Raw genomic sequence first — 72,089 nt, forward strand, 5'->3', positions numbered from 1 at the left:
ATTTATTCTCATAATTAGGTAAACAAGTGGATGTGGCGTTTCTCGTATACATGCACAAGCTGACTGTACAAAGGCATGTACGCTTGAAGCCTCTTTTAGTATACAAACCCCACCAGTGATACCAAATTTCTCATATTAATTGAAGGACTCAAAATTACCACCTTTCCTGGAGGATACTTTTTTTATCAATACTAAACCTTTTTTAAGCCTATATGTACCCCATAACCTAATTCATACTATTAATCTCACAGCCTCCAATCCTCCCCCTCTCTATATTTCTTCCAAACCATATTTCACACTAAAATTTATTCATCTTCCACTGGAGCGGAGCTCTGCAAATCCAGACCAGAGAAGACTAATGACTGCATAATTCAACCTTGGTTTTTGTTTTGTTTTACTTTATGTCTAATTCTTTAATTGTTGTTTTTACTTGTCTATGAGTAGTAAACATCTTTTGTGAAATTTTTAGCAAACATACTATTATTTTGAGTTAATTATTTAATTGATTTTCTTTGTTAGCTCTTGTAGTTATTTCAATTTCTCTTGTGCTTATATATTTGTTTGATTGACCATCTTATAAATGCTGATTCTACTACAATAATCGAGAGATGAGCAGTTTAATTTGAAAGAGGAGAAGTTGACGTCTTTGCCAATATAATCGAGAGATTTGAGGCTTTGAATGAAACAAATTTATCTTAGGAGCATTTAGGAGTTGTTGTCTTAGTTCTAGGAAGGAGACTTCGGTTCTAGAGAGCAATCTACAAATTTTATGCTTTAGGAAGAAGATATAGCTTTACATATGTGATAGCTTAGTAACTCGAGAGATCGTAATTCTAGGAAGTTGCTTGGATATTAGCTTTTGATTATGGTTTCTAAAATTTTGCATTCCTTAAGCCTGTTTTGTTTTATTTGTTTTTATGTTTTATGTTACTCATTTATTTATTTTTGTCTAATTTAATTATTTAATCCAAAAAAATTATATGTCTTTAAATAGTATATGACATTTAGTATAAAATAGACATTTAATTTGCAATCTTATTCCTTGTGTTTAATATCCTGGAATTGACCATTAGCTATACTAGATCTAGCTTGTATACTTGCAAGTATTTTTAGTGCTAATAAATAGTGCATCATACTTTCTCCATCCCATTTAAGATGTTCACATTTCTTTTTTAATTTATCACATTTAAAGTGTCCACTTTTTATATTTGGATATTAAAATTCTCTCCTCTACCCTCATTAAAATACTCAACTACATTTTTCTCTCGTAAAGAAAACAAAATTTCTTTTACATAAAAATACCATAGCAATAGGAGTATCAAATTTATTACCACTTCTTTAATTCAAAATTAATTTTTCACATATTCTCACACACTAAAGAAGTTGCATCTTACCAAAAAGCTCGATCACGTATTCTCACACACTGGGCACTGCTCGAAAATGAACGGAATCATAAACTTTCCTTGCTCTTTCCCATCTTTTTCATCGCGAATTTTCCTTGCTGACTCGAATGCAGTTTTACGATAACGCTCTATAGCAAGCTTCTCGAGGTGTTTTCCCAGACAATGTGGGATTTCAATGAGGCTTTCATAGCTCTTAAACACAACAATTCTAAGGTCGGGGAAAGAATTAGGCGAGGCATCCCAGAGAACAAAATTTGTGTTTGCAATGACCAGGAGTTGGAGATTCGGGAATTTGTAATCAGAAGCATTCCAAGACAATCTAACAAACACATTGTCTTTCAACTTGAGGACCTCCGGGCTTCTTATCATTGCCAAGGTGTACATGTGCTGCCAATCTATGAACGTTTTCACTAATGTTAACCTCTTGAGATATGGCGGGAAACAATTAGACCGAGGAAGACGCAGCTCATCTTCAAAAAATGCCGCAAAACTAACATTGTTCACCAGGTTCAACTTTTCGAGATGATGCAATTTTTCTAGGAACTTTTTCCCAAACAAGTTGCCTAGTTTCCCAGAAATTCCCAAGGTCTTGAGGTTTTTGGCCCTTTTGTAGACTGATTCCGTGCAAGATTCAGACGACAATCTATCCATAGTGTGAAGGTTTTGCCCTCCTTCACCTTCCCAGTCACTCTTAAGTTCCATAGTGGCTTTTGTCTTGATGTGCCTCAGCTAAATCATCTTCCATAAATTTGCATCCATTGTGATAAGACGTGACCTGGTCTCAACTACAGGAACTTGTAGGTTCCATAGCTGCGAGACTTGCCTTGGGAGAGAAACGAGGGTATCAATGTGCAAAGTGAGGTAAACATAGATGAATGAGTTTGGTTACTCTTCCAGAAAATTGATTAAATTTGATTGACTTGGACTATAGAAATCTAAGCTTATGGAAACTGTCAGGAATTAATAATAGGATATTCATTTTCTATCACCTCAGGTTGCTCGTAGAAACACAAAAAGGAATGGACATGTGTACTGCTTGGTTTTTCAGAGAGGAACTTGAGAGATCATATTGGAAACACAAGCGTTGTAGTTTTTCTACCTCAGAAAGGGGAGGTTCGAGTAAACCTGTTACCTTGTTGACTCTGATCTGTTGAAATAAATTCTGGTCTTTGGATTTGCTTATACAGAATGCACGTATCATATCATGAACACGACATGTTTAAACTTTGCCCATGTGATTCGTCATTTCAACCCTCAACAGATTCATGTATATTAGATCATCCACATTCTCTTCCGCGATTTGCTCCAAACTTTTTCCCTCCTTGGGATGTATGAATCCTTCCGCGATCCACAGCCTCGACATCAACTTGACTGGAATCTCATGTAAGTTTTATGTCTCACATAGGTGAAATGTGATAGAATCCTAAATAGAATTGGATTTTTAATATAATACCATTAATTTGGTATTAGACACATTTTCCCTAATTAATTAACTATCAATTGTATATATTGATTTATGTAAGACGTTTCCTAATTAGTCATTAAGATGACTAAATATATGTTCCTCTACTAATAAGGAAAATGAAGAATATATTAACATAATTATAAGTATATGTATGCGTTTGATTATAATCATTAAGAGAAAGGAATAGTATTTTATTCCTCTGATTATTAAGTGAAGAAAATGACGCATATATATAATAATGGTTTGATATATTATTGGCTAACAAAATCAAATCAAATTATTATGTTCAATTATTTAATATGATTTTGGTACTACTTGGTCAAAAAGAAACGTCCTAATTAAATAGCCACTTTGATGGAAAGGGCTTTAAGGTTCTAGAATTAGGGTTTGTCATCTCTCTGCCTATAAATACAAGTGTGGTGATCCCATCAAATCACACACATTAAGAGAACACATAAACGAGGGAAAGAGAGAGAAACAAATCCTTGGAGTTGCGCCACTACGCCGGCAAAAGGTTCAAGGAAATCGTCTCCTCCTTCCTTAATCGCTTCCGCTATGGATCGCCAAGGTATATTTCGATCCTATTATGTTTATGGTTTTACGTGAAATACATGATGTTCGAAGATCTTGCTTTATTTATATTCAATTATGTGATCTTGAATATATTGATGATAAATAATGTCCAACGTCTCATAATCTTCAGGAAACACACCTATGTAAACAAAACAATGTCTCAGGTCATTCAACAACCTCTCGTAACTCAAAGCCACAACATCCGTTATCCGCTGCTGATTCTCCAAGGCGTTGTGCAAGTTCTCCGCCATTGTTTTCCATTTCTCTCTCATCACTTGATAAACACGGGATTTGCATGTTTTTAAGGCCTAGATTTGGCTCGTTTTAAATGTCAATCTTGCAAATAATTTTCTTAAATTGCGTATATTATACATTTTTGTATTTTGACGTGTTTGTTGATATAATAGAAAAAGATAGAAAAAAGGTGCAAAAATGGCCAAGGTGCAGCAGCCTCTGTTCGAGCCCTTCTGCCAGCGAGTTTGAAGTCCAACCAGTGCTTAATACATACCGTTATATTCGACTTTGAAAGAGTTTCGCGTAGGTACCTTGAACATCTAAATCGGAGTTCTGTGGAGAAAATTATGGTCATTTTACGAACATTGCGCAGTGCAGTTAAAAGTAGACGGAAATTAAGGAAGGAAAGAAATTGTTGCCAAATCTCTCCTATTAATTGAGGAATTCAAATTTACCAGGGGATACTTTTTACCAATTATAACTCATTTGCAAGCCTATATATACCTCATAACCTAATTCATAATATTCATCTCAGAGCCTCCAATCCTCTCCATCCCTATACTTCTTCCACCCCATATTTCATATGTTATTCTTCCATCCTCCATTGGAGCGGAACTCTGCAGATAAAGGCAAGAGAAGATTTGAAGACTACATCATTCAAGTGAAGACTACGTCATTCAATCTTGGGTTTTGTTTTGTTTTTCTTCATGTCTAGTCTATGAGTATTAAACATCTTTTGTGGAATTTTTGGTAAACATGTTATCATTTTGAGTTATTTATTCAATTTCTTTTCCTTGTTAGCACTTGTAGTTATTTCAATTTCTCTTGTACTTATACAGTTGTTTGATTGACCATCTTACGAATGCATGTGGATTTTACTACAAGAACTGAGAAGTGATTAGTCTAATTTGAAAGATGAGAAATTGACGTCTTTGCCAATACAATCGAGAGATTTGAGCCTTTGAATGCAGCAAATTTATCTTAGGAGCTTTTAGGAGTTTTTGCCTTAGTTCTAAGAATGACACTTCAGTTCTAGGTAGCAATCTACAAATTGTATGCTTCAAGAGAAGATATAGTTTTACATCTGTGATAGCTTAGTAACTCTAGAGACCGTAATTCAAAGAAGTCCTTTGGATATTATCTTTTGATTGTGGTTCCCAAAACTTTATATTCCTTAGCTTGCTTTGTATTATTTGTTATTTATATTTTTATGTTTTTTTTGTTATTTGTTTATTTCTTTTTGTCTAGTTTAATAAATCTAAATCTCAAAATTTCGTGTCTCTAAATAGTACATGACGCTTAATATATGATAGACAGTTGCAATCTTATTCCCTGTGTACAATATCGTGCTACTGAATTTTAGATATACTAGATCTACCTTGTATACTTGCAAGTATTTTTATTGCTAATAAATAGTGCATCAAGTTTTTTGGTGTCGTTGTCAGGGAATATTACCGCTTTAAGATGATATTGTAGAAAAGTTGATGATACTAATTTAGCGTGTAATATTTTTATTTTATTTTATTTTTTTCGATGTACTTGAGGAGAGCAAAGAGCACAACAATACCTTATTCCCTATATAGTAGGCTTCTGATTCGGACATGGGATTGTGAGAGCGTTGAAGACATGATGAGTGGATTCTTAGAAAGAAATAAAGAGACGTGCATAGGAGATATCTGAAATCAAGGATTGGTGGGACACTCGTATGAAAGATTTGATAAGTTTTATGGAAGATAAAGAGAAAGGATAGACAACCTTCGATGACAGCTATTGTCAGTGGCACTCCATCACACTTGTTGGCTAAATGCTGGCCTATGTCCCTCAAATGGCTAGGGCAGTCTTCCTCATTTCCGTATACCTCCAACTGAAGCAGCGTCCAGCTTTCATCCTCTTCTAGAAACTTCAGCTCCTGCGGTTTAACAGTAGCAGAAAGAACGCCTACTGCCTACTTTCACATCTCGACTAGTGATGATGATTTTGCTCTTCATGTTGTAAGGCCGCAAAACTCCTTTGATCTCTTTGTTGATTTTTGGATTACAAGAGATAAAAGTCGGGCGTAATACAACCCAAAAGAAATACAACTTGAAAGAACTTAAACTGAATTACAAGGAAAAACAAAACTACTAAACCATAAACAAAATTTAGCCGAGTCGAGGAGTCCTCTTTTTCGAAAGACGAGATACGCCCCGGTAGTGCTCTTCGGATTGACGTTTCGTCCCTAAAGATAAAATGGCTATGTCTGTGATGAAGCAACATCGCTATCAGCAGGGCTCCGGCGAAGTGGATGGAGGAGAATATTACAGAACCCCTGCCTAAATCAACAAATTACAAAGAACTTGGGTTCCATTTTATTCTATAATATTTCTCGTGTTTAAGATTATCTTAATTCATTAATTAATTCTTTATCTGCCATGTGACTCGAACTACATTAATTATCTAAAGAGTTTTTCTAGTTTAAAACTTTATTTATTATTCATGGAATAAAATTCCAACTGCGCAGATTTCTAAATAATAAATTCTTTTTTCAAACACCTCTTGGGGTTACCACACTGAGCACGCGAATTCTATGAAATAATGTTCTAATATTTTTATGTTATTCAATTACTACCACCCAAGATAGCATGATTGAGTTGCGAAAAACTCTCATATATTGATAAGTCAAAGTAATGTCGGATTAAATAAACAATATTAATATTATTTGCACAGACTAAATACTAAAATTTCTAAAGTATATTCTTTCAATAGATAGAAATAAATAATATATTTTGGGTTGATACTTTCTGTGTTTTGTCATATTAGTGTTACTTATCTCTTCTTAGGTAAGAGAGAATTATCACAAACACTACAAACATACCAATAGATAGCCTATCTAGGTCGTGAACTCGTTTTTTTTTTTCTTACTATATTCGGCCAAGTCACCTACAGAGAAGAACCTATGAGAATTCATCAGATTCCCTACTTTAACCTACTTTATTTATAAACTATTGTATTATATTACTCTATCTGTCCCAGATAATTTGACCTAGTATTCCATTTCGGTCCATCCCAAATAATGTGACCCATTTCACTTTTACCATTTTTTGTAGTGGACATCATATTCCACCAACTCATTCATATTCACATTTTATTATAAAACTAATACTTTAAAAGTATGACTCTCACCAATTTTTTCAACTCATATCCGGGATGGAGAGAGTATTTATTCTAATAATTAGGTAAACAAGTAGATGTGGCGTTTATCGTATACATGCACGAGCTGACTGTACAAAGGCATGTACGCTCGAAGCCGACGAGTGACCCGAGTTATGTTTAGAAGCATTTTTTTTAATTGTAGAAGTTTTTTAATTGTAGATTTTTTTTAAATAAAATATATTTGATTTTGTCTATGTCTATTATTCAATTGATTTATTTTTATTTTAATATTTGATACTCCCTCTGTCCCACTTTAGCAGTCTTATTGACTTTTCTGCCTTCTTTTTGTAAAAATGATAAAAAAATTAATTAAAATGGAGAATGATAAAGTAAGAGACAATAATGTAGATAAGTTTCTTCTTTATATTGTTCTCTCTCTTAATTTACCATTTTTCTCTTTAATTATTTTTAATCATTTTTATAAAAAGATGACAGAAAAGTCGATAGGCCTGCTAAAATAGGACGAGAAGTTAATACTAAAAATTAAACTGAATTATATACGGACAAATAAGATATGCTCAATATGTGGTAGGAGTAAATTGATGGTCGACGATTGGAGGATGTTCGAATGACGTAAAAGGTGGACAATTTATCTTTTTTTATTAATTTATATAATGTCATAACAAAGGGAGATAATCATAATAGCAGAGAGATAGACGGAGAAATGGCGGACGCAGCAGTTGAATTGTTGCTAGAAAAGCTGAAGCAGCTGCTGGTACAACACACCCATCTGATTGAAGGCGCCGGAAATCTGGTGGATAAGCTGGAGAAGCATCTCCTTTTCTTCAGAGCTATTCCCACTGACGCCCTAAAGCTAAGGCGGAACGACGAGACGCTCAAGGAGCTGATCCGCCAAATTCGCTACGCCGTTTATAAAGCGGAAGACATAATCGACAATTGCGTCATCCGTCCCAACATCGTCAACATCGTCCACGATCTCCTCAAAAAGATCCGTGCTATTTACAGAGAAAATAGCAGGACCAAATTTGACGGTGAAGAGGTAACTGAATAATTCTTTCTTCTAAAAATTGTTTTATTTTTTCGTTTATTTCAGTCTTCAAATACTAAAAGTTGGATTGGTGGATTAGGCAAGACTTTAGTTTCATTATACTATGTTGTTGGATTGGGATAATTCGATCTCGTACTTCATTTTAGCTTTTAGGTACTTAATCTTGGGACACCGTCAACACATAGTTAAAATTAATCTATATATATGGTTAAAAGAAAAATTGGTCGTAATGTTTTTCATGTTTATTTAGATACAAACTTAGTCTATTTTTAGGAAGAAATATTGATGATTAGTGTATTTTCTCTATGTTCGAATCTTGAATCATTGCAACCTATTACTAGTACTTCGCACCAATTAAGATCACAAAAATAAAAGGTTTGAAATTTGAATCCTGACATTATGATGTGGCCATCTTAACAAATTATAGGAAATTTCCATTTCAAAAAAAATGTAGGAAAAGTATGTTATCGTGCTATCACAACACCACAATCACAGCCAACACCGCGAAAACTGGCCCGAACGAGCCATTTGAGCGCGAGGGGCTTGCTTGATCAGTCATCTCTGGATTTGGATATGCATCAATTGGTTGTGACATTTTTTTTTTAATTAGGACTGTATTGATATATAGAAGCAAGGAATTATGATTTTTGGGGAGATAGAGAGAGGAGTGAAACAAGAATGTGAGAGAGGGAGGAGGTGGTTTTATGATAGACCTTCAATGGTCTATCGCCGGAAATCAAAGAGCACACGAAAGATAGAAGATGACGGAACGATAAAAACCCTAGTTGAGGTTCTAGGGTGCGTTTTCACGCCAAGAAGAATGAGAATAAATTTATGTTTATTTCTCAATAATCATTATGCTAAACAAATAACTAATTTATAGCAATCTAAATGACTCAATAACATAAAGCTAATAAGATACGAGATATGGATTTGTGATCTTAATTGATACACAAAATCCTTTAATTAAGATGAGAGATTTCTTGTGATTTGGCATGGTGTCATCATTGGGCTGCTGTGTCACTTGTTGGGCTGGACTCGCTCGAGGTTGTTGTCGACGGGCTGATATGATGGGCTTGGTAAGATGGACTCGAGCTACTGATAGGGTCCGAGTCCCTATCAACTCCCCCACCGTTGAAAACCACCTTGCCCTCAAGGTGGAAGTCAAAATAACTATGAAGAATCGTAGAATTTGAGTAAGCATATAATCTTCCTCATTCTCACTCACATCTGATTGAGATGATGGCTTCATTCTTTCCTTAAACCAAAATGCTTCTAGCCCTAACACCTTAGTGTCTGGACAGTCATCTAAACCGTACTCCGTCGATGCTGCAGTCACGCCACGATCAACATTTGCCCCCATGGAAGGCCACCATCCGGGCAGAAATGACTTCGTAAAATGAAAGTTTGTTATGTGAAACACCAGAAAGTGTCCCTCCTCGTCTATTTCCAAGACCCCAATCATGTACCTAACATTATTCCCTGTTCTTTTCTCTATCACCAAAACCAATTGGTCACACAGCTGAGCCAGCTGCTGGATTTGTGCAGCGCAAATACCCAGCCGGATACCCTGTTCGCAATATGCAACATTCCACTTGCCGTGATCTAGAACCATAAAAATTGCAACGGGACTCATAGAACGAACTCTCACGTCAAAGGCTCCCGGATCAAATACTTGAACCCCTATGTCTCCACCAAATCGAAGAGTAGCACAACTCCATCTGCCATTAAGAAATATAGGCATCTCTAAAAAATCTCCACTGCAGCAATGTTTAAGCCCTTCATTATCACACACCACCAGATCATTTATTCCATTTTCAACCTTAAGTCCCTTGGCACCATCAAAGCACACATCAAGTACATTAAACTCCAACACTTGCTTCTCAACAAATGGTGTATTTGCGACCAAATTTCCAATGTTCCCACAAAATATGTTACACTCACAAGAAGAAACGTCAGTGGAAATAGAATCATCGAAATCCACCGCACCAGCATCGAACTTAGTTTTCCACACACCCTTGGAAAGCATCACCAAGCGCCTAGCATCCACCACCGTCGAACTTAATTTTCCCACAAGCTCGTCATTTGCATCAGCCTCTTTTGCCTCATCAAACTCATAAGCAACAATATGAGAAGCATCTTCACTTTTCATCATGGATCTTTTCCACTGAATCAGACATAAATCACTCAAGGCTGACAAACCCATACCCGTTTCATCAACACTAAATACTTTCATCGGCGAACAACTCTCCCTGTGAACGGGCATGGCCCTCATAGCGTCCTGCCCTCCGCCATATTCCTTACAAAAATACACCTCATCTTTGATCGAATGGCATCTCATTGGGACCGAAACACCCCTCAAGGAAGTGAATTCCTTGCTGCATGCTTTGCAGGAACTTGTGGACTTTGCAGTAAGGTCGTGAGTGGGATATGATGTCCGCCAAGATGTCGTTCGATTCGCCCTTGGTTCGCAGCCATTGCTACTCTGATCACCACCTCCCAAGTCATCCACGGTGAGCTTTACCCCTCTGATGATAACACTGTTGGATTGGTTGATGCAGTTCTTCGTGAGCTGATGATGATCCACAACATTCTGCTCCATTGTGATCCCAGCTGCTGTCTCAGTAGCTTGTGGAGATTATATCGTCACGAAACCTCCATTACAACTTCCAGTAGTATTTTCCTCCTTAACGTGCTTCATAGGAATTCCGCTTTGTGAATCGATAGCTCCAACTGCATAGTCAACCGATGTAGGAAGATTGGACCTGTTGATGGAACTTTCTGCAACTTCGACCCTTTCGGTATATCCGAGAGGTGAAGGAGGATGATCAACAGTTTCAACACTTAAGTTAATCAAATGAGAATTATTAAATTCATTAGCCACCATTGAATGATCAACAACGCCTCCTTCCTTTAAATTTTTCTCTATTCCGCCACTTTTTTCTTTTATATCCTCAAAATTTATACCTAGCAATTCCAAATAACGTTTGCCATGTGCAGCTACTGCCCCTTCTTTTCCATGTCCATTCCTGTTAAGCCTTTTGGCAATGATTTGCTCATTGACACTCTCCGTTGGAACATCAACTAAATTAGCATCCAAATATCCATTGTTGTAGACGACGTCACTGGTAATATCTTCCTCAGTTAATTCAAAGCAAAGCGGTGATAGACTGCCAATAGAAAATTGTCCCAACCCTTTCCGGCATTATTATCCGTCCAGTATGCCATCCAATCTGACGCCGGGGGATCGAACAAGTATTGAGTAAGGTACAACTGATCGGATAAAGGTGTATAGTGGTGGTTGTAATAATTCTGCATATTACAAATCCACTCGGCTGCATTCTCTCCGTCGAAACGAGGAGGATCGACTCTTAGGCGCGGCAAGGCTACCGGTGCTACACCGGGCGGTGCCTGCGTAAGCGACGGCGGTAGTTGCCATCCCCGTTCCATGGTCGCTGCCGGGGGAGGGTCGGGCGGCTCCTTCGTCGCCCTAAAGCCGGCTGCTGCAAGTTTGGCCAAGGCTTCCTCTAGCCTCCGATTCAGTGCATCGTGTTGCTGTGAAAGGACTCCTGCTCAAGCCTGTGTGCCAAGAACTTCTCGTCCTGATTGGCGAATTGGAAGTTCATATCAAACATCTGACATTGATGGGAGAAGAGTAGATCAAGAAAGCACCAGTTGATAGACCTTCAATGGTCTATCGCCGGAAATCAAAGAGCACACGAAAGATAGAAGATGACGGAACGATAAAAACCTTAGTTGAGGTTCTAGGGTGCGTTTTCACGCCAAGAAGAATGAGAATAAATTTATGTTTATTTCTCAATAATCATTATGCTAAACAAATAACTAATTTATAGCAATCTAAATGACTCAATAACATAAAGCTAATAAGATACGAGAAATGGATTTGTGATCTTAATTGATACACAAAATCCTTGAATTAAGATGAGAGATTTCTTGTGATTTGGCATGGTGTCATCATTGGGCTGCTGCGTCACTTGTTGGGCTGGACTCGCTCGAGGTTGTTGTCGACGGGCTGATAGGATGGGCTTGGTAAGATGGACTCGAGCTACTGATAGGGTCCGAGTCCCTATCATTTTACGCAAGATTGTAATGAGAGGGGAAGTTTGAATTCAAAGATATATTCTCGTTGTCGCTTTTCTATATCAATAATATGTGTACAAATAGAGTACGGTAGTTCTCTTAAATACTACAGTACTAGGAATACTTATTACTCATGATAATTGGACACCATTTTAATTTTGGTTCTTAATAAGTATTCAAATAAGGAGGAGCCTCTTTTTTGAAAAGTGAAAATTAAATCCTAATAGTATTGAATTTCTTATGAATCTAATATTTTTCGTGCGATGCACGGAAAGGAAAATCTGGAACTCCATATGAAATGAAGTGTAATACAATACAAATATTGTGAAGGCGAGACAATTGATTTATTAAAACTTTTACGTCTCCATCTCAACTATGAAACATAGTTAAACTGAAAATTTAACATGTACAAGACAACATGTATGGTAAATTAAAAGTATTTTAAACTCAAATATGGTAATTATTGTTGATTAAAGCATTTGTATACATCATGGATCCATTTACGTTAGAATATTCATTTTTATCATGAAAACAAAGATGTGCGTACATATTCACAATTATGGTAGATTATTAATTTTCATACGCTGAAATGTCCTTTCACATTTTGGTTATAGTAAATACGTAAAAGAGAAGTATTACATATATTGTGGACAGGAACTACTATTTGAAACAAAGGCACTTGTTTGGCTTTCTAACTTTGAGAATCCATCACTCAGGAACGCCCTATAAAGGAAACGAATGTGGTGTTGGGTTTAGAAAAAGAGACAGAAAAATTGAGGGGATATCTCGCAGAAGATTCTAAAGAAGTTGAAGTCATTTCCATTGTTGGAGTGGCCGGCCTTGGCAAAACGATATTGGCAGGGGAGATTTTTCATGATCTAAAGATCCGGTCTATGTTCCCTACACGCATATGGGTTTATGCTTCTCAAGAGTTCACTGAGAAGGAGATCTTCCTTGAGATTCTGAAAGAGTTCACCATTCTCACTGAGGATATGAAAAGCAAAACCAGTGAAGCGTTAGCATACTTAGTAGCTGGTTATCTGGAGAAGGAGAAGTTCTTGCTAGTCGTGGATGATATATGGACATGGCAGGATTGGGAAAAACTCCGAGTTGCATTGCCCAAGACCACCAAAATGGGTAAAGTCTTGATTACAAGCCGCTTCAGAGATGTTGGTGCATATGTTTGTCGAGGGAAATATCTCCATTTCATGCGTTTCTTAAATCAAAAGGACAGCTATTCGCTTCTCAAGTTGGAAGCTTTCCGTGGGCAAGAGTTCCCTCCAGAGCTGGAATTTGAAGGAAGACTAATTTCAGAGAGATGTGATGGCCATCCACTTGCAATAGTGTTGATAGGAGGCATTCTTGTTAAACAGCTTTCAACTGATAAGGATGCGATGAAAACTGCCTGGAGAAAAATTTGGTATGGCTTGGACATCATTGGCAATCAAGATCCAGTGGAACGCCTGGAAAGAATCATAGTGTTGAGTTATGAGAATTTGCCTTATCACTTGAGAGAGTGTTTTCTTTATTTTGGAATGTTTCCGGAGGACTTTGAGATCTCTGTTTGGAAACTGATTCGACTGTGGATAGCAGAAGGGTTTATACAAGAAAAGATTGGTGTCAGCCCAGAGGAAACTGCAGAAAACTATTTAGAAGAGCTCATTGAGAGGAAATTGGTTAGAGCTGAAAAGTTTAAGCTCGATGGTAAAGTTAAAACTTGCCGCATTCATGACATGATTCGTGACTTTTGCATAAGTGAAGCTAAAAGGGAAGGTTTCTCACAACAAATTGTAATGTCTAGTGATGGAGGCTTTCAACCTCCAGTTTATGAGGAACACAAGTTTCGGCGTCTATGCATTCATTCCAATGCCTTAGATTTCTTTTCTAGGAGATCTCATGGTCCAAGTGTCCGTTCATTTGTTTGCTCCTCGAGAGATGAAATGGAGATGCCTAAGAAAGATCTTTCAGCCATTTCCAAAGGTTTCAAGCTACTCAGAGTTTTAGACGTTGAGCCCATCAATTTCACTGATAAACTTCCTCGTAATCTATTCAAACTGAATCATTTGAAGTATGTGTTCCTATCTTTCAAATTGGAGGTACTTCCTTCAGCTTTTTCCCAGCTTCGGAACATAGAGACTCTAGTAGTTGACACAAGTTCTCGAACCCTTGAGGTTAGAGCAGACATTTTCAGTATGATTCAATTAAGGCATTTTAAGACAAAGGCTTCAGCTGCTTTGCCCAAGTCTAGTACAGATTGTGTCACAGCTGGTGCAAAGATTCACACACTTGGAACTCTTTCACCTGAAAGCTGCACTAAGGAGGTTTTAGATAGTGTCCGTGATTTGAAGAAACTAGGCGTTCGTGGGAAGATAGGCTTGCTTCTTGATGGCAAGAACGGATCATTGGACAGTATGCAGAAGCTGTACAATCTTGAGAAGCTGAAACTACTAAATGACGTGTTTTCAATTCCATCTTCAGAAATCCAACTGTGTAGCCTTCCTCCACCCACTAGATTTCCTCCTTATTTGAAGGTCCTAACGTTGTCGAGGACTTCTCTTGATTGGTGCCATATGTCTGTCTTAGGATCGCTTGAAAGGCTGGAGGTGTTAAAGCTGAAAGATAAAGCATTCATGGGAGAGAGATGGGAGGTTACTGATGGAGGATTTCGCCGCCTTAAAGTGTTGCATATTGGACGCACAAATTTGAAGACTTGGTTAGCTTCTGGCCATCACTTCCCCGTACTCAGACACCTTCAACTTATGCACTGTCAAAGTCTTGAACAAATTCCATCTGAGCTCGCTGATGTGCCGAGTTTTCTGAAGTTGGAGTTGTTTCATTGTAAGCAATCAGCTGAGTCGGCCTTGGAAATACGAGAAAAGATAGAGCAGCCTGGCAATGTTGTGGGCCGATTCAAGCTTTCCATTTTACCGCATGAGGAATAATATCATCTTTCTTCTTGCTAAAAAGGTCTGGAAATCTTTCAACCCATTTCCAATTCTCTAGAGGCATTTCTTGCATATTGTTCCTGAGAGGTCAAACAGAGCATACTTGAATGCCTATGGATGAAGATTGCATGATTCGTCTGTTAAAATGTGTTAAAACTCCAGAGTTGTGATACTTATACCGTAACCATCTGTTCTATATAAAACTATTTTCATTGTAAAAACTAAGAACATTTTAAGCAGTTTGATATCGTATATCTCTTTTTTGTGGATGAATACAAACTGAGTTTGAATCATGGAGGGTTCAGTGTAGTTAATTTATACTACAATCAATTGAAGTGCTCCACTGTTTGATAGTCCATCCTGTTTGACTTGATTATTTCAAGATGTCCCACTGTTTGTTTCATTTTTTGAATATCAATTTCCACTAGATAAATGATTCAAAAATATTAACGACATATCTTTACACTACAATCTTACTCTGCAAAATAACCATCCCCGAGAAGAAAAGAAATGAGTCAAGTCTGACTGGACATAGGATGTAGTAATATGGTATTAGTGATCTCAGAGGTAAATGATATTGTAGTTTACATTTTGTTGTGTTTGTTGAGAAAATGTGGTGTGACTATGAAACACATACAGTCAACAGAAACACGGTGTAAACTAAGTACTTCCTCCGTCCCATATCAACTGATTGATTGTTTTTCGGCAGGTGTTTGGGGCAGAGAAAGTAAAGTAAATTATAGAATTATGTAGATACAACTCTCGTTTATAGTATTCTTTTTCTTACTTTATATTTTCTCCACTTTAACTATTTATTATCACCTTTGTAAAACAACAGCCAAAAAGAAATCAATCACTTAAGTTGTGATGGAGGGAGTATATAAAAAGAAGATTAAATGAAATTTATTGTTATAAAAACGAGAACTTTCACTACACTCTTAATCACCCTTTCCGTTGTCTCTATCCATATTCCCTCATACAAAAAATGAATGAAATACAATACAACTTGTTATGTAAAAGAGTGATCATGCTTACCTATTTTATAATCATAACCTCCAAGCTAACTAGAAAACCCTTAAGTAGAAAATCTGCATCAGGGTGAACTGTTTTTGTAAAACTGTTTTATCGTAAAAAGTGTGAACTGCATCAAAAGAAGAAGATTAACTGAAATTTATTGTCATAAACAAGAATCTCAAGAGAATGCAATATCCTACAGACACTTAGGACAAGATCTTTCAATACACTCTTAATCTCCCTTTCTGTTATCTCTCTCTATATTCTCTCATACATAAATGAATAAAAATACAATAAAACTTGTTACTATGTAAAAGTGATCATGCCTAGCTATTTTTATAATCATAACCACCAAGCGAACTGAACTCAAAGTAGATTATCTGCATCAGCTCACTGAACTTCATAGTGACCACTGCTGATCCAACATCAGTAATCCTATCAGTAATACTCTCTGCTTCCCTAACATCAACAACCCCACTACTGACTGTCATTATGCAAAATTTTCGATGACAAGAGACGAGTATTCATCACAAAAGGGAAGGGCAAGGCGTGTGATCATAAAACCAAAGCGATATCTGACATTCAAGAGAAGTAATCTATTACAATTTCACAACCACAACACACATACACTTCTTAGAAACAAATCCAGTTCGAGGAAAAACACATACAAATAAGAAGCGATAAATTGATACAAGGGGGGAGCCATTCCACCATAGAGAGTGCAAATAATACAAACTTCTCTTCTTTCAAAAAATCATTATCATGAGACTGAAAATGACTCTTGGCGTTGGTGGTTGTTGAAGAATGGTTCGCATTACTTTGTCTTGTTCACTGCACGATCTGTGCAACAATAAATTATCTTCAGTCTCTGCTCAAGAACTCAGAGACAGGATGCAATTTAAAACAAAGAAGGCTATCTGATTTCACTTGCTTTTACAATCGTTAATCAAACTGAAGGAAAACATACCTTTCAAGGATCCAGCTGCCATTTTGAGGGTCTAGGCAGTCATCAAAGTTTCCATGATGAACTGATCATAACTTGAAGATAAAAATTTCCATATTCCTCCTCTTTCTCTTTTATTTGCAGGGCAGAATCCACAAGTGAAGGGCTGCAGTCAACTACCTCTATCGTTTTCAAAACATCAATATATCCAACTTGAGAAGGTATCTCCTTTAATTTGTAGCAGTTCTGAATGATTAGGCGCTGCAGACACGGGAGCCACTCATCATCATCATCAGTCCTCCAATGCACCAGATCAATATCTTCAAGTAGCAGAAATTCGAGTCTTGGGAATTCTTCAACCTTTGTTTTCCATTCTGGACCTTGAAAGGCAGAGCATTGCACCTTGAGCACTTCAAGTTTTGGCAACGAACCAATTACACTCATGGACTCCCAACAATATCCTAAGCCATTCAAGCTCAACTTTTTTAGAGATTGAGGCAAATATGAGAGCTCAACTTGAGACCTTAGTCGAGGATTCGCAACAACACATTTAAGTGACTCCAATTCATCGAGAATGGAGATATGCTCTAAGCAATTCAAGGTTTCAACAGCATCAGGCTCTAACTCGATTTTCATTCTAAGTTTCTTCAGTTTAGAGATGCCTCTGAAAACATCCTTGGTACAACAATGAGCATCAGCATGGAATGTCAAGAGGTTTTGTAGCTTTGCCCCGTCACTTGGATCTGGTAGTTTGCTTCCCATGATCCAAAGATGCCTCAGTTCTTGCATATCCCAGATCTCCACTGGCAAACCCGTGAAATTTCTAGGGGGTTGGATGCTCTTATGTTCTTGAACAGAGTATTTCTCCTCAGGAAATCGAATGGAATTTGTTAGCACCTTGATATTATGATAGCGACGGACAATCAAGTTTTGAATGTTCTGAAGATTAGATAAAAAAGGAGGGAGTTCCCCATGCACAGTCAGGGCAAGGTACCGTAACTCAATCAGTTTCAGCACCTCTGTTGGGAACTCATAGTAACGGATTGTAAGAGCATCCAACACCTTGAGCAACATCAGATTCAAACACACCGGAACTTGATATTGATGATCATCACCGGTACACAAGAGAGAACGAGTTTTCCAAGTGGCTGCCATAGAGCCACACACTTCTTTTATGGCAAACAAAATGTTATTTTGGACGCACAAGCGACGATGGTTTTCGATATGATTCACATCTTCCCCCTTATTTAAGACATGGAAAAACATGCTCTTCCTAGCTTCTTTAACAGCCACGTGCCAATAGGCAGAGTGGAGCTTGCAAGATTTGATTCCATAGCTAATACTCTGACTGCAGATAATAATAAGACTTAGGGAGACAAGCCTCTTGAGACATTCCCTAGCAAAATCCTCTAAATTTTGAGACGGTTCAAGAAAATCCTCAACATCCCATAAGTTAATGAGTTTGGCAACATGAACCTTGGAATATTGTGGGAAAACAGCTATATATAGAAAACATGCTTTCAGATATTGGGGCAAGTACTCATAGCTCAACAATAGCTGTTTTGAAATGCTATCATATGCATCCAGAAAAACAGTAGTTTTTTTGTTTACTACCTCGTTCCAGAACTGCTCTGTCTTGTCATGACCACGAAGGATTCTGGCCACTGCGAGGATGAGAAGAGGAAGACCTTCACAATTCTCCGCAATCTTCCTCCCAACTTCCTCGAGCTCATCAGGGAAATATCCATTATCAAAGACATTCTTCCACAGCAACTCCCAACTCTCTTCATTGTTCAAAAAACGCAACTGGTAAACGTTGCTAGATGAAGTGGGATATTTAGCTACTTCCTCTAGCCTCGTTGTCAGCAATATTCGACTCCCATTTTGCTCGATTGGAAAGAGACTCTTCAGGTGATCCCAGGCACCCGTGCTCCATATATCATCCAAGACAATGAAATACCTCTGACCGGACAATTTTTTATATACTAGATCGGCTAATGTATTCTTATCTTCTTCCATGTATACATTTCTAGACTTATTACCAATAACTTGAGCAGCAATGTCCGCCAAAATCTTCTTGATATGAAATTTTGGACCAATGCTTGCCCGTACTCGTACATCGTATTCTCCAGTAATTCTTCCATCCTCATAAATTTTGCTAGCAAGATGGGTCTTCCCAATGCCAGTCATTCCAAAGATGGACACGATTTTGAGCCTCGCCTGCAAATCAAGAAACTCAATGATGATTTTTTCGAGTTGGTCGGATAAATCGACAGTCGTTGACTCTTTGCAATCAACATCTTCTTTTGGCAGAACGGCGTCGTCTTCTTCTTCAATAGGCAACGGGATAGCTAGTACTCTGTTGTAATCATCTCCCAAATTCTTCGCGCTCTTCACAAAAGAATGGATCTCTTGCTCCACGCCCTTCAAATCAACCAGGGGTATCTGAAGGCGAGCCTCGACGCCGTCGCTGTGATAAGATTCAAGCGCAACTTCTAGTTTACAAGCTGCATCTCGTATTTGAGCGTCCAATTCATAAATCGCACTCCTATTAATGTTGCTGTCGCAGTTATCATCCAGTTTTCTGAGGGTGGACTCTAACAGTATCAGCTCCTCATATGCTGATTTTGTGATGACTAGATGTGTATGGCGCTGAATCGTATGCTTCAGAGAAATCAATGCAGCATAAGCCATGTCTCACTCTCAAGCATTTCAACAAACAAGTCTTCGGCATGAGTATTTGTTAAAATTCTGGAGCTGGGTCGCTCGAGAGGTCCGGTCTGTGGTGAGTATTTGCGGAAGGAATTACCTCATCCAAAGTATAATACTCCCTCCCATCCTCCGTCCCACTAACGTTTGGAAATTACATATTTTTATGTAGCGTTGTTTTGTGAGTTAATGAAGAAAGAGTACCATTTTAGTAAACGTTTCATTTTAATGGACAAATTAAAAAGGAAAACGTTTCATTTCTAATGGGACAGAGGGAGTACATTTTATAATATACCATTAAAAAGTTGACAAGTGGATCTTATTCTATAGAAAGAAAAGTTATTTTTAACATATTTAATTCACTAATCTTCTTTCCTTTTAAAATTTATCTCCTCAAATTGATGCTATATCAACTTAAAGTGTAATATTTTTTGCAATGTATCTTGAAAAACACCACAAATATTTTTTTCTTTCTAAACGCAAGTTCTTTTTCTTTATTTACATCTTATTAAATTCATATTATTTTAAATTCTAAAATACATTATTAAAGAAATTTGTGTAATTGGATTTTTTTTATATACGCTAACTCCAATAATCGTTATGATTAATGATTTCAGACGACCTAGCTAGATTTAGTGTTATAATTTAATTATAATTAGTTTTACTTAATTCTTTTCTTTTAGGAAGAATGGCCATAATTATTCATTATAAGTAATTTTCTCTTATATATAGAACTTATATATTTATAATTGGATTTTATTACGTAAAATAATGAAAAGTAAATTTTCACACTAATTCCTAAATAGTTGAAAAAATCAATTGAAAAATATTAATAAGAAAATAATTACTAAAGTTGAATTACAGTACGTACTATATAAAATACTTTAATATGCATTACAATTGTATAGAATGAAAAGTGTTTAAAAAACGTGAATAAATAAATAAGCAAGTTAATCATATGTCTTGCATTTAGAACTATATAAAATACTTTAATATGCATTACAATTGTATAGAATGAAAAGTGTTTAAAAAAACGTGAATAAATAAATAAGCAAGTTAATCATATGTCTTGCATTTAGATCATGAATATTTAATTGCGCTTTGGGGTGATATTATAAACTTTCCCTCATTCTTTTATTAAAACTGGAGCATAGTTTACTGAAATAGTATTAGGAATAAAAAATACAAAATCCAAAATAGTAAAATTGACATTATTTATTTTATTCTATTAAATCTGAGCATAATTATCAGAAATTGATTTAACTAAACTATTTTTATATTTGATATAAAGTTTTAATTTCTTTACTTGGGTTGGGGAGATTTTGGAAATAACATTTCTTTCTATAGAATGAGATCCATTTGGCAACTTTTTAATGGTGTATTATAAAATGTATTATACTATGAATGAGGTGATACCTTCCCGAGTACTTGATACTTTTGTGGACTAGTACTATCTTTTGACCATTTTGCCATTTTTTGAATTTTTAATTATTGTTCTAGTCTATCTAAATTATTTCTCTTTATTCATTTATTGTCATCGCGAGATATCAAATTATATTATTAATACTCTGGCCACAATAATATGCACTCTTTCATTTTTTATCCGTCCTAGAAAAATACATGCTTTCCAAATTTGAGAACTCTTTTGTTTCTAATAAGATAGAACTTATTCTTCACTAAAAATACTTAATTACTTACTTTATTAATTGTGCATTAAAATTCGTGTTCAAACAAAGATGCACATTCTTGTGGGACGGAGGGAACATATTTTATAGAAAAGAGAAAAAAAAAGGTTTTAAAAAAATGCAAAAACATTTCAATGAAATTAAGTCATTGTCCAGAAGCCTCTAGTAATATTAATTTTTATGAGACACTGAAAAATGCAAACACCATTGTGTGAAATTTTTTTATAATTCAGTTTATGTGTAGAAAAACATTGTCAACTCTCACTGAGAAGTTGAGAACATCGGCCGATAAAAAAAAGTGAAAAAAGTCTATGAAATCAAATACTCCATGGATATCATCCAGATTTAAATGCAATTCTACCTCCAAATCATGACCCTCGTTTTCTAACAGAGGTAATCTCTAATCCCAACTCCTCACATAAATAAATTTAAAATCAAACTACAATAAAAATTATTTGGCCCCAACTCAAACTTTTGGTCTTCCAAAATACGGAGTATCAAATTACGCTGAAGCAAACTCAATCCTTTTGCAATCTCCCGTATTCACCACTAGCATTTTCTTGCCAAGATGTGTTATTTTATGGGACGGATGGAGTATCACTTTGTATAGTCTTAATTACCCATATACATATACCCCTTGCCAAATATGGATTTTATATGCTACACCCATATTTATCCCAAAGTGCGCAAAGTAGACAAAGGTCCCGCCCAAAGTATATGTTCATCTCCATGTTCACAAAGCTAATTTCTGATATATAGCAAACAGTTATTTGGAAAATTTGCAGCAAGTAATTCTATTGTACAATAGTACTAGTCAATCTGCAGCAACCTTTGAATATTGGGATGTAAATTAAGAAAATATAGCAAATATGCCGTTGATTAGTCAAGACAGACAATTATTTTAAACTCTCTAGTAATACACAGAACAGTAGAGTTCAAGACTTGCATTCCTTGGCTTACTGTGACACTGCACAATGATAGGAGGTATTCTTTGCATATTCCATGCCCTATTAGGCACATCAACCTATTTGCTTCTGTATTACCTCATAAAAATATCCCCATCGTCTACTTCATTAATTTTTCCAACATTATATGTATATCTTCCCCCTTTTGCTTCTAATTAAATTTTGTCTACTATTGAAGTCGACATGACGCATATTTATTTACTTACTTTTTTCTTTCTCTTCTCTTCTGTTCTGACTAACTAGAATACAAGTACTAATGCTGGAAAAAAAATCAGATATAAGGTGCTTTCAAGAAGATATGCAAAAGGAGAGCTAAAATATGAGGGATCAGCAAAGTACCCAATGGTTATTGAGGAACTCCACTCATCCAGAGACAAGGAACTCCACCTCAACCCAGAGACAAAATGTCAACTGTTTGAGTGTTTAGACAGATCTCTAAAATGAACATGAAAAAATATGAAAACCAGCTCTCATTATTTTGCTAAACAATCGCCCTTTTCACTTGTCAAATTCGTAGATCACACCTCCATCTTCTGTAATAACATTAAAGCAACACAAACATCAAACTTGCAATCAACTTGGCAAGAGATGAGAATCTAAATGTATCTATGCATATATGTTTTGCAATCCGAACAACCAATAAGGGCATTCAGGTGATAAACAGAGGAGGGAGAGCCATTACCTGCGACTTTCTTATTAATCCATTTTTCTACGAGCATGCCAGCGCCAATCCCACCAGCGATACACGCTCCATAGAATGTCAGGTTAAATAAAAGAGATCTGCGAGGAAGGAAATAAAACTCGGGAATCTCCCTCATCTTTTTAGGGACCCTTTTCTGTGCTGAAACTCCTTTAGGATCAGTGGCAAGATCCCTGGCAACTGGCTCTTGCAAGTATTTCCACTCCAATTTTGATGCATCACTTTCTTCCTTTGCCATCAGTCTAGATATGAAATTCTGTTGCAAGTTCAATAATGTTACAAATTAATAGTGCGTAAGGCAACAAAAACACAGTCAAAGTGTCAAACTATCTCTCGGAAAGAATTACTACTACCTTTCAATATACTACACAAAAAATAATTAATAAACAAGTTATCTGTTTAGCTACTTTCATCTCCTAATATAGTTAGCTTATTAAAGAAAATCACATCCTTTGCTCCAAATTCCAAACCAACAAATAAAAATCAAATTCTTACAAACTTGAGCCTTATAAAGATTCAATAATTTTCACCAACTTCGACTTAAGCTTATAGTAAACATTCCCAAAAATGACTAACTAAACTCATTTTGAACTTATTTGATCAACAGAAATACAAAAATCATAAGGTCTTGCCCCATTTATAGGCTGTCCCAATTTCTCTCATGCCAAGAATACACATTTCTTATCTATTAATGTATAAATTACATTGTTAGCGAAGATTCTAAAGCTAACTAAAGTAGCACCACCAATTTCTTAAGCTTTATTGAAAAACTCTAGGTTGTCTCTACCTTGACCCACTACGCTCTCATTGTCACTTCAAAAACTACACTTAATAGCTAAACCCCCATGTACAGAAATGTGGGATTTCTACCTAAGTTTGCTTAAATTCGAATTGGGGGAAGAGCTTGAATACAAACCCTAACTTCAATTTGAATCTGAAATTGGATGAATAAGAGGTGTGTAAAGGTTACTTACATAGAAGATAGACAAGACTATCCCAGAGTTGCCAGAGTCAGTCGATGTAGACGGCAGAATCGGCCAGACAGCCGTTGTTTTGTGCGTGTGAATGGCGGTGTGTATACATGTGTGAGTAAAATGTAGAATTTGTACAGTACTAATAGAAATAATGAATTCCGTGTTTTGCAGAAATCTCTCAAATTCCTCTTTTCTTTTCGTGTGGAGTATTTCATTTTTATTTCATTTATTTCAAAAATCATGTGCCTACAACCTGCCCGACACTTTCACTTACTAAGAGCATCCGCAATGGGTGATAGGCCAGCCATTCTCTCCCCTGCCACGTCAGCAACACCAAAAAAACCACCAGCCACGTCAGATTTAGGCCAGCCATAGGTCAGCCGCAACAAAAATAATTCAAAAAATACTACATTTACGGAACTAAAAAATTGCGATGTACGGAATTAAATTTGCGACGCATCTACGGGAAAATAATCCATTTCATAAAAAAAAAAAAAGTACAGAGATTTTAAAAAAAAAGTACATGATTTTTAAAAAAAATGGGCTTCAACACACGAGCTCCGCCACTCTCTACTCCTAATCGCCGTCGCCGTCGTCCTCGCCGTCGCCGTCGCCGTTGCTGCCGCCGCCCGTGGTATTTGAGCCCACGTCGGAACCCCCCAGCTGTGACCTCGCGATCTCTAGATCAGCGCGGATGCTCTCGAGCATCTCGTGCAGATACCGCTTCTCCACCGGGTCAGTGGCGTTCTTCCACTCTCGGAAGACCTGTAACATCTGATCCCGCGTATGGTTACGCGAATGGAGAGCGTACTCGAGTGGGGCGGGTGGGAGGGCGGAGGACTGGACCTCGCGGGGGATAGGGGGATCCGCCCCTCGCAGCCCGCTGCGCCCGCTTCTGTCCAACCAGGCGGGGACGACCAGTAAATGAAGGAGTGGGTGGAAACTCCTCAGCATCTGGGGGGAGGTCGTGGGATCCGCCGATGCTGCCGCTGTAGTCGCCGCTATAGTTCAGTCGCTGCTTCTTCGGCCACCCAGCGTCGCACCCCGCCCGGAACTTCTCGGAGTCCTTCAACAACAAGAAGCACTCCCAGAAGGTGAACTCCTTATACCTCCCCTCCAAGGGGAACTGACTCGCGGCTATCCTCCGGGCGTCGTCCTCAGTCTGGCCGCTTTTGAGCTGACGGAGGGCGTTGGCGTACAAATTCGAAAAACGGCCAACCGCGGCCCTGGTGCGCTCCCACCCCTTCCGGACCTCCTCGTTGCTGAAGTCCTTCCCACGCGGGCAGTGCCTCTTATAGGCATCTTTGATCTTTGACCACATGTTGACGACCCGCTGGTTGTTCGCAACCAGTGGATCGTCGCACACCTCCAACCACCCCTTGGCCACCGCGGCGTACTCATCCTCCGTCCACTTCCTCCGGCCAGTGGCAGCGGGCTGCGATGACTCGCCGACCGCCTTGCCCTTCCCCTTCCCCCTCGTCTTCTTCTTCGGCGCGGCCGGCGTGGCGAGAACGGAAGTATCCAGATCATCGAGATCGATCCCCATATCATGCAATGACAGAAGGTCATCGCCAGAGAACTGCGTCTCCACCGGGGTCGACGTGTGTGACGAAGCCGTAAAAAAATCAAGCGAGGGCCGATACACCGCGTCCCCTCCCGGTGACCCCTGCACCCCCCCCCCCCCCCCGGCATCCCCCCGGCATCCCCCCTTGCCACATCATCCTCATCATCTGCTGCTGCATCTGGGGCATACCCCCCCACCCGGGCGCTGACTGCCCGCCGCCCGGCATCACCCCCGGCATACCCCCCTGGTTCCCCCCCATCGCCCCCCCCCCTCCCCCCGGCGCACCAGCCATCATCCCCATCATCTGATTCCAAGGGATGTTAAACCCCGGGCCCATCTGCCCCCATCCAGATCCCACGGGTATTGTGGGAGTCTGAGAGCCGCTCGTCGCCGGACTGGACTCGTTGTTGTGATCCATCACTCGATGATGCTCTTGAACAGAAAGTTAGACAGAGAGAAAACTCGTTAAAACAAGTGGTGCAAATGAAAATGGAATGAAAATCGCGTTTATATATGATTTAAAAAAAAAAAAAAAAAACCGAAAAATCGGCGCTCGCCGGTCGCTGGCCGATCGGGCCTCCACAATGGCGGCTAGCCGATCGGCCAGCGCTTCGGCCAGCGAGACGCGATCGGCCAGCCCACGCCGATCCGCTCGCCGAAATTGCGCTGGCCGGTTGCAATGGTTCGGCTAGCCGATCGGCTAGCGCGACGAATCGGCTAGCCGGTCGCTAGCCGACCATTGGAGATGCTCTAAGATTTCTAATGTATCTACCTATCTATCTATATCTATACATATATAAAATTTGAGTATTGGGTATAATTTTGATATTCATGAGTTGTGGGCATAATTTACAATATTTATATGTTATGAAGTATTTATAAATTATGAAGCCAAGTCATGGAGGTTAATGCCATTAACTTAGGTATAACTACAAATTATTATCCACTAAAAGTATCTAAATTCTCATAAATGTTGAGGGGAAAATGAAACATCAGAACTATAATAACATGATTCATACTTTCAAAAACTTCATATTTATGTGTTTTGAAACTAATTTTATGGATTATGTGTAGGAAATATGAACATTTTTTTACTAAATGAAATATAATTGTTAGTGATTATTTGAAAGTTTCAGTTAGCTGTTGTAAATAAATGTTTAAAATTGTATAGTAAATTTAAGTATATGATTAATGTAGCTTGGCAACAAAATGTTACATTAGTAACGTATATATGCGTAGATGTTAAGAAAATTGAATTTCAATCACTATTTCGGTACGTAGTGAATGCGAAAAATTATTTCATAACATATGTTCATTTAGCTCATTATTTAGTGAATATAAGTTCATTATTTACTCCAACAAGTTTTTAATGAAAATAAAATTTTAAAAAAATAAAAATTTTAAAATTTTAAAAAAAATTTAAAAAGTTAAGAAAAATAAAAAAATTTTAAAAAATATTTATTGAATAAAATATTAAATTAATCATAACCATAAGATTAAGAAAATGGATGACCCAAATTTGATCTCTAGTTATGTCTTTAAGAAAGATTCGACATTGATCACCACCCTTAGTAATTGATTATGTATATTAACCGTTACATAATTCTTCTTTCATTAACAAAAATGAGGATATTTCCTCTCCATTTTATAAAAATTTAAACTCTCCCCTACAAATTAGCTACATTCATATGGTTCATGATTTCATAATTTTCAAATGAATATTTTGATTAGGAATAAATTAAAATAAAATAAATTTAAATTTACAGTACTTGTAATAAGATATTATAGATTCACTTCAAATTTGCAAAATACAACTCCATCCGTCCCACAAAGATTGTCCCATTTTTCCATTTCCATATGTCCCAAAAAATTTGTCTCATTTCACTTTTTACCATTTTTTGTAGTGTATCTCATATTCCACTAACTCATTCCTACTCACATTTTATTATAAAACTATATAAAAGTGGGACTCACATTCCACTAACTTTTTCAGCTTACTTTTCATTATAAGTATTTCTCAAAATCCGTGTCCGGCCTAAGTGAGACGATCTTTATGAGACGGAGGGAATACTACTGTAAAAGGATTCGAGTTGACTGGCATTCTAAAATGGAGAATTTTATTAAATATTCAAACAATAATATAAAAGCTTATATATCGTTTGAGTTTGCTTAAAAATTGATAAATACCAATTTTTAATTTACTCATCTAATAGTCATTGATACCAAATTATTTTATTATAAAAAAAAATTTAATTTAAAATTATAAAAACAACTATATGTATATATATTCTTAATATTATCCTCCAACGAAAAAATGATTTTCTTTAGCATCTAATTGTGTTGTTATTAAATAATTTTTAAAATTCTAAGTTATAAAAACAAATACATGTATATATACTTCATTTCTTAGTATTATCATCCAACAAAATAATCCTAGTCATACTCATCCAATTATTTACAATTTTTAAAATTCTAAGTTGTAAAAACGATTGCATCTATATTTACTTAATTTCTTAAAGTTATTATCCAACGAATCAATCATAATCATTCGCATCCAATTATTTTATTATAAAATAATCTATGAAAATTTTGAGTTATAAAAACACTACATGTATATATACTTCATGTTATCATTCAACGAAATGATCATAGTCATTCTTATTCAATTATTTTATTTAAATTATTTAAAATTCTAAGTTATAAAACGACTACATGTATATATACTTAGTGTTATCATCCAACGAAATAACATAGTCATTCAAACAATTACTTTAATATTATGTAAAATTCTAAATTATGAAAACGCATATATATAATTTCTTAGTGCTATCATTCAACGTAATAATCATAGTCATTTACATCCAATTATTTTATTAATAAAAAATCTTTAAAATTCTAAGTTATAAAAACGACTACATGTATATATATATATACATAATTTATATTGTTATCATCCAATGAAATAATATTAGTTATTCACATCCAATTATTTTTTGTTAAATAACTCTTAAACATTAAAGTTATAAAAATGATTACATGTATATATGCTAGTGTTATCATTTAACGAAATAATATTAGTCATTCACATCCTAGAATAGTATTAAATAATCAATAAAATTTTAAGTTATAAAAACGACTACGTGGATGTATATTTAATTTGTTAGTGACGTCATCCAAGGAAATAATCTTTAAAATTCTAAGTTAATAAAAACAACTACATGTACACATATTTTATTTTTAAGTGTTATCCAACGAAATAATAACAGTCATTCTCATCCAATTATTTTATTTTTAAATAATTCTTAAAATTCTAAGTCATACAGACGATTATATGTATATATACTTACTTTCTTAGTGTTAACATCCAACAAAAGTATTCCACCTGTTCAATTAAAAATGAAATATTTTTTTAATTGTCCCACAAAAATGACACATTTGCTAAAATAGAAATAATGTTATTTCTATTTTTTTTTTTCTCTTTTACTTTTTCTTCTCTCTTTATTTAACTCACAACTATCACATAAAAAAATATTTCATATTTAACTAGACAAACAAAGTAATAATCATTCACATTTAATTATTTTATTATTAACTTATCACTAAAGTTTTAAGCTATATAAACAGCTAGATATATATACTATTTTCTAGTATGATCATTCACCAAAATTACTAATAATTATTTTGTCTTTACTATATTATTAGTATATAATTTGATACTATATTGGAGCTTGGTTTTTTTAACCTTTTGGTTTTTTCCCCCTTAAATTTATACTATATAATATTAATTTAAAATTATAAAGTAATTTTTTTTTGTTTTCATCACTTTAATGTTAATACACAAGAAATAAGTATAAGAATTTTAAGATATGTAATCTTATAATTTTGAATTTAACGTTAGTTTAGTGCTAAATATTAGTAGTAGTATATTTATTTGTTTAAAACATATGTATAAGCAACAATCTTGGCTACCTAAATTTAAATTATCTTAATTTATGAAATGTCCATAAATAAATGACATCTTTTTCTTTTTTTTTTTTTTTTTGTATTGATCTTCCACATTCATAATTTTCCATATATTATCCATGTAATTTGATAGGGACATACTTTCAATATAAATATAAAAAGGATAAATTAGTAAGAAAATAATAAAATCGGTTTAAATAAAAACCGGTTTAAAATAACCAGTTTAAACCGGTTTAAAACATAAGGGCATTTGTTTATACAACGTTTGTTAATAATTCTTTACCCTGAGATATTTAATGACATATCAACGGAAAAATATGAGACATTTAAAGAGAATATAATTTACAATTTGCAAAACTATAGACACATAAAGTGGCAGATCACACATGTTACACTAGTTATAATTAAGATTAATCAAAATGTATCAGTTGAAAATCACAAAAATCTGTGTCAACACAAGTTGCAAGTTGTGAAGCTCGGGCGCTTGCACATTGAAAATTGAGTAGTTTCAAATTCCCACCCCTATTAGTGTAGGATGATATTCTTAAATTCATAACAATGCATATTCTTTCACGAAACAAATGCAAATAAGCAGATTACCTATTAATTAAATGAGAAACAATCACACAAACGATCATTATTAGTGGTGAAACTATACTGTTCAATCACCATAGGACAGATCCAAATAGGCAAATCAATGTCGCAAACATTCCAAAGTTTTCATCTTCAACTTATGAGAAAAAAGTGCGAGACACACAAACCACACGAAAGAAGGGATCAGTACATAAGACCTCCCGTAGTTTTATTCCAGTCTGCAAAGATCAAGAGAATCCATATTAAAACGGACTAAAATATTTTTTTTTTTTTGTAAATTTATCATAAAAAATAAGAAAAGAAGAATTAGACTGAAAATGATCCTGCCTGAGAAAAATTATCTATCATACAGAACATTTGAAAATTTATGTATTTCACCAGTTTACAGAAAGAAAAGAAGTTGCAACTTACCAAATAAGTTGTTGCTGTGGATCACATATTCTCACACACTGGACACTGCTCGAAAACGAACGGAACCGCAAACTTGCCTTGCGGTTTCCCATCTTTTTCGTCACGAATTTTCCTAGCAGACTCGACTGCAGTTTTGCGAAGACGCTCTATAGCAAGCTTCTCGAGGTGTTTTCCCACACAGCGTGGGATTTCAATGAGGCTTTCACAGCTCTTAAGCACAACAACTCTAAGATCGGGGAAAGAATCAGGTGAGGCGTCCCAGAGAACCAAATCTGTGTTTGCAATGACTAAGAGTTGGAGTCTGGGGAAGTTATAACCAGAAACATTCCAAGACAATCCAACAAACGCATTATCTTTCAACTTGAGGACCTCCAAGCTTGTGATCATTGCCAAGGTGGACATGTGTTGCCAATCTAGGGAGGTTTTCATTAACGTCAGTCTCTTGAGATATGGCGGGAAACAATTCAATTGAGGAAGATGCAAAACATCATCAGATGTTGCCCCAAAAGTTACATTGTTCACCAGCTTCAACTTTTCAAGATGATGCAATTCTTCTAGGAACTTTTTCCCGAACAAGCTGGCTAGATTCCCAGAAATCACCAAGGTCTTGAGGTTTTTGGCCCTTTTGTAGACAGCTTCTGTGCAAGATTCAGGTACCAATCTCTCAAGGGTTTGAAGGTTTTTCCCTGCTTCACCTTCCCAATCACTCTTGAGTTTGATAGCTGCATTTGTCTTGATGTGCCTTAGCCAAATCATCTTCCACATATTTGCATCCATTGTGATGACACGCGACTTGGTCTCAACTACAAGAACTTGTAGGTTCCATAGCTGTGAGAATGACTTTGGAAGTTTTTCGAGGTTATCAACGTGCAAAGTGAGGTACCTTAGATGAATGAGTTTCGGTACTTTCCCAGGAAACTCGGGGAATTTGACTGACTTCGACTCTAGAATTCTTAGCTTAGGGAAGCCGTCAGATATAACTGTTAGATGTTTGTCTATCTCAACAGAGTGCTTGTAGAAACACAGAAACGACCGGATATGTGCACCACACGGGTTTTCAGACAGGAACTTGGAGAGATCAGATTGGAAACAAAGACGATGTAATTTTTCTACATCAGAAACCGAAGGTTCAAGTTGGTGTGTTTGCTTGTTGACTTTGATATGTTGAAATAAGTTCTGGTCTTTGGATCTGCTTATGCAAAATGCACGTACCATATCATGCACACGGCATGTTCTAATTTCGCCCATGTGATTCGTTTTGTCAACCTTCAACAAATTCCTGCATCTTAGTTCATCCACATTCTCTTCTGCGATTTGCTCCAAGCTTTTTTCCTCCTTGGGATGTATGAATCCCTCTGCAATCCAGAGCCATGACAACAACCTAACCGGAATCTCATAATCTTCAGGAAACACGCCTATATAAACAAAACAGTCTCTCAGGTCATTCGACAACCTCTCGTAACTCAACGCCACAGCTTCTGTTATCCGCTGCTCATTCTCCAAGGCATTGCTCAAGTTATCAGCCATTGTCTCCCAATTCTCTCTAGCCACCATTGTTGACATTGAGGACGCGAGTTGGTCGACCAGAACACCTGCGATGACAATTATTGTCAGCGGCACTCCTTCACACTTGTTGGCTAAATGCTGGCCTATGCCCCTCAAATCGCTGGGGCAGTCTTCCTCATTTCCATATACCTCCAACTGAAGCAGCATCCAGCTTTCAGCCTCATTTAGAAACTTGAGCTCGTGCGGTTTAACAGTAGCAGAACAAAAGCCCACTATGTCTTCTCGACTGGTGATGATGACTTTGCCCTTCCCGTTGTTAAGCGGCAAAACTTCTTTGATCTCTTCCCACGCTTCGACACTCCAGACATCATCAAGGACTAGGAGGAACTTGTCCTTCTCCAGACAAGATCGAACTGCTTGAACTAGATCAACGTAATGCATTTTAGATGTGTCTGTCCTGGGGGAGAATGTTTTGAGTATCTGGAGGAACACAACCCTGCTATTGAACTTCTGAGAGATGCAAACCCAAATGCGACTTGGAAAATTGTGGAATACGGTGTCGTTCTGATAAACCTTCCATGCCAACGTTGTCTTCCCCAGACCAGGTATGCCGATGATGGGGATCACTTCAAGGCTCTGCTTTTCTTCCATCAGATACCCAGTTATGATCGCCTCCTCATCATTGAAACCCACTACTCTGTTTCGCCTGATTGGGTTATCCTGTTTTTGCCAAAATGTAACAACAGTTTCATCATGTCTTCAACGTTTACTCGAAGTGAATTATAACATAACTAAAATTACAGCACAATGTCAAAGTTAGTGCTGATAACTCCGTAATAAGCTTAAAAATTCATATTCAGAAGAATTATTAAATGGTTTATAACAATGTAATAGTAGTACATAACCAATCAAACGATCGATAGTAATATTAAACAATAAGTAACATATTGATTTCTACTGCAGAGTACAGACCCACAATGAAATCTAAATTGAAATAAAACCCTATGTAGTTAAATCTGGGTTGAGAAGCTGTTACCCTCTTCAATTTAGTCCGTTGAGATTGATCGACACTCTGCATCGCAGCAAGCCTGATCTTGGCTCCGTCGAGCAAGGGCTTGACTATATTAACTCTAAGCGAAATGATCTCTTTGGCGAGGCTGAAACCCGTTGAGCTCAAAAACTTGGGCTTGCGGAAATTTTTGGTGTTGGCTTCGATGGCTTTAGTCAAGCAAGTATCGATGGTGTCTTCGACCTCGTACATCACGTGTCTTATCTGCTCCTTCAACTGACTATCCTCTCTTGAGTACCTGTGCACGTCGCCCTTGAGGAAACCCTTGAGTTGTTTGAGTTCGTTGTTCAGCTGCTCGAACTCCTTTTTTGCTCCGGATATCACATCCTTGTACTCCTTCATTAATTCCTTCACCATATCCAGCAAGAACGCCAACGCAGGCTCCCCCATTTGTTCTCTCTCTCTGTCTCTGTCTCCAAACGGAAACGCATTTCCTATATGCATGTTTGGAAACGCATATCAAAATGTGGGAATTATACGGTTCAAAGGACATAATCAATTTTGAGTTTCGATATGGAATAAATATCTAAATTTCACAGCTCAAAAGACAAAATTAAAATTGAAATTCAAAGCCATTGACCAGAAAAATAACAAGAATTTTGAAAGAAAGATTTGATTTGATCGTTCACAGTATTCACACATAAATATTAAAATCATACGGAAACTGAAGCGCGAGGAGTAATCGGAAAAACTGGAGCTGCTGGAGCTGGAGCTGGAGCTGGAGCAAAGGGCAAGCTCTCGGAGCTCCTCCCTGTCGAGAACAGCGCCGACCAATTTCTCCCATAAATCATAAACCCTTGACATTTTAACTCAGCCTTCACTGAAATTTATCAAACGCCTGGTTGATTAATGATTTAATGGAGTCCTCCATTTCACAACATTTTGAAGGCTGAAAGTCTCAGACTTTGACCATTGACTTTATCAAGATCAACGAGAGGTTTCGGCTGGCTACCCCATTAGGCCATCCGCCCAGGTCTCTTATTCGTCTCTTAATTGTCTATATCTTCATTATTCATAGGCTCCAATGTACTTTTCGCACCGTCTCTTAACTAAGAGACAACACATGCATCCCTCCATCTCTTAACCATCTCATCTCCTAACTATTCATTCAATTTCATTTTGTATTTTTAATTACAACAAATTCAATTAATAAAACACATAATTAGAATCCAAAAAAATAAAAAATAAAAAATACATAATTCAAAATCTTCCGCTCACTCTCTCCAAATTCAAAATCTCAAAACTCAAAGAAGCAGAAGAAGGAGTACTCTAATGACGATCATGTGCGTCTACCGATTGCCAAAATTTGCCCAAATGTGCTCCATTAGATCCTCCTGGAGTTGAGCGTGGGCGGTAGAATCACGTGTCCTTGCCCGAACACACAACCGCTCTTGCAAAGACGGATGCACTCAACTGCGATGCGGACTACTTGCGGTAAAGCTTCCCGGGGTTTCATGGTTGAACCAATTTCCCGCTCCAGGTCCTTTGTCGGCGACAATCATGTTGTGCAAGATTATGCACGTATACATGATGTCGACCATTTTGTCGATAAACCACGAACGAGTCGAGGCTTTGATAATGTTGAATCGAGCTTGGAGAACCCCGAACGCTCTCTTCACATCCTTGCAAGTAACCTCTTGCTTCTGCGTAAACAGAGTGTTTTTCGTTCATCGGCCTGTTGAACGTCTTCACAAAGGTTGGCCACTTCGGATAGATACCGTCGGAAAGATAGTATCCCATTTTATACTAGTGGTTGTTAGCGATGAAGTTGATGGCCGGCGCTTTACCATTCAGAACTTCGCTGAAGAGGTCGGATGCGTTGAGCACATTGACGTCGTTGTTCGATCTGGGACCCCGAAATACGCATGCCAGATCCATAGCCGGTAGTCGGCAACGGCCATGAGTATAACGGTGGAGTGGGTGCCTTTGTGGCCGCTCGTGTATGACCCCTTCCATGCCACAGGGCAATTCTTCCATTGCCAATGCATGCAATCGACGCTGGCGAGCATCCTGGGACCCCGAAATGCGTTGAGCACGTTGACGTCGTTGTTCGATTTGGGGACCCCAAAATACGCATGCCAGATCCATAGCCGGTAGTCGGCAACGGCCACGAGTATAACGGTGGAGTGGGTGCCTTTTGTGGCCGTTCGTGTATGACCCCTTCCACGCCACAGGGCAATTCTTCCATTGCCAATGCATGCAATCGACGCTGTCGAGCATCCCGAGGAATTTGTTCGTGAAGTCAGAGCAGAAACTAACAATCTGCTGTGGTTGGCTTCTTGAGAAATTCGTCGGTGAAGACTGTCCGAACGCCTTTGCAGAAGTTCATAAAACAAAGTCTCCCAGTGTTTTCCCCAATATGCAGGTATTCGTCGAACAAATCCGTGGTTTGTTCAGTAGCAAGCTAACGGATTGCTGCAGTACATTTCTGGAGCGTCGTGTGACTAGGACGGCCAATAGCATTGAACCTTTCTTGGAAGTACTCTTCCCGGGCCGCCAATATATTTGCGATATGCAGAAATAGCCGTTTCTGCATGCGGAAATGGCGACGAAAGTAGGTCTCTCCCCATACCGGGTTTTCACAGAAGTAATCGCGTACAAACCTTGCAGCGGCTTCCTCCCGGTTATGATGGATGTATTTCTGGGTCGCTTTTGACGCACCGCGGCTTCCTCCTCCTCCTTACGTCGATCTTCTTCTAGCGATTCTTCCATTATTTGACGCATTTGCTCAAATTGATTCATGAATAGATATAATTTGGGAGACAAATAATGTTTTGAAATGAAAAATATAGAGTGTTTGAGTGAGAATAGAGAGTTTTTTTATGATAGATAATTTGTGGGAATGATTTGATATCTATAGAAGTGATTGGGGGATTAAAAAAAATAGAAAAAAATTAAAATTTTGAAAAAAATGGCTATTAATGGCTAGCATATTTTTGGGATTTTTTTTATTTTCGAATTTTCCTGAATTTAAAAAAAAGAACAAAAATAAATATTTTCAACGGATATAAACGACGTCTACTCGCGGGCCGACGAGTGGGCGTCACGCCCGAACGGGAGCACGCCACGTCGCCAAGGCGCGTGGTGAGCTGTCTCGCGAGATGCCTCTCCAGAACGAGCCAAGCGACGAGATGAAGACGAGATGGGAGGCTGCATCGCTATTTCGATACGGTCTCGTCTCGGAGAGACGAGATCGAGACCGCTAAGAGATGTTATGCGGATGGCTTTAGATCATCCGCATCCGTGCTCTTGAGCGCACATACAATAATATTGCATTCTAGCATGGTGTCACGGTGTCATTTTAAAAGTCTCGTCATTTAAACGCACCCCTATATATTACAATTTCTATAATCAAATTATGATCTATGCTAAATAATCTTTTCGTTTGTCAATTTTTCCTTTTATCATATATGAGTTTTGAGAATTGTAAAAGAAAATTAGTTAAATCATATGCAATGAATTAGTGAGAATTTAGAGTGCATTTACCATACCTAATATAAGTATATTGAGATATTTAATGATATATCAATGAAAAAATATGAGACATTTAAAAAAGAAAGAACAAAATTTACTGGTTGCAAAACTATAGAGTAGTAGATCACACATGTTACACTAGTTATAGTAATTAAGATTTGATCAAAATGTATCAATTGAAAATCACAAAAACCTGTGTCAACACAAGTGCAAGTTGTGAAGCTTGGGCGCTTGCACATTGAAAATTGAGCAGTTTCAAATTCCCACCCCTATGAATTTGATGATATTCTTAAAATCATACTCTCTCCGTCCACAAAAAATAAATCTATTCGTGGACGGCACGGGTTTTAATGAGAAATTAATAAAATAAGACAGGGGAAAAGAAAAAAGTAGGTGGGAAAAGTATTAGAGAGAAACTTTCCATTTTTAGAAATAAGACTATTTTTTGTCGACATCCCAAACTGGCAAAATGAGTCTATTTTTTGTGGACGGAGGGAGTAGCAAATTAGCAAGGCATATTCTTCCACGAACGAAACAGATGCAAATAAGCAGATTCCCTATTAATTAAATGAGAAACAATTACACGAACGATCATTATTAGTAGTGAAACTACATTGTTCAATCACCATAGGACAGATCCAAATGGGCAATTCAATGTCACAAACATTCCAAAGTTTATAATCTTCAACTTATGAAAAAAAGTACAAATACAAACAAACCACACTTGAAAGAAGGGGTCGGTACATAAGACCTCCCGCAGTTTAATTCCAGCCTGCCAAGATCAAGAGAATCCATATTAAAACGTATACTAAAGTTTCTTTTTTAATGTAAATTTATCATGAAAAATAAGAAAAGACGAATTAGACTGAAAATGACCCTGCCTGAGAAAAATTATCTATCCTACAAAAACATTTGAAAATTTATGTATTTCGCCAGTTTCCAAAAAAGAAGAGAAGTTGCAACTTACCAAACAAGTTGTTGATGTGGATCACATATTCTCACACACTGGACACAGCTCGAAAACGAATGGAACCGCAAACTTTCCTTGCGGTTTCCCATCTTTTTCATCGCGAATTTTCCTGGCAGACTCGACTGCAGTTTTGCAGAGACGCTCTATAGCAAGCTTCTCGAGGTGTTTTCCCACGCAGTGTGGGATTTCGATGAGGCTTTCACAGCTCTTAAGCACAACAACTCTAAGGTCGGGGAAAGAATCAGGCGAGACATCCCAGAGAACCAAATCTGTGTTTGCAATGACCAAGAGTTGGAGATTCGGGAAGTTGTAGCCATAAACATACCAAGACAATCCAACAAACGCATTGTCTTTCAACTTGAGGACCTCCAGGCTTGTGATCATTGCCAAGGTGGACATGTGTCGCCAATCTAGGGAGGTTTTCATTAAGGTCAGTCTCTTGAGACATGGCGGGAAACAATTCAATCGAGGAAGATGCAAAACATCACTAGATGTTGCCTCAAAAGTTACATTGTCCACCAGCTTCAACTTTTCAAGATGATGTAGTTCTGTTAGGAAGTTTTTTCCAAACAAGTTGGCTAGATTCCCAGAGATCCCCAAGGTTTTGAGGTTCTTGGCCCTTTTGTAGATGGCTTCTGTGCAAGATTCAGGCGACAATCTCTCCAAGGTTTGAAGGTTTTGTCCTGCTTCACCTTCCCAGTTACTCACGAGTGTGATAGATGCCTTTGTCTTGACGTGCCTCAGCCAAATCATCTTCCACATATTTGCTTCCATTGTGATGACACGCGACTTGGTCTCAACTACAAGAACTTGTAGGTTCCAAAGCTGTGAGATTAGCTTTGGAAGTTTTTCGAGGTTATCAACGTGCAAAGTGAGGTACCTCAGATGAATGAGTCTCGGTAATTTCTCAGGAAACTCAGGAAATTTGACCGACTTCGACTCTAGAATTCTTAGCTTAGGGAAGCCGTCAAGTATAACTGTTAGATGTTTGTTTTCTAACTGCACAGATTGCTTGTAGAAACACAGAAATGAACGGATGTGTGCACCACTTGGGTTTTCAGACAGGAACTTGGAGAGATCAGACTGGAAACAAAGACAATGTAATTGTTCTACATCAGAAAACCGGAGGTTCAAGTGACCTGTTTTCTTGTTGACTTTGATGTGTTGAAATAAGTTCTGGTCTTTGGATTTGCTTATGCAGAATGCACGTATCATATCATAAACACGACATGTTTTAACTTTGCCCATGTGATTCATTTTGTCAACCTTTAACAAATTCCTGCATATTAGATCATCCACGTTCTCTTCAGCAATTTGCTCCAAGCTTTTTCCCTCCTTGGGAAGTATGAACCCTTCTGCGATCCACAGCCCCGACAACAATCTAACCGGAATCTCATAATCTTTGGGAAACACACCTATATAAACAAAACAGTCTCTCAGGTCATTCGACAACCTCTCATAACTCAACGCCACAACATCTGTTATCCGCTGCTCATTCTCCAAGGTGTTGTTCAAGTCATCAGCCATTGTCTCCCATTTCCTTCTCAGCACCAATGTGGGCATCGAGGACGCGATTTGGTCAACCTGAACACCTCCGATGACAATTATTGTTAGTGGAACTCCATCACATTTTTCGGCTAAATGTTGGCCTATGCCCCTCAAATCGCTGGGGCATTCTTCCTCATTTCCATAATACCTCCAACTGAAGCAGCGTCCAGCTTTCAGCCTCGTTTAGAAACTTCAGCTCATCCGGTATAACAGTAGCAGAACGAGTGCCCACTTTCACATCTCGACTGGTGATGATGACTTTGCCCTTCCCGTTGTTAAGCGGCAAAACTGCTTTGATCTCTTCCCATGCATCGACGCTCCAGACATCGTCAAGGACTAGGAGGAACTTGTCTTTCTCCAGACAAGATCGAACTGTTTGAACTAGATCATCGTACTGCATTTTAGACGAGTCTGTACTGGGGGCGAATGTTTTGAGGATGTGGAGAAACACATCCCTGCTGTTGAACTTCTGAGAGATGTAAACCCAAATGCGAACTGGGAAAGTGTAGAGTACTCTGTCGTCGTGATAAAGCTTCCATGCCAACGTTGTCTTTCCCTAACCTGGTATGCCGATGATTGGGATCACTTCAAGGCTCTGCTTTTCTTCCATCAGATACCCAGTTATGATTGCCTCCTCCTCATCTAAACCTACTACTCTGTGTTGCCAGATCGGTTTATCCTGTTTTGCCAAATGTATGAACAATTTAATGTTTTCAACGTTTACTCGAAGTGAATTATAACATAATTAAAATTACAGAACAATGTCAAAGTTAGTGCTCATAACTCCCTAATAAGCTTTAAAATTCATAACCAATCAAACAAACCATAGTAACATTAAACATTAAGTAACATATAGATTTCTACTACAGAGTACAGACCCATAATGAAATCCAAATTGAAATTAAACTCTAAGCGGTTAAATCTGGGTTGAGAAGCTGTTACCCTTATCAGTTTAGTCCGTTGATCTTGGAGGGGTGTGGATCGATCGGCAATCTGCATCTTAGCAAACATGTGCTTGGCTTTGTCAAGCAAGGGCTTGACTTTGTTAACTCTAAGCGAAATGACCTCTTTGGCGAGGCTGAAACCCGTTGAGCTCATAAACTTGGGCTTCTGGAAATTTCTGGTCTTGGCTTTGGCCTTGGCTTCGATGGCTCTAGTCAAGCAATTATCAATGGTGTCTTCGACCTCGTAGACCATGTCTCTTATCTGCCTCTTCAGCTCCTTCAACTGACTATCCACCCTGGAGTACCCCTGCACGTCACCCTTGAGCAAACCCTTGAGTTCTTTCAGATCGTTGTTCAGATGCTCGAACTCGTTTTCTGCTCCGGATATCACATTCTTGTACTCCTTCACTACTTCCTTCACTAGCTCCAGCAAGAACGCCAACGCAGGCTCCCCCATCTGATATATCTCTCTCTCTCCAAACAGAAACGCATTTTCTATATGCATGTTTGAAAGCGCATATCAACACGTGGGAATTATACGCTCAAAGGACATAGTCAATTTCGAGTTCTAAATTTCACAGCTCAAAACATAAAATTAAAATTGAAATTGAAAGCCATTGACCAGAAAAATAACAATAATTTTGAAAGAAAGATTTGATTTGATCGTTCACAGTATTGACACATAAATATTAAAATCATACCGAAACTGAAGCGCGAGGAGTAATCGGAAAAACTGGAGCAGCTGGAGCTGGAGCAAAGGGCAAGTCGTCGGATCTCCTCCCTGTCGAGCACAGCGCCGACCAATTTCTCCCATAAATCATAAACCCTTGACATTTTAACTCAATCTTCACTGAAATTTATATATCAAACGCCTGATTAATCCATTTCACAACACATTTTCTCAGACTTTGATCATTGACTTTATTAAGGTAAACGAGAGATTCCGGCGGTATCACGTACTCCCTTCGTCACTTTGACTTTGTTATGAACTAGTATTACTCCCGTGCTATGCACGGACTAAATTTTTTTTTAAGAATATTGATTTAGGTTATAAATTAATTAAATAAAATTAGAAACAATATCATTATATGAAATATGTATATAACAAATATAGATCAATAATAAATATTATGAGACAATTAATAACAAACTATAATATTTCAATGTTAAGATATTGTTTATCAAAAGCTATAATTTAAAATAGCACTGGTGAGACACTTCCTAGTTGAGCTTCATTTAAATCGCAATATAGTGACCCTATACACTAAAAACCTAAACCTTGAAACCTATATCCTAAACCCTTAACTTTAAAATATACTCATCATGACCAATAAATGAGCCAAATATTAATAAAATTCTCCATCCGTCCCATGCTCATATTAAGAAAGTGCTTTACAATAGGTCTACGTAAACGATAAACCAAAAAAAATCTTGCTTGCATTCATCCAGGCATCTATATATTCACCAAATGGGATTATTTATTGGAGCCGAAGTAGTACTCCTACTATGTTTGTAATTTCAATAGGTGTAACTCCAAAACCTTTTCACGTCTCTTCATTTAGAGTCTATTCACTTCCTCTAATAAATTAAAAGATCTAAAAAACTTTTTATATATCAACTTTATAAAATAATTATTCTTACAAAAATCAGTTTTATGTAAACTACTTATAATATATCTAATTTAAAATGACATCCTTTTATATATATAATATATAGACCTTCACAATGAAAATGTAGTAATTTTTCAATTTCACAAATAATATCACATTCTTACTACCCCATATAATATGTCAAAGTAATAATCTATTTTTTGCCCGAACAATCTAAATAAATACTCCTTATTAATTCAGTTGCAAATATGAATACATTATCCAATTGTTTTCTATTGGTCCACGCACCATCGAATCACCTTATTAATTCAAATTTACAGGAATCAAGTAATATCCACGTTATAATAAATATGTATCCAAAAAAAATTTAACATACAACAAAATAAGGAGTAACAAATTTGATTAAAAATTAGCAACTAATCCAACATATTATATTATTTGTAGCAATAAATCTAAACTTAAACGAAAATATACATCTAGAATGGATATCTATTTAAAAATAAATAAAATTATTGTAAATCAACTTCACATTATCACATAGATATAAAAAGTGAATTTAGTATTATACTTAATATTTAATTATTTATGAGAAGTTGTTGTTGAATTTATTATTGTATTTGGGAAAATACCACTCTACATTTATTACTTTATAAGTCTATCAATCGTTCCTTTGCTATTTTACAAAATACACAAAATTTAAGTTTTTCTGTTAAATCTTAAATCTATCTCCCATCGGTGGTAACGAACAATATCAACATAATTTAAACACGAAAAGAATATAACAATAAGATTATTTGAAGGAAAAATCAAAAGTAGCAATAAATTTACATTTATCCAAACCAGTAAATTCAACTAAAATTTGAATCTCAAACAACCATCACTAATTAAATCAAGCCAAAGACTTGTAGCTCAAACAACCACAGCTAATTCCAATTTAATCGAACCAAACACTCATGATTTATATCCAAGACTATTCTAAACCCCCAAGACTCTTCATCGAGCTCATTTTCCCCTTCATCGTCCGACCCAGGCTCCTAATGGCATGTAAAAGATAAAAGTAAGAAATATGGATTATATGAGACAACAAACCTTGATCAAAGCAAAACTCACATCTTAATCAAAGTCATAAAAGAAAATTATGCAGTGAGGATTATGTTATCCAATAACATACTCACGCAAGACCTTGATTCCTTTCAGCTCGGCGGTTACTCAAGTGGAGCATGTGTAGCTTGTTTAGTAGCCACAATCTTTTTACTCCCAAGAGTTGAACCATTTATAAGCTCAATGGCATAATTTTCATCTTCAACAACATTGTATTAATTCAAATCAGTCTTAACAACACACATATAGCAAATGTTTTTGCATGTTTAATTAAAAACCTTTCCACCCTCAACCCATTCAATTCATCACCAAAAACCATTGCACTTCCACTCTCCTATATAGGAAACGTTTTTGCATGTTCAACTTCCCCTAATTATTACAAAAATAATTAAAACCTTTTCACTTTCATAATTATAAGACAAATAAATAAAACCATTTCATTTTTCTAATTTTATTAAAATATTCACAATGATAATCTTGTTATTTTCTCCAAAACTCCTTTTATATATGTATAGATGTATAGATTCCAAGCGTTTTTTTTAAATGGCCGACTAATCTAAGTATCTAACGTAGCTAACTTATATAATAATGTCATTAAAGCCAATCAATTAATTATTGATTAAGAGAATGGCACTAATACAATTATCCTAGTGATGATTTGGAAACGCCATAATGTATATAAATATATTATAACTGTAAATATAAGGAACCATGAGGCTCTGCCGTATGTGATTTGAAAATGATGATTTCGAAACGCCATAGAATGTCATTCTAGCATTAAAAATTATATTTTCATAAATACCCCTAAAATTTATATTAATAATTCCATAAATACCCACAAAACTCCTCTTTTATATATGTATAGATTATTTGATTCTTAATAGAAAATGAATAAAAAAGAAGTAAGGAATGTATGTCCCATTTTTTTATATTAATTTTTTGAATGTGAGTGTAATATTATGTTTAGTGGAGCATGTGGTCCACTTATTAAAAATGAAAAAGTAAATGTGTTTTTAAATGACGAATATCCCCAAAATAATACAAATATGTTAAGTTTTGGTTGACGGAGAAAGTAGTATAAAAAAGGTACTAAAAAATAAAGATTAACACATTTGATGAGTTATTCCACACGACTTATGGGACAAGAAAATGTGCCAACTAGAACAACACGCGCAACCGGAGCCGACGGTTCCTCGACCGATCTCTCTTTGACAGACTACTTTGCCGATGAGCCACAGTGGGGCCAGCGGTTTTCCGTTGGTGTTTTAGAATACATCGAGAACTTTTCGTGCACATTGTTAACACGTTGTTGGCTGATGTGAATCAAATTGTAGTACTTTATTGTACTACTTTAACACACATTTTTAGGTGAAAAATGGACTCATTTTGATATATGTATAGGACTAAAGACCAAGCTATAAGAGAGAGAGGAGGAAGAAAACAAAGGTCCGAATCTGATCAGTAATCAGCCCTTCAAGATTAATTTAAAATGCTTCTACAAGTCCACCATTGCATTCACCTTCGAAAGAGCTTCGCGTGGATACTTCGCACGCCTTAATCGGAGCCCTGTAGATGAAGATACGATTGTTTTACGAAGACTGCGTAATGCAGTGAAAAACGCGTGACCATGTTGAGAGTCAGACAAAACGCCCGACCAGGAGTTTTGCACTGCACAGATCGCCCGACCGGGAAAAATGCTAGTGGGCCTGTTTTTTCAGCCCTAACTATTTAAATAGCTAGGGCACGACTTTGAATGCATCTTTTGACGACTTGAGGCTATTTTTAGAGAGAGAAAGATGCTTGGAGTCCATTTTTGGGAGGAAGAAGAAGAAGCTTGAGGCTAATTCTTCCCTAATCTTGTCCATATAGTAGCATCTACTTATTTTCTTGTATTGTTGCCTACTATGAGTGGTAAAGAAACTTGTAAATATGAATCCATGATTGTGTTTTGATTGATTTCCATATTTTGGTTCTTGTCTATGTGCTTGTTTTCAATCTGTGTTGGGTTTTTCTAGAAAACTTAATCTGGTAATGGTCTTAAATTCAATGTTTCTTTAACTTGGAGTAGAGAGCTAACAAGACGAGGAACCCTAGGCTAAAATTGGTCAGGGGATAGTCTGGGGTGGATTTTATGTGTTAAACATTCTTAGAAGCCAAACCGAGCTTACTATGCGATTGTAGGAGTGAGGGGTTTGTGAGTAGAGCCTAGGAAACGTGATCAGCTTATCATCCTAGGTGTAAAATTCCATGATCAGTGATCAGCTGCGTGAGAATGTAAAATCAACACGATCCCGCTAAATAACGGAAAGTAATTAGACTTTAGGATTCATGTGAACAAGCGACCCGAAACAAGCTAGTAGTAGTCTTCCCTCTTTATCATGATTCCCTTGCATTTTTCCTTCTTGTTTCATCCTTCACTCGTCTCTTGTTCATAAAAACTCAAAATGTAACACCCCACTTTTTTGAACCCTAATTTCTGGGTTATAAAATTTTTGCATTAAATGCCTTAAATGCTATGATATGTGGATTAATTGATGAGTGACTAATTACATGATTTCTTTGTGACCTAATTGTGTATGGAAGTTGAGATTGAGTTGAATAGTCAACTTGTTGAAAATATGACGTGGCTATTGAATAGTTAAAGATGTGAAAAATATGACGTGGCGTTGAAAAGTCAAAGATGTGGAAAATATGACGTGGCCGTTGAAAGGTCAATGTGTTGAGAAAATGAGGTGGAAGTAAAGAAATGATTGATTTTGTGTGAATACTTGATGCGGAGTAATATAATTGTGGTGAATTATTTTCCAAAGGATTGAGTGAGATTAAATAGGATTTTCATAAATATCCTACACATATTATTGGAATTTTCGACCATCACTATTATTGGAGAAGGAATCCTATTTTCTTGGATTTAATTAATTGATTGGGATAATTATCCAAATTAAATCCAATGTCCAATTATTCTTTAATTCTACCATGGAATTTTCGAAACCCACCCTACTACTTAGAGATTTTCGAAAATCTCATATTTTAGGGAAGGAGGAATTATTTATTATATTATTTGATCTCTTATTTATTCTCTTCCATGAATAAATATAAATATGCTAAAATATCTTACCATATCTTGTCATATCTAAGAAGATCTTGCCATATCCTATTTAAATTAGGATTTGAATTTAAATTCCTTGTGGGAGAGGCATAAAAACCACCACTTCCTATATTATTTGGAAGTATTTATTATTTTTATTCTGCTCCATGATATTTATTCTATTCCGTGAAATATCCAAATTAAATCATATGCTAATTAAATAGCATGAAATTCGAATTCCCCCTTATTTCTCTCTAAGATCACGCCAACTACCATATTCAAATCTCCCCATATCTTCTCAAATCTTTAATTTATTTAATTAAATATATTATTTTGGCACTCTATAAATACAAGAGAAATCCTAAACCCTAGCATCACAAAATCACGCCCCACTCTCCCAAAATTTCGAAATCTCTCTCTCCCACTCTCTCCAAAATTTTCTTCTACATTTCTCCAAGATTTCTTCATCAATTGAGAAGAATTCAAGTTGAAATTCAAGAATTTGTTGAAGAATCAAGGCTATTACTTGTTTCTACCGTTCGTTCTATTGAGAAAGGTATTTTCTATATTAATCTTTCTTCCTCTACCGATCAATCGATGTTCTTGAAACCCCATGCATATAGATCGAGTGAAAAGGGGAAATTAATGGATGAATGGGATGCATATGAGTGTGTGTGTGTGTGTGTGTGTGTGTGTGTGAAACCGTGTGTGTGTGTGACCGTGTGTGTGTGTGTGCACGCCTCGGCGTGTGTGCACGTGGGTGCGTGTGTGTGTGATGTGTGTGGTGAAACACTCATCCGTGACATATTTTGATGATAAATCTGGAGTTATAGTGCGAATAAAAGCGATATAATAATCGTACTTTGATTTTGGATGATGATATTAAAATTTATCGAGGGGAAAAAAAGGGAAACGTGGGAACATGCATGATTTTGAATCAATGTTCGAAACTGATTTGTGATACGCCTAATTTAAAGGTGATAATTCGCGCTCTCAGCGTGATAAACAAGGAGAAGAGAATACCTTCGAGCTAAGCCGACGAGGTGGGCTTTCTTTTAAAATAAGGACATTGTCCTAAACTGATATTGATGAGAATGAAATCTGTGTTATCATGCCTTGATTTGTTTTGTCGTGCCATTCCCTTATGGCTATGCCACTATTGATTTGATCGAATTTGGATCCTTGTAGAGCTGCAAACTCTACTTGGGTTAGTGTACACTAATGTTAGACCGAGTGCTGACGTACGGGTCGGCCGGTCTAGTGACCTGGATTGCGGCCGCAGTCCTTGTCATGTAGAATGAGGATATGGTAAACGTCGATGAGAAAAATGGTTGCGCGACCGTGATTTTGGATAAATGATATATTGTGGTGCCTCGGGCCTTTCTAAAGATAAAACCCCAATGGATATTGGAAAATGGCATGATAACTATATTTGTGATAAAACTGTTTTCGGCAATGAGTCCAATGAGTATGTTTATAGTACTCAGCCCTGCATGTGTTTTCCCTATGTGCAAGTTGAGCGGTGACGAGCGGGTGGCGGTGTTGAGCAGGAAATAATAATATGATCTGTTTGAAACTTCGAGTGTCGTTGTGTCTTCATACATAGCTTCACTTTTCTCTTGATTGCTTCCGCTGAGATATGATACTTATGAGGGTTTGGTTGAGTTTGGACTATTTTATTTCGTTGGAATATTGAGACTTGATATGGATTTGATTATTTTGAACCCTTGTCATTTTGGGAACGTTAATTATGATAGCCCATTTTTCGTTGGATTTCATTGCTAAGGCATTATTCTTTAATGAACCCTTGTTCATTAAACGTGGGAACATGCATGATTTCATTTAATGAACCCTTGTTCATTAAATGCTTTGGGTAAAATCTCTTTAAATGAAACCCTAGCTTATGATCTTTGTTTCATTTAAGTCCGCCTAGGTAGCGATCGCCATATTTATTATACCCTAGAATGGCGGGTCGTTACACAAAATTAATCTAATTTACTACTCCCTCCGTTTTTTAAAAATAGGGAGGTTTGAAACGACACAGGTTTTAAGGTTTTAATGCACAATTTGGTAAAGTAAGAGAGAGGGGGAGAAAAATTGGTAAAGTAAGAGAGAGGGAGAATTGGGCTCGAAGCTTAATTAATTAATTCCCGGAATAAGTGTTAAAATCCCGAAGATGGAAAATGATGAAGTTGGGACGTGGAAAGCCGACCATTTCGCCCCACGACGCCATGTGCGGCCGCTAAGGAAATAGAAGAAAAGAGGGTGACGACGTTTGCAAGTCACAAAAATAATTAAGTTTATTAGAGAAGTGCTATTAATTAAATTTCCTGATTTGATTTATATGCAAGTTCTAGAATTTTCCAAGAAATAAGCAATGAATAAAAGAAATTAATTAGGGCAAGCATTCCTAAAATATAAGTTTTCTTAAAGTCTAATTAGTATGTTGTTATGTTTATGTTTTCACAAAGGACTATCTCCGCGAGTTAAGATCAAAGCGAGAAATTCAAGTTAAGGAAATTAAGCGAACGAGTTGAGCTTTCTGTTAAAGTTATAGTTTTTACGAGAAGTATATTTCTGTGGGCTACGAGAAGTATATTTCTGTGGGCTTACTATTTAAGATACGATGATGCCTTTATATTTAAAGTACAGTTTTTATGAAAAGTGCTATTGTGAAATGATATTACGTGAGCTTTATATGATATACTTTGAGTTGTTTACGTTCCCAGTATGTTTTGCAGTATGAATGCTTCCAGTTATTTACATTCTCAGTACGAATGCGCTTTCAGTTATTTACGTTCCCAGTATGAATGCTTTCAGTTATTCAAGTTATCAGCATGTTTTGTCTTGTCAAGTTTTGTTTTGAACTTTGCCTATCTGTTTGTCTAGCAAGGGCGACGTCCCTAATAGACCAGTTCAGTTTAATCAAATTCCAGTTTGTAAGTCAGGTAAACCCATACATACCCAGTTCACACAGTTTCAGATATGGCATTATTTCCAGGAAAAATAGGCTACAGTCACATTTTTTACTTAGAAAATGCTTTTAGTTTCCTCGGGCCTTTTAAGATAAAATCCCGAGCTCACTAAGTAGTGGCTTGACAAAACCAGTTTCTTTTCAGTAAAATATATTTCGGCACGTGTCCACTGAGTACACTAAGTACTCAGCCGTGCATATGTTTTAAAAATGTGCAGATTGAGCAGTGATGATGGCGGGCAGTGTTGAGCACAGACAAATGAAGATCCTTCGATAGAATAGTACTTGGATGCGTCGTGCCTCCATACATGATGTCATCTGCTCTTGACTCTTCCGCTGCAATATAAAAGTCGAGTTTACCCTCTTTGTATTATGCACTCTGATATATATTATTCCAAGTTATTTCAGTTCAAGTTCAGTTGTGCCACAGTTTTTCCCCTTTCTTCCCCGCTTCTTTCATCCTCCCCTAGTTGCGATCAACCTGACTTTCTATCCTTAGAAAGTGCGATCGTGACAGTTTTATTCCTTGAAAAATAAAATAAGAGTTATTATAGTATTCAATCACTCGAAAGGTAATTTCTAGTATACAAAACTCTAACAGGACTGTGAGATAGGCTGCTGACTTGGCAGAAAGAATTTGGAGATAGGTTGTTGGCTATTGTGAATGCTCTAATTAATATACTACCTCTGTCCCGACCTAAGCGAGACGTTTCTATTTTGGCACAAGAATTTAGGTAGTAGTGTTTAATGATTAACCTATTAATAATAAAGTAGGAAAGAGAATAATGTAAGGAGAGAAAAAAAGAATAATATAAGAGAGGACAAAGTAGGAGAGAAGAGTAAGTTAATTTTTACCAAAAAATAAATATCTCAGTTAGATTGAGACGTACCACAAAAGAATACGTCTAACTTAGGTTGGAATGAGGGAGTACTTCCTCTGTAATAATACATTTTTGGTTTTTAGATGTCCTAATTGGTTGATGGCTTGTCAGCAACTCCCATTTAAAATTAAATTAAAGTACATTAAAACTATTATCTGCCACGGTCCATTTCTCATCTGCCACTGTCGAAATGGCTGAGGAATGATGATGGATGACCAAACCAACGAAATTGGTGCAATCTTGGTCGATAAATATTTGATTTTAAATTAAAAAATATATATTATGTAGTCTCTTTGATTGATAAACATTCGATTTTAAATTAAAATATACTACATTCGTTCATAAAAATAGAATGAATTTTCTTTTTGATACTCCCTTCGTCCCAAGATTACACCTTCCGTCCTATAAAAATAGCCTCATTTTTCCATTTTGGCCGTCCCACAAAAATAGTCATCTTCCATTTTTGACAAGTTTTATTCTCTTATGAGGTAGATTTCATTCTCCACTAACAATACTTCAATCACTTTTACTTTCTATATCTCTCTTACTTTACAAAGTTTGCATTAAAACACTTGTCATCCCCAATGTTCATATTTTTATGTGATGGAGGAAGTATTATTGGTACTTTTGATTTACAATTTTAAAAAAAATCAAAGTTTGATTTGTTTGTTTTCATATGAATTTTAACATGACCCTGTGTGTAGATAATGAATCATAATTATATACCATTAGATCTTACAATGAGTAGATTGAGATTATAGCTAACGGATTTCAATATATAGTAAGATAAAATATCAACAAAAGAGTAAGATAGACAATCTGTTATAACATATTTCACGGGTTTTTTTTGTATCAACATGGTGTAACAACAAATATTAACACAATAAGATAAAAATTTCAACACAAGTATCTGGAAATATCAACATAGTTTTATTATATTGTATATGCATTATATTAAGATTTTTATAATGCATTTATTAATATAAAATCTGCTTATCAACAAATACGAAAATTGAAATAAAAATTATAAAATTTCATTATCAGATCATTATTGGAACATATGCAATTGACATCTCGCTTGATTTCTAATAAAATTACCTTTAATTTGATATATTTTTTTACGAAAAAAAAATTTAAAATAGAGAAAGTTAGGCAAAATTTCAAGTTTTGAGATGATTTTGAGAAGAGAGAAAGTGGTTAGTTTTGACTGCCTTATATAAGAATTGACCTATATACTTTTTAATTTATTTAATATTTTGTTTAATTTTAAATATAATCCTCAATGTATTACATCAACCACTAGATCTCCTAATCTAATGACTAAGATTTAGTCTTAATTTGAAATTGCTAATTAGTTACCAATTGATTACAACCCTATACACAAGTAAATATAAGATTGAACTACGCAAATGGTCCCCGAACTATGCGTTTTGCACGCAAACAGTACCTGAAATTTTAAAATATCATGGGTAATCCATGAACTAAGGTGTAATTACATTTATGGTACTTTTTCACTATTCACCACAGTTTTGCACCAAAAATGCCCAAGGCATGGATGGCATTTTTGGACATTCATATCTATATTCTGGATATGATATATTCTTATAGTTTGAGTATCTGATATGATATGTATCATTTCACGTTTTCAATTACTTAATGTGAGATCATCTTTCTCTCTCTTTCTCTAAAAATTTAGAAAGTAAAAATTTAAAATAAAAAATACTACTATGAAATTCTTAAATAAATTAATTATAAAATTTATAATATAATATAATTTTAAAATAACTTGTAGCTAAATTTTAATTTTGATTATAATTCATTTATTTTTTAATATTAAAAATTAAAAACTTTAGATTAACTAAAAACTAAAAATAAAAAAAAATAATCAAATGACAATTAAAATAAAATTTAGTTACAAATTATATTGATGATTAAATTTATAATTTATTTTTTTATAACTAATACTCCCTCATCCCATAAAAATGTATACTTTCCATTTCCGCTCGTCCCTTAAAAATATGTCCATTCCATTTTTAGGAAGTTATATCAATTTAATAATGTAAGTCACATCATCCACTAACACTACTGTAATTACTGTTCTTTCATCTCTCTTACTTTACTATACCATTTACCTCATCTCTTTTACTTTAACAATTTTGTCTTAATTAGTGTGTTATATCTATTGCCCATATTTTTATTGGATGGAGAGAATATATTTACGAATTCCATAGTATTTTCAATTTTATTTTTTTACTTTATAATAGTTTAAGAAAAAGAGAGAAAATGGATTTAACATAAAATGATTGAAAAAGTGAAGTGAAAAATATCATTTTAGGTATTGAAACTGTAAGAAAATATCATATCTAATACTCCTCCATCCCACTTAAAATGCAACATTTGGAAATCAGTACGGGATTTTATGTAGTGTTGTTTTGTGAGTGAATGAAGAGAAAGTAAAGTAAGAGAGATGAAAAAATAGAGATAGAGTTGTTTCCATTTTAGGAAACGTTTCATTTTTAATGGGACAATCAAAAAAGGAAAACGTTGCATTTTTAATGGGACAGAGGGAGTACAAGAGAGAGAAAAAAAAATATCACATTCAGTACCTAATGATGGTAATTTGTCATTTGAAAGGAATGGAAGTGCGATGGTGCTTGCTCAACTCACATGACTCACAATTAAAATCAACAGACGCAACTACAACTAAACTACGAAGACTGGTAAAAGACGAATGACCAAAAGGACAATGTTACTGATATGGAGACACAACAACAGATAGAGCACTAGGAGAGACGGGTGAAACAGTATCCAAGTAGTAAAGATCGCCACGCTCATGTCCTCCACCAATCGTCCTCTTCATCTGCAGGTCCTGAAAGAGAATACGAAGGATAAGCTAACCAATAGATATTAAGCTAACTGGAAAATTTGGGGCAAACAAAACATTGTCAGGGTTGATATGAGTAAGTAGTGGGTTTGACAATACTAGCTAGTGCTAGTTACTGGAGAATGGAGAATAGTTGTCATTAGCAAGACGAACATATGGAAGAGAGAATGGAGAAAAAGAAGTCAAAAGTAATTTTGTACCAGTAATATGGGTAGAGACACCCAAATCCAACATCCAAGACTTACCAGGAGAGACAACAAACACAACTTTAGAGGTAGAAGCATCAGTAGTAGAAGCATCAGTAGTAGTAGTAGTAGTAGTAGTAGTAGTAGTAGTAGTAGTAGTAGATGAAGAACTTGGTGCAGCAAACTCAGTATTATTAGCCCAATCTAGTTTGCCAAACTTCTTCCAACACTTATCAGACTCATTATTCGAATGACCATAATGATCACATAGTCGATCATGAAACCCTCGTCCTCGCCACCACACGGACCTTGACCGCGTGCAGACATAGCTGAATTATCAAAAGATGTAGATTCCGTACGCCCGGTGGAGACACGAAGAATGTGAGACAACGCATTAGATAACGTTGGAATGTTATCAATGACCATCAAGTTATCAAGTTATCTCGAAGTGGTTGGAGATCAACAAGGCCTTTCAGAGTAGAGAAGTAATCATTGGCGGACTCAGTTGAGTATGATAGAAGTTTTTCATATAATTCAAATAACTGAGAGACGTTTTTGTCATTGAAAAACATCTCCAGTAGAGCATCCCACATGGCTTTGGCACTATCAAAGCAGATGATATCCTGACTAATAGATAGGTCTAGGCTATTAAGAAGCTAAGTCATGACGGAGCAGTCATCAGTATACTAAGTGTTGTAGTTGGCATTTGTAGTAGTAGGCGTGGCAGTTCGAACATGACTTTGCTGCTTCTATGATCCCAAAAATAGGAGAAAAGCACGGGACCAAAGCATATAGTTGTAACCATTTAACTTAACGGTGGTTCCAGTAGGCGGTCTAAAATCAGACATGACATCAGAGACTGTAGCAGGAATAGGATAGGATAATAGTTGTAGCAGAAGAGGACAACTATAGGAGGAATAAAATAATAGCTGTAGCAATAGAGCAGTGGAGCAGAGTAGCAGATAGATAATAGCTGTAGGCAGTAGCAGCAGCAGCAGAAAAAAAAAAGCCCTAAATTTCAAAACCCTAATTTTCTTTTTTTTTTTCCTTCTTCTAACTAACCTAGTGATAGATTCGAATACCCTCTGGTACCATGTAGAACAGAAAATATAGAAGCATAGTAGAGAAAGTAGTAGTGTGTATTTTATTATTCAACATAGGCCACATATATATAGTACGAGAGACTAAGCTATGCTATGTCACATCATCGATGTGGGACTGAATACATATAATATACTAAAATGTCATTTTTGGTAGGGGTAATAACTCATCTAGGGATGGAAATTTGTTCATGGATTTCCATCCCTAGATGAGTTATCACCCCTACCAAACATGCCTAAAAGTACTAATGCAAGAAAAAAAAATCCGATATAAGGTGCTTTCAAGAAGACATGCAAAAGGAGAGCTAAAATATGAGGGATCAGCACATTACCCTATGATTATTGAGGAACTCCATTCATCCAGTGACAAGGAACACCACCTCAACCCAGAGACAAAATGTCAACTGTTTGAGTCTTTAGACAGATCTCTAAAACGAACATGAAAAAATATGAAAACCAGTTCTCATTTTTCGCTACTTCACTTGCCAAATTCGTAGATCACACCTCCATCTTCTGTAATAACATTAAAGCAACACAAACATCAAACTTGCAATCAACTTGGCAAAAGATGAGAATCTAAATGTATCTATGCATATATGTTTTGCAATCCGAACAACCAATAAGGGCATTCAGGTGACAAACAGAGGAGGGAGAGCCATTACCTGCGACTTTCTTATTAATCCATTTTTCTACGAGCATGCCAGCCCCAATCCCACCAGCGATACACGCACCATAGAATGTCAGGTTAAACAAAAGAGATCTGCGGGGAAGGAAATAAAACTCGGGAATCTCCCTCATCTTTTTTGGGACCCTTTTCTGTGCTGAAACTCCTTTAGAATCACTGGCAAGATCCCTGGCAACTGGCTCTTGCAAATATTTCCACTCCAATTTTGACGGATCACTGTCTTCCTTTGCCATCAGTCTAGATATGAAATTCTGTCGCAAGTTCAATAATTTAATAATTTAATAGTGCGTAATGCAACAAAAAACACAGTCTAAGTGTCAAACTATATAAAAAGAGCAGCAAAATATGCAAACAACACATTTCCTGCATACTTAAGCAAGCGTGATAAGAAAACCTAGGGCTCGATGCCTCAATCAATGACAGGATACTTGAGCAAATAACAGCAAACTAAGCAATGGTAGTTTTCTATTCCAATCAAATTTTGATGCATAATCATCTTCCTCCGTCATCAGTCTACCTCGGATTTTTAAGTTGCAAGTTCAATCATGCAACAACCTGACCCACACAAACAAAGCCATTCCCCTGCATACTTAGTGCGGAAAAATGACCATTATCAATGAATAGCAAACTCAGATCAATGATGCAAAACTCAAGCAAAGAACAACAAACTAAGAAATTGAAGTTTTTAGCTGCATAGGAAGCTTGAAGATATGTAAACAAGTCAATTCCAGAGATACAGGTAGCAGAAAATCACACAGCATTTTGACAGGAAAACTTGAATTCGCCAAATCATGAGATGGAAGGCAGGTTTTCAGAAATCAATCCCCTGTTCATTATTCTTCCATCCAGCTCAAAGATCATCAACAGAAATGCAACGCAACAGCAATGGCTTCCAACGGATGAAATTCAGCTATATATGATTAAAAAGAACCACAAAATTGGGGAATAACTCGACGCGCAAGGCATGCGCCCTAATTCAATTGAAACAAGGCAATTTCAAAATTTGAAGCCACTGAGAATGGATTCCAAATAATTTACAAATAAATCAATCAAAGATGAAGCATAATTACGTTTCTGAAGCAAAGTCGTGAACAAAATGAATGCTACTGTATTGAGAACATGTGATGGACATTGGTGGCAGCTTTAAAAGAGGTTACCGGATTTCACACACAAGGTACACCGCCGTCTGAATCAGCCAGCCGAAACGAATGTGAATTTGGGACTTTTGAGTTTAAAGGGTTTTTTTTGTTCACCCTCAGTAGGGTATAAAGTTAGGGGAAGAAAGAAGAAATCGACTATACTACTTCACCATCATCAACAAGGAAACGTAAATGATCGGTCATCGCTCTTATTTAAGAGCACGTAGGTAGGACCGGATCTACTTTTACTCCTTCTCCTTAGCTATGAGCATGTGGGTGTTGTACTCTTACCTAAGGACAAGCTCAAGGGTCCCACCATTCCACTATTTAATTTAAATAAAACATTTTCACAATATTAAAATTCATTAAAAAAAATCGGAATACTATTACAAATTACAAAAAAAAATTCAAATTACATAATTCAAATCCTAAAAATTAAAAATTACATAATTAAAATCCTAAAAATTAAAAAAATACATAATTAAATTCATAAAATTAAAAAGACCCACTACTCGTTGTCGAATTTCGCCCAAATATGATTGATTAGATCATTTTTTAGCTCAATGTGAGCTCTTGTACCGCACATTGTGTGTCTTCTTTCGATCCTCTCGTTCACCGTCGTATGCACACCTCGGCGTGGGGGAGACCTCGCGGTTGAGCTTCCGGCTTCATCCTCGTCGTTAAAGTTAGCCGCCCTCGGTCCTTCATCAGCTATAATCATGTTGTGCAAGATAATACACGTGTACATAATGTCGACGATATTCTTAATGTACCACAGCCGAGACGGGGCCTTCACAATGTTGAATCGACCTTGAAGGACCCCAAAAGCTCTTTCGACGTCTTTCCGAGCAGACTCTTGACGCTCTGCAAAAAGAATCCGTCTCGGGTCTTGCGGATTGCTGAACGTCTTCACGAAAGTCGACCACCTTGGATAAATACCATCGGCGAGATAGTAACCCATGTGGTACGCATTTCCGTTGATGGTGAAGTCGATCGCCGGTGCTACACCATTCAAAACATCATCGAAGAGTGGTGAAGAATATAGCACGTTCAAGTCGTTGTTGGATCCGACAACACCGAAATATGCATGCTAAATCCATAGGCGGTAGTCGGCGACCGCTTCAAGGATAAGCGTTGGGCCGCCCGCCTTTGTGGCCGCTTAAGTATTGCCCCCTCCAAGCAGTCGGGCAATTCTTCCACTTCCAATGCATGCAGTCAATGCTGCCTAGCATACCGGGAAAATCGTGGACTGTTTCGTGAAGATAAAGCAACCATTGACAATCTTCGGTGGCGGGTGCTCGAAGGAATTCCTCGCCGAAAGCAGAACGAACGTCGTCGGCATTGGATTCCAGTTGACTCACCTACATGCAAATACTCGTCGAAAAGGTCAGCCGTTTGCCCAGTAGCAAGTTGTCGGATGGCACAAGTACACTTTTGCAATGCCGAGAGACTTTGCCGACCAGTTGCGTCTACACCTGATTGAAAGTATTCAACACGGATGGACAATGTGTTGACAATACGCATAAACAACCGTTTTGACATGCGAAAACGGCACCGAAAGTAATCTTCTGGATACCGCGGTTGGTCGGAAAAATAGTCGGCAACAAGCCTTTCGTGGGCTCCCTCCCGATCACGATGGATGTAGCGACGTTTTGATCTAGTTGGTTGAGGAGGACGGATGGGGTATTGGCGGCGACTTAGGCTTCATAGGCAGCACGATATTGCTCCTGGTATTCTTGTTCTTCGCGCTCCGCTTCCGCAATGAGATCGGTGAAATCTATTTTTGAATTTTTTAGAGAGGGTTTGAGTGAGAAAGGAAGATGTAGATGATTTAGTATGAAAAAGTATGAATGAGAGATAATTTGATGTGAAAAGTGGATGATGAATGTGTGTATTTATAGATGATTTTGGGATTTAAAAAAAATATAAAAAATCCAAAAAAAAGTCCATAAACGGATCTATTTATTGGAATCCAAAAATATATTTTTTTTAATTTTTGGTATTATTTCGAATTATTTCTGAATTAAAAAAAATCATTTTTCCAACGTTGACCAATCGAATCGTGACATGTAGGGCTGCTCAGCGATACGGACGTGCTTTTAGCTAAGAGCAGCGCCGTGCCGCTGGCATGAAAAAAACATAAAATGTACCTTCTCAACCTTTCCCCTTCGAGAAGAAAATGATTTTTCATAATATGGTGGTTATAAGATTTTACACATACCTCTTCAAAATGGGAAAGGTACAATACCTTCTCAAGCATCTCTTCCTTTGGAGAATGATTTTTATGGCAAAAAAGGTAAATAAGATAGTTCTATGACTTGACCTCTCCAATTGCCTCCTTCTTGGAGATGCTCTAACAGCATTACTTTTATTCATTTTTTACTACATGCTCTTCCGACAACACTCACATTCATGCTCTTCCGACAACATTCACATCAATGCTCTTCCACAAGAACATGTTCAATGACCCTCTATTCTATTATTTAATTTAAATACTTCAATTACTAAAAATATTTCCACAATATTATAATACATTAAAAATATCTGAACTACTATTACAAATTACAAATTACAAAATAAAAATAAAAAATTACATAAAAAAATCCTAAAAAATAAAAATTACATACCTAGAATCCTAAAAATTAAAAATTACATAACTATAATCCTACAAATTAAAATTACTCCCTCCGTCCCATTGAAGATGACCCACTTTCCTTTTTGGTTTGTCCCAATCAAGATGACCCATTACTTAAAATGGAAACATCTTTATCTCTACTTTATTCCCTCTCTCTTACTTTACTCTCTCCTCTTACCGCACAAAATATAACTGCATAAAATCCCGTGCCGCCCAAGGAAGGGGTCATCTTCCTTGGGACGGAGGGAGTACATAATTAAATCCTTAAAAATACATCCGTGGAAATTTAAAGAAGATTAGTCCGATGGCGGTATCCCCAATTGTAGTCAGAAATCTAGTATCATTGCAATATGTGAATCAAGTTGATCGGTAGTCATCCGAGACATATCGGCCATATTGGCTTGAGCCAAAATGGCCCACAACGAGTTGGTGGAGGGTAGAGGCGACACAAAGGGAGTGGGAGCGGGAGCCGGTGGTGCGGATGGTGTTGCGGTGGGATGGCGGCTGGCTGTTGCCTTTTCCTTCCTTGCGGCCGGCGCTGGGAATCGCTTGGGACGGCGTCGGGGCTATCCAAGTGAGCTCCGACAAGCTGGCTTGCCACCTAGTCCTTACCGGCGTCGGATAATGACCTCGACCGTTTGCTGGAGGAACTGGGAGAGGATTGGACGCTTTCCTTATACTTCGGATAATGACGCACCATCTGCCAAGTGTTGAGATGTTTGAATGGTCTGAACTGCATTGATTGGTAGGTCGACATGGCGGTCGTGATAATGTCGCCCTCGCTCGTGCCGCTCTATGCTGACTGCTGTTCCTGGAGGTAATACACTTGGAACTTATGGATTTCTTCGTTGGCTCTTCCGATAACATTGTGCACCATACTCTCATTGCGCTCGATGGTTCTAGCCGATTGACCGGCATAGTACCGGCGAGCGACGCGAAACCAAAACATGTCCCCGGTTTGGTTCATGCCTACATCTGCATCTTCGGAGATTTTCAATTAGGCCTCGAATATCTTATCCATCTCGTGCTGAGTACAGGGTGCAGACGTTGGAGACACCGGTACTACCACGAGTACGGACATAGACACCATGACCGTTGTGACTGTCAGAATCGCCCTCCAGAATTTGGGACAACGGTAGCGTCGAGGCGCTCCCTCCCGAGCCTTGTTCGGGTGCACACCTGTATTGCCCCTCGAGGAAATCTTGCTCATCCACCAGGTAAGGCCGGTAGTGACTCATGCTAAATTTGCAATCAATATGTCACCCACAAGCGTATGAGGTATGTAGCACGTGGCAAGTTAAAATTATCGATCTACCGGGTAAGGCCGGTAGTGACTCATGCTAAATTATCGATTCCATATTATGATGTCGTTGAACCATGATCATCACAGTCTGGCAACTGCCTACGTTTCTAAATCCTTATGCAACTGATCATTTCTGGCCCTGGCATATTTGAATCGTCATTCATTAATGTCTAGACCTTTCAAATTTGGTTGTACAACTGAAATACCTTATTTGGTACCCTATTGTTGAAACTGAGATTCAATTCGATTCCATCATATATTCATGACCTATCTTATGATCTTTCAAGCTCTGTTGGGATGACCCAAACCAATTGATACAAGTTAGTGCTGGGACTCAAAGATGAAAGAATAGTGGAAGACGTCGCTTTCGTACGAGAATTTCCAGACGTTTTTCCCGAAGTGTTACCTGGACCGGCGCCAGATCGACAATTGGAGTTGACAATTGACCTCGAACGTGGAGCCGCACATGTGTCTAAGGCACCGATCGAATGTCGCCTAAGGAATTGGAGGAACTCAAGATACAACTTCAAGAGCTCATGCGCATGGGTTTCGTTAGGCCTAGTGTCTCGCTGTGGGGCGCACCAGTGCTTTTCATCAAGAAGAAGGATGGATCAATGAGGATGTATATCGACTATAGAGAGTTGAACAAATTAACCCTCAAGAACAAGTATCCACTGCCGAGGATAGACGATCTGTTTGATCAATTCCGAGGAGCCGGCGTGTTTACAAAGATGGACTTGAGGTCCGGATACCACCAGCTGAGAGTTCGAAGAGAGGATATACTGTAGACCGCATTCCAACAAGTGAAGGCCCTATATCAACGACAGTACGGAAAGTTATAACCGTTGGAAATACCAGAGTGGAATTGGGAGCACATCGCCATGGATTTTGTGACGGCCTTGCCGAAGACCGTAAAAGGGAACACCGCCATTTGGGTGATTATAGACCGACTAACCAAATGTGCGCACTTCATACCGATCTCCATAACCCACGGATTGAGCAAGCTGGCCCAGATTTACATAAAGGAGATTGTGCGATTGCATGGAGTCCCAGTGTTGATTATGTCCGATCGTGACCCGAAGTTCACTTCAATATTTTGAATTAGTCTGCAGTGCGAGCTTGGAACACGATTAAATTTTAGCACAGCGTTTCACCCGCAGTCCGATGGGCAATCCGAGTGAACGATCCAAACCCTCGAGGATATGCTGAGAGCCGTGGTGCTTGACCGCGGTGGAAGTTGGGAATCCGTACTACCGCTGATTGAATTTGCTTACAACAACGGTTTCCATGAAACGATAAACAGGCACCGTACGAAGCCATGTACGGAAGAAAGTGTAGATCTCCGCTCTATTTGGACGAAGTTGGCGAGCGAAGAGTACTTGGACCTGATGCAGTTGAAGAGATGGTTAAAATTGTTCAAAAAATTCGTAAAAGGATCAAGGAAGCACAAGACAGACAAAAGTCGTACACTGATGTCCGACGAACTGACCTGCATTTCCAAACCGGCGATAAAGTTTTTCTCAAAGTGTCCTCGTCGAAAGGGATAATGCGTTTTGGTGTTAAAGGGAAGTTGAAACCGCGATTCATCGGGCCTTATGAAATTCTAGAGGAAGTAGAACCCGTTGCATACCGATTAGCGCTACCGCCAAGTCTCGGAAATGTGCATAACGTCTTTCACGTATCACAGTTGCGGAATTATGTGTTCGATCCAAAGCACGTGATCCACTACGAAGAAGTCACGCTGAATTCCGACTTGAGCTACGAAGAGAGACCCCAAATAATCTTGGACCGGAAGGTTCAGAATTTGAGAAATAAATCTATTGCTAGCGTAAAAGTGTTGTGGAGAAACCACGAACACGAGGAAGCCACGTGGGAGCTTGAGGACAAGATGATGGAACTGTACCCGGAACTCTTCCCATGAAGGTACCAAATTTCGGGACGAAATTTCTTTTAAGAGTGGTAGGATGTAACGCCCCACTTTTTGAACCCTAATTTTCGAACCATAAAATTTTTCATTAAATACTTTTAATGCCATGAACTATGTGGATTAAATGATGAGTGAATTAATTGCATGATTCTTTGTGACCTAATTGCTATTTGGAGATGAGATTGAGTTGAATAGTCTCTATTGTTGAAAATGTGACGTGGTCGTGGAATGGTCAATGTCGTTAAAAAATGTGACGTGGAGGTGGAATAGTCAAAAGGGTTGAATTGGTGATGTGATCGTGTGAATATTTAATGCGGGGTGAAATATATTGTGGTGAATTATTCCCTAAAGGATTAGTAAGATTAAATAGGATCTTCATAAATATCATACATATTTTATTTGGAATTTCAACCACCATGCCTTATTGGAGAGGAATCCTATTTTTCTTGGATTTAATTAATTGCTTGGGATATTTATCCAAATTAAATCCAAAGTCCAATTATTTCTTATTTTCTCATGAGAAAATCGACCCCTATGCTTATACATGGAGATTTTTGAAAATCTCCTATTTATGGGAGAAGGAATTATTTTATTATATTATTTGATCTCCTATTTATGGGAGAAGGAATTATTTTATTATATTATTTGATCCCTTATTTATTCTCTTCCATGAATAAATATGAATATTCTAGCATATCTTACCATATCTAAAGAGATCTTGCCATATTCTAATTTAATTAGGAATTTAATTAAATTCCTTCTGGGAGAATATATAAAAATTGCCCACTCCCTATTTTATTTGAGAGAATTATTATTTTTATTGTGCTTCGTGATATTTTATTCTACTTCGTGAAATACCAAATTAAATCATATGATAATTAAATAGCATATAATTCGAACCCTCCTCTTATTTCTCTCAAAATTAACGCGAACTCCTCCCCATATCTCCTCAAATCATTTTATTTATTTAATTATGGGAATATATTCTTGAACTCTATAAATAAGAGAGAAAACCCTAACCCTAGAATCAAAATCACGCCCACTCTCTCTGCCCACTCTCTCTCCCTCATGCCGTCTCCCACTCTCTCAAATTTTCTTCTATTTATCTCCAAGAGTTCTTCATCTTTTGAGAAGAATTCAAGTTGAAGCCTCAAGAATTATTGAAGAATCAAGATTTTACTTTGTTTCTACCGATCGTTTTTACCAAGAAGAGGTATTTTGATCTATCTTTTCTCATCTAGCAGATGATCGGTATTCTTGAACCCTCATGCATATAGATCGAGTGAAAAGGGGAAAACAATTGATGAATGAAGTGATATGTGTGTGTGTGTGTGTGCATCGACGTGCGTGCGTGTGTGTTGTGTGTGCGCGTGTGATGAGTGTTGTAGAACACTCATGCGTAACATGATTTGATGATACATCTGGAGTTGTAATGCAAATAGAATTTATGTGATGAGCATGTCTTGATGTTCTGAATGATAATATAAAACGAATCGATGGGAAAAAAGGAAACGTTGGGAACATGCATGATTTTGAGTAGATGATTGAAACTTACTTGTGATACACTTAATTTAAAGGTGATAACTCGCGCTCTCGGCGTGATAGCAATGGGAAGAGCATACTTGAGATCTAAGAAGTCGAGGTGGGCTTTATTTACAAAACTCTTTTATTACCAAAATAATGATTATGGTGTTATATGGGTTTATGCCATGCCTGTGATTGTTTTGATGATGTTGTGTGTCTGATGCCTAGTTTGTGAGTTCGCTCCATTAGGCTATAGGGCTATATAAACGAATTCGGGTCTGAGTAGGGCCGAAAACCCTATCAGGCTAGTGTACACAGTTGGGATCGGGAGCCGTCCTTGCTAGTCGGCCGGTCTCGTGGGCGAATAGTGTGGTCTCACTTTCGTCGCACTATGGGATTGATGTGAATTGTGGATTGTTGAGAAATGGGGGAAATTGTTTGACTGGCCAGTCTATGAAATTATTTTGTGATACTCGATGATATTCTTTTATAAATGCAAACACTTGTTCACTATGGTAAGGATGACATATCTATTAAAATGTTTTGGCATGAGTCCACTGAGTATGTTTAAAGTACTCAGCCCTGCATGTGTTTTCCCTATGTGCAGGTTGAGCGGCGACGAGCGGTTGGCGGTGGTGAGCAAATTAATTTAATAATAATATGGTCATTTTGAAACTTCGAGTGGAGTTGTGTCTTCATACATGACTTCACCTTTTCTCTTGCATGCTTCCGCTGAAACATGAACTTCTTATCGTTTGATTGAGTTTGAACTTATTCCTTTTGGTTTAGAATATTCAGACATGATGCATTTTGGATTACATTAAACCCTTGTCATTTTGAGCATAAATTATGATATTTATTCTTCATTGGATTTCTTTGTTAAGATGTTGTCTTATTGTTTTAATAGTTCATTAATTACTTTAGTCAAACTCTTTTTATGAAACCCTAGCCTATGTTCGTTGTTGCATTTAAGTCCGCCTAGGTCGCGATCGTCGTATTTAATATACCTTAGAAGGACGATCGTGACAGTTAGGGTTCGAAAATGAGTGAGAACCCTTTTATACTCGGAGTGAAAAAGGGCAAAAATGGGTATCTGTGTAAAACGCCCGATCGGGCAATCCGGAAGTATCGCGATGCCAGCCAAAAACGCCCGATCGGGCTTTTTGTCGGATGCGACAAGCCCAACGGGTTTTCTCTCTTGAATTCACTGCGCTTCAAAACGCTCGATCGGGCGTTTCTTCGGATGAAAAACGCCCGATCGGGCGAAGTCCCTGGAATCATCCATTTGCTCCGTTTTGCTCCGATTTAACCTGTTTTTACTTCAAAACCCCAACAAACTCATTATTTCATCTAATCAACGACTATATGGGTGAAAACCTATTATAAACACCTTAATTCAACAAAAACATGGGTTAAACATCTCTAAAATCATCCTAAACTATGAGTTTGTCAGATAGCCACCCGAAATTTACGACCCTTGGGTTGGAGGAAAGGGCAAGAAATTCATATCCGGCGAAGGGAATGGCGATGTGCTGAACCATTCGTGTTTCCATCCGCAGGAGTCGGAGGGGTGTTCGCCGAGCCAGACATTTTTGCAAAAGAGAAAGAGTGAGAATTTTTAGAGAGAAGAATATTAATGAGAAAATTGTTTGGTGTAGTGTGGTATGAAATTTTTTGTGTTGAAATGAGTGGTATTTATAGATGTAATTGTGAATTTTAGGGTAAAAATAATGAAAAATAAATTAAAAGTAGAGAAAAAAATTCATATATTTTATTTGGAAGTGGGAAAATATTTTTTTATTTAAATCTGATTTTTAATCTTTTCCAAAAAAAAATTTTAAAAGAAAAAGAAGAAAAAATAGCCAACGGCAATCACACCATGTCGCACTGCTCTTCGGCACGGCGCTGTGTTAGGTTTCGTATACTGAAATGCATGTTTCGAGCAAGTTTCGCTCGAATAGAATCTTGCTTGTATACGTAAAACTCTACAATCCACTTTTAACCCGATTCAGTATTATTCGAGCATTTTTGCACGAATAGAATCACTATTATTATTACATTGTGTTTGCTTGTGCATTTATAAGATGTTTTTTTTAAACATTTAAATGTATAAGAGGCAAACAAAGTCTAAGTCTTTTGCTTAGTAGACTGGTTGTGGCCGTCGTCCACTTTAAGGTAACACAGTCGGTTCTATGCAATGCTTTGCAAAAGAAAAAGAAGAATTTCACAACCTAGATAGGCTTAGACTACCTATCGTGAAAGGTTGCAATGTCAGTCCGATTATTTCTAAGCCTTACTGAAATAAGATGACATTGGTGTGGTATAGCACTGAATGGATCTAACAGCAAGACATGTCTTTATACTATCTATTGAAAGACTAGGTCTTGATAAATAACTATTTCTTAATCTACATACGTTAGCATTGAGCATACGGTATTGATTATCCACTACTTTGACTTATCAAATGGTGTGGATTTTTCGCAACCCAATAACCCTGATATATTGGGTAGTGGTGATTAATATCTAGTAGTGCTAGGATTGCTATTATGTTGAATCGCGCACGAGGTGAGTCTCGTTTGATAATGTCCTCAAGAGGAGCTCGAACAAGGTTTTATTATTCGGGAAACTGGACAGTTGGAGTTTTATTACTCTGAATAATAAATAAGTGTTTCTTGCTAAGTCCACTCTTGGAATTAATAAGATGTTAATTAATTAAGTTAATAGCAGACTTCAATTAATTAATGGACATTTATATATTAAGCGCGGGAAATAAATAATAAAAATAACGGAAACCCGAATTACTTGTAATTTCGAATTTGGATGGGGAGTGCAATATTACTTCTGTATGGCTGCTCGTAATATTCCAATATAAGCTTGTATTAAATTGTGGGTACAATTTAATTAGTAAAAAGCTAATTGAGGGAGCCCATATCCAAAACCTTCCATAGATCCCTGAATGGCCCAATATGAACTTAATATAAATAGGAGAATAAAGGAGAGACATAATGACAATTATTATTAGATGAAATTTTCGTCCCCCTCTCTAATTAGTAGAGGAGCTCGAAAATTCTTCAGCTCTCCTCCGTGAGGAATTTCTGTCTTCTTTTTATTCGAGTCCTAGTATGTTGATAAGATCAGCCCACCCTGATATCGAGATACAGTTCGGGAACTAGTCAGAAGATCAGTGGTCTAGTATTGAAGATCATCACGTGGAGAAGGCGCGAGCAATCGACGATTTTTTAGAGAATCAAACCGGTGACTCTAAACCGTAGAAATCATGTTTAGGATTTATATTTTTCTAAGCATGAATTATTTGCGTTCTAGCATATAATTATCTGTTTAACATGTGAATTGATTAATCGCATAATCGGTCGAATAGATCAGTATCTGATTTATTTGTTTTGTATAAGTCTTCCGCTGTGCAAGGGGCACCAAATCCCAGCTCGATGCTCACCGATGCAAATGCTCTAATAATCCAACTCATTCCTGACCCGGAAACTCCAAATCGGGGTTTTCTTTATTTATTTTATGCAATAAAATCAAATCATAAATATATAATCTACATATTAATTGAACTGCCATCAATTTTGAATTGTATTCACTATGCACTTTTATTCTATTTCAATTTAGTTAAATTTTGTACAATAAGTTTGAATAATTAATTCTCATTTAATGGAAGCCTCGAACTCTCGATTAAAATTGATTCTCTGGACTCTGAGCATCGATCGAAAGATTTTCGTAATAATATTTTGCATTTATTTTTAAAGTAATATAAATAATTCAAGTGAATAAAAAAGTAAATTAAGAGAGAATATGGTCATGTTAAAATGCATATAGTACTCAATCCATAACTAAGACCAATCCTACACCATTACATCTTATATCGAGTGGATGAGATTAAAGCTCACGGATTTCAATAAATTATAGATAATTTATCAACAAAAGGGTAAAATAGTCGATCGTTGTAACATAATAATTTTCACAGATTTTTTTATATCAACATTGTGTATTACAAATATCTACACGGTGACATAAAAATCTCAACACAAGTACCAGAAAATATCAACACAGTTTTTTTGATATTGTACATACATTATATTGAGATTGTTTAATGTATTCGTTGATATAAATTCTGCTAATCAATATATACGAAAATTAAAATTATAATTATAAAATTTCATCATCCGATCATCATCGGAACATATGCAATTGAGATCTCAATAGAATCCTTATGAAATTACCTTTAATTTGATATATTTTTGGCGAAAAAATAATTTAAATCGAGAGAGTTAATTGTAACTACCATTTATAAGAATTAACATTAGGATTATTTTTTCAAAATAGATATTCCCTCTGTCCACGAATAGGAGTCTCATTTCTATCTGGTACGGGTTTTAAGAAATGTTAAGAACAGTGGGTGGAAGAAAGTTAGTGGAATAGGAATCTCACTTGTATATATTAGTTTTAAATGATATGTGAGTGAAATAAGTTGGTGGAATGTGGAATCTCTTTACCATTTATGGTAATTATGAACCGGGACTCCTATTCACGGACTAACTAAAATGGAAAAATGGGACTCCTATTTGTGAATTGATACGATCATGGAGGTCGTGCGTCAAGGATTTCAGCTACAGCTGGATTCAACTGGAAACCGTCCTATCGAGATGATATCCGAAAGCTTTAAAACTGCCACCATTGTCTTCGTCTCAAATACAGGTTCGCGTGGGTATCTTGCACATCCCAATCGGAGTCCCAATGAGGGAGTTATGGCGGATTTACAAAAGTCGTGCAGAAAAGACAGGGAGCTCCAAAAGGAACATCCGGCCGAGTGTTTTTCAACCTGAAAAACACCCGACCGGGCAAAATGATTTGGAAGTCCAGAAGGAACACCCGAGCGGGTGTTTTGCACCCCGCAATTCACCCGACCGGGTGAATCACCCGAGAATTAGTTTTTGAGGGCCTTTTTCCACATTTTGGGCCCTTAGTATAAATACCTTTTGGTGTCATTTTTCATTCAAGATAGTGATTGAATTAAAGTTATCTCCCTAGTGAGTTTTCCTCTTTGAGGAATGTATCCTCAATTTCATAGATTGATTCAAGTAGTGGTGGAGCCAAGGGGTGATAGAGCTATTGAAAGTTGCCTAGAGTTGTTTTCATTCTTTTGGTCAAGGTCCTATGGTCATAACTCTTATATCCCATCATTATACACATGATTTCCATTCCTAATCTTCCATCAATTCTTGTTTGGATTCAATTTTTGTTGGTTGGATCTTTTATTATCTTTTGCTTTGTGTTGAGAAATTGAAAATAGCCTCACAAAAATAGTTAGATCAAGCATCATCAAAGGGTAAATCCTTGGGAAATGGATCATAAAATACATGGATCCTTATCATTTGGTATCTAGAGCCTAGTACCCACTAGGTGTTTGATCTATTGTTGCTTTGGGTTGGGTTATTTTTTCCTTTTGTTCTTTGTTTTGCTCTATTTTGTTGGGATGATCGATTTGATCAATTGTACTTATATTAAGTTGAAATTCGGTATGTATGATCTATGTTATGTTTCCTAGCTACCTGTAAAATTTCATTGAAAAATTCCTTCGTTTTCCTAGTTAGCTGTAGATATTAACATCATTGCCCTGTTTTGGCATAGTTGGGGAAAACCATACAAAACCTATCCAATTATCAAATCTGATTATATATGGATATTTTTCACTTGATCTAGTCTTGTTTGTGAATCTATCCACCAAAATTCATCCAAATTGGTCATGGGGAACAATACCAAAAAAATTCATAAAGATCAGCCAAATTTCAGCAAAAGCTTCATCCCATATCTTGTGTTCTTTAGTGTGTGTGTTTACTCTAGGCCTAGTGTTCCTTGCTTTCATATGTTTAATCATTATTACTTTGGTATTTACTACTTGATGTCCATATGTTCTTGATGTGTATACCTTAATTGAGTTGTCCGGGCGTCAAAGAGTGGGAATTGGATCGAAAGTGTGTGATACTAGCCCCACTATATTCTAAACCTACCGAGTGATGTTGGTGAGTGACTTGGGGGTGTTGGGATACTACATTGTGGTGAGTTAGCTTCTTAAATCTGTCTTTCTAATTTTTACTAATCTCTAATACTAGTCTCTAGTCTTTGTTTTTGTGTTTGTAGAAAACTTTGATGCCTCATATTACTCGATCCAACAAGATGGGGGACATCCACGAGGAGGAGTGTAATACCCCAAATTTACAAAACTGAAATAGAAATAAATATAAGAATTAGAAGTTGCAATATTCCAACTTTAGAAGATTAGAAATTACAAATTAAAATTAGAGGAATTATACAAGCTAAATGGAAAATTTTGAAAAGATGATAAATATGTGATTAAAAAAAAGGAGAAAGAAAAAGAATAAATAGTTGAGGTGGAATGTGGAGTGATAAGTGTAATGTGGGGAAGAAAATTAGAGAAAGGTTTAGGAATAGGAATAGGAATAGTAATCAAATTAGAAGAATCTCTCCCTTGTACCCTCTACGTCCCTCTCTATAATCTTCACCACAGCCTTGTTCTCTCCGTTCAGCTGCACACCGGCGTCTTGGAATCGCTGGCGAAGTCACGGGAAGGCCGAAAGCGCACACAGCTTACCCAAGTCCCAATTCCCATCAGTTTATCTCCATGTCAGGAGTTGAGATTCAAACCCACATCAATCCAATATCCAAAATAGATGCTATGGAAGTAGACTCCTTTCAACCTCCATAGCCAAGAACTTGATCCCTCATTTATTCGACTTGTTTGTCGGCAATCAGAGAGTTAATCGCATAAAACATGGCAAATCAATATGCAAATCAAGCAAAGGAGCCTATCGTGAAAATCGAAGCATCCAGGTGAAATAAGCTTATGGTCATAAGCCTACAAGGTAGAGTATCCTCTCTATGGTCTTTGATCTTTTAGTTAAGATAATGTGTGTTAAATTGTAAACTATAGATGAAAGAGACGCTTAATTATGATTCCTAATTATGCTTATAATGGGAACGATATGAACTGTTATGATATTTAATAATCTAATAAGAATGTGCTGTGAAGAAATAGTATAAATATGAGTTTATGATGAAATTAGAAATAGTGTGTTATGAAGTGTAGTAATATATGTGTTGGCATGATAAATGATTATACAAGTTTGATATGAAAATGAATATGACTCTGGCTGTGAAGATGGTGCGATAAATGTTGAAATGAGCGTTAAGGTGAATGTGATAAATGAGATATACTGATGAGATGTACACGAAGATAATTGCATGTGATTAAATGTCAGCATCCTAAATGGGTGGTCTATGCGGAGTCCTTTCGCTGACAAAATCCACATCTGCATCTGTTTTCGATTTGGTTCGTGTACCTTGGTCTCTGGTCTCTGACACTAAGCACTTAATGGGGCTAGTTTTGTTTTCATATGTGAGAACGTTGGCGATCGACATATATATGTTATGAAATGTGATGATGTCTATAATTTATCTGTGTTAGTACGTAGATAAAGGCGTGATGTGCGTGTTCAGGATGATTGAGGATACAGATGTAATGTAAACTTAGATAAGATACAAAATTAAGTGATTTAGTGTTAATTGAAAGAAAAATGATGATTTGTGGTGCAATATACTGGTAACAAGATAATTATACAGTAATTTTGAAATATGTGAAATTATAAGTTGCTACATGATGGTGTAACATGATAATAATGAAAGTTAACAATTGCCAATAGGGGAAAACTAAAGAATATAGAAAACTATATTTATAAGAAAAACAAAAGTGTGTAAATACTCATCCTATAAAGAAATTAGGTAAATCCAGATTCATAGTTAAAGAATTACTTTTTTTTTAATCAAGTAATGATTAATATAAATTTATTAATACCTCTTTTGTAAAAGTGTTAGATTATTTTTTTTGTAGTGATGTCAAGCTCACTTTCCCTCTTCTTCCACCCAGCAGGTTAAGTGATAGAGTTTGTATCAGAGTAGCATATCAGTTACATCTTTGATGAATCACTAGTCAATTGTGGAAGTCTATATCATGGTGGCATGTTTTTGATAGTATAATTCTACTGCAAAGTTCATTATGTAATAGTTGGAGTATATTTTATTAAATAAAAATAAATATATAAAATTTATGAATGTTTGCAAAACCAAATAGTGGCATCACTTATTTAGGGTGTCTCCAATAAGGGGTGTTACAAGGAGGAAGGGAAGGGAGCGGGCTCAAGTAGTCCCAAACCCGAAGGTGATCTAGTGAGCATGATATCCCGAATGATGAAAGAATTCGAACTAAAGGTGATGACCCAAATGGATGTTCGGTCAAGAGAATCCACTGCTCGGGCAAAAGATTCTGAAGCTCGCATGCTTTCCGCTCAAAACACCTTGGTTGGAGCCTTAAAGGAGGTTCGTGCATCAAGCTCCGTCACTCCTAAAAGTGACCATCTACATCTCAAAGCTTCCAGCATAGAACATGTAGTGTCGAGGGGTAATGGAGCCAATAGACGGTTTGGAGGAGGAAATGATGGGTATGGTCGTTTTGGAGTAAGAAACCAACATGGAGGGGTGGAGTCTTGTGGGGAAGTTGAAGGAGGGAATATGAGAAATCGGGATGAGAATGTGGGCTATGGGAGATTCGGGATGGAGAATATTGGTCGAGGGCCTTTTGGAGGAGGATATGAAGGGAATGATAGATTTGGGATGGGCAATCAATGAGAAAGAGTTGGGCTCTATGCTGATGCTAGAGGTGGCTATGAATCAAAGTATCATGAAGATGGACTTGGTAGGGGAAGTCATGGGGAACAAGCTCCAAAGTCTCATGGAGAGTGGCATTCTAGGAGGGTGAGAAATCATGCTAGCTATAAGGAGTGTGAAAGACAAATTGAAGAAGAAGTTTCATGTAGAGCTCAATTGAGGCCTACCTACCCACGTGGTGGTGTAGACACAAACCAAAGAGGTAACTCCCCAAGTCATTTGACTACATCCTCTTCTTTCCATTTCTCACATAAAACTCTTGATGTATATGGAAATGTCTCTTCTTCGATGAGTTTAAACCAAATTAGTAGAGAAAAAGAACGAGAGAGAGAGAGAGA

The 72,089-nt window shown here is 36.9% G+C and overlaps 6 protein-coding genes and 3 pseudogenes across 10 annotated transcripts in view; 2 read left to right on the forward strand and 7 right to left on the reverse strand.

Annotated features, from left to right (window-relative positions):
* Nucleotides 1-1,406: 1,406 nt before the first annotated feature.
* On the reverse strand, nt 1,407-5,663 carry LOC148933932 (putative late blight resistance protein homolog R1A-10; annotated as a pseudogene).
* A 1,744-nt stretch (nt 5,664-7,407) lies between these two features.
* On the forward strand, nt 7,408-15,215 carry LOC148933933 (putative disease resistance RPP13-like protein 3). The gene is made up of 3 exons (XM_089069265.1): nt 7,408-7,447; nt 7,516-7,867; nt 12,694-15,215. Exons 2-3 carry the CDS (start codon nt 7,532-7,534, stop codon nt 14,917-14,919), a joined length of 2,562 nt encoding a protein of 853 aa, XP_088925391.1. The 5' UTR covers nt 7,408-7,447; nt 7,516-7,531; the 3' UTR covers nt 14,920-15,215.
* Nucleotides 15,216-16,488: 1,273 nt separating this feature from the next.
* On the reverse strand, nt 16,489-19,711 carry LOC148933934 (putative late blight resistance protein homolog R1A-10). The gene is made up of 2 exons (XM_089069291.1): nt 16,904-19,711; nt 16,489-16,776 (listed from the first exon to the last, which is right to left on the reverse strand). Exon 1 carries the CDS (start codon nt 19,571-19,573, stop codon nt 16,946-16,948), a length of 2,628 nt encoding a protein of 875 aa, XP_088925417.1. The 5' UTR covers nt 19,574-19,711; the 3' UTR covers nt 16,489-16,776; nt 16,904-16,945.
* A 2,824-nt stretch (nt 19,712-22,535) lies between these two features.
* LOC125197850 (uncharacterized) lies at nt 22,536-24,098 on the reverse strand. The gene is made up of 3 exons (XM_048096371.2): nt 23,913-24,098; nt 22,921-23,194; nt 22,536-22,771 (listed from the first exon to the last, which is right to left on the reverse strand). The coding sequence occupies exons 2-3, from the start codon at nt 23,174-23,176 to the stop codon at nt 22,737-22,739; spliced, it is 291 nt and encodes a 96-aa protein (XP_047952328.2). The 5' UTR covers nt 23,177-23,194; nt 23,913-24,098; the 3' UTR covers nt 22,536-22,736.
* Nucleotides 24,099-30,046: 5,948 nt separating this feature from the next.
* On the reverse strand, nt 30,047-33,929 carry LOC148933935 (putative late blight resistance protein homolog R1A-10). The gene is made up of 4 exons (XM_089069352.1): nt 33,679-33,929; nt 32,987-33,453; nt 30,445-32,670; nt 30,047-30,251 (listed from the first exon to the last, which is right to left on the reverse strand). Exons 1-3 carry the CDS (start codon nt 33,821-33,823, stop codon nt 30,466-30,468), a joined length of 2,817 nt encoding a protein of 938 aa, XP_088925478.1. The 5' UTR covers nt 33,824-33,929; the 3' UTR covers nt 30,047-30,251; nt 30,445-30,465.
* A 3,103-nt stretch (nt 33,930-37,032) lies between these two features.
* LOC125197841 (putative disease resistance RPP13-like protein 3) lies at nt 37,033-40,933 on the reverse strand (annotated as a pseudogene). Its single transcript, XR_016137416.1, has 4 exons — nt 40,657-40,933; nt 39,954-40,450; nt 37,461-39,690; nt 37,033-37,265 (listed from the first exon to the last, which is right to left on the reverse strand). The product of XR_016137416.1 is annotated as a putative disease resistance RPP13-like protein 3 (transcript).
* Nucleotides 40,934-52,179: 11,246 nt separating this feature from the next.
* Nucleotides 52,180-55,773, reverse strand: LOC148933936 (uncharacterized). Of its 4 annotated transcripts, none has more exons than XR_016136565.1 (4): nt 55,621-55,773; nt 54,441-54,700; nt 54,111-54,291; nt 52,180-52,478 (listed from the first exon to the last, which is right to left on the reverse strand). XR_016136565.1 is itself a non-coding variant. In XM_089067383.1 (2 exons), exons 1-2 carry the CDS (start codon nt 54,694-54,696, stop codon nt 54,257-54,259), a joined length of 291 nt encoding a protein of 96 aa, XP_088923509.1. In that variant the 5' UTR covers nt 54,697-54,700; the 3' UTR covers nt 54,108-54,256. The 4 variants fall into 4 exon arrangements, 1 of the variants encoding a protein (XP_088923509.1); XR_016136562.1 differs by having other exon boundaries at nt 54,441-54,714; XR_016136563.1 differs by having other exon boundaries at nt 54,441-54,714; nt 55,534-55,773.
* LOC148933937 (uncharacterized) lies at nt 52,485-54,104 on the reverse strand (annotated as a pseudogene).
* Nucleotides 55,774-71,721: 15,948 nt separating the features above from the next.
* LOC148933938 (uncharacterized) overlaps nt 71,722-72,089 on the forward strand; it is a 2,578-nt gene continuing 2,210 nt past the window's right edge. The window contains exon 1 of the mRNA XM_089058723.1: nt 71,722-71,953. The gene's annotated coding sequence lies outside the window, so the exon portion shown is untranslated. The remainder of the gene's footprint in view (nt 71,954-72,089) is intronic.

This window comes from Salvia hispanica, chromosome 1 (assembly GCF_029641045.1).
Source record: "Salvia hispanica isolate PSC_SH4W2 chromosome 1, Shi_PSC_v1, whole genome shotgun sequence".
Classification (NCBI taxonomy): Eukaryota; Viridiplantae; Streptophyta; class Magnoliopsida; order Lamiales; family Lamiaceae; genus Salvia; species Salvia hispanica.

What these genes read in the sequence shown, in the direction of transcription:
- LOC125197850 (XM_048096371.2), bottom strand. Translation starts at nt 23,176, where the DNA reads ATGGCAAAGGAAGAAAGTGATGCATCAAAATTGGAGTGGAAATACTTG. An exon ending in GATTAATAAGAAAGTCGCAG is followed by an intron (nt 22,772 to 22,920) that starts GTAATGGCTCTC and finishes ATGTTATTACAG; the next exon opens with AAGATGGAGGTGTGATCTAC.
- LOC148933933 (XM_089069265.1), top strand. Translation starts at nt 7,532, where the DNA reads ATGGCGGACGCAGCAGTTGAATTGTTGCTAGAAAAGCTGAAGCAGCTG. An exon ending in CCAAATTTGACGGTGAAGAG is followed by an intron (nt 7,868 to 12,693) that starts GTAACTGAATAA and finishes TCCATCACTCAG; the next exon opens with GAACGCCCTATAAAGGAAAC.
- LOC148933935 (XM_089069352.1), bottom strand. Translation starts at nt 33,823, where the DNA reads ATGTCAAGGGTTTATGATTTATGGGAGAAATTGGTCGGCGCTGTTCTC. An exon ending in CTCCTCGCGCTTCAGTTTCC is followed by an intron (nt 33,454 to 33,678) that starts GTATGATTTTAA and finishes ACATGCATATAG; the next exon opens with GAAATGCGTTTCCGTTTGGA. An exon ending in AACGGACTAAATTGAAGAGG is followed by an intron (nt 32,671 to 32,986) that starts GTAACAGCTTCT and finishes TGGCAAAAACAG; the next exon opens with GATAACCCAATCAGGCGAAA.
- LOC148933934 (XM_089069291.1), bottom strand. Translation starts at nt 19,573, where the DNA reads ATGGCTTATGCTGCATTGATTTCTCTGAAGCATACGATTCAGCGCCAT.
- LOC148933936 (XM_089067383.1), bottom strand. Translation starts at nt 54,696, where the DNA reads ATGGCAAAGGAAGACAGTGATCCGTCAAAATTGGAGTGGAAATATTTG. An exon ending in GATTAATAAGAAAGTCGCAG is followed by an intron (nt 54,292 to 54,440) that starts GTAATGGCTCTC and finishes ATGTTATTACAG; the next exon opens with AAGATGGAGGTGTGATCTAC.